General features: G+C 35.9%; 2 long non-coding RNA genes across 16 annotated transcripts; both read left to right on the plus strand.

Moving 5' to 3' along the window:
• Positions 1-3,342: 3,342 nt before the first annotated feature.
• On the plus strand, positions 3,343-5,883 carry LOC145056660 (uncharacterized). 4 transcript variants are annotated; one of them, XR_013685855.1, is made up of 5 exons: positions 3,346-3,897; positions 4,024-4,268; positions 4,369-4,457; positions 4,570-5,201; positions 5,646-5,883. It is a non-coding gene; the product is annotated as an uncharacterized LOC145056660 (long non-coding RNA). The 4 variants fall into 4 exon arrangements; XR_013685854.1 differs by having other exon boundaries at positions 3,347-3,897; positions 4,369-4,626; positions 4,820-5,201; XR_013685853.1 differs by having other exon boundaries at positions 3,343-3,897; positions 4,369-5,462.
• Positions 5,884-13,332: 7,449 nt separating this feature from the next.
• Positions 13,333-56,944, plus strand: LOC145056661 (uncharacterized). Of its 12 annotated transcripts, none has more exons than XR_013685858.1 (8): positions 13,333-14,079; positions 14,229-14,349; positions 14,420-14,482; positions 14,914-14,983; positions 15,150-15,351; positions 16,033-16,113; positions 56,370-56,536; positions 56,769-56,944. It is a non-coding gene; the product is annotated as an uncharacterized LOC145056661 (long non-coding RNA). The 12 variants fall into 12 exon arrangements; XR_013685867.1 differs by lacking the exons at positions 56,370-56,536; positions 56,769-56,944 and adding an exon at positions 22,488-22,727 and having other exon boundaries at positions 13,333-13,778; positions 13,898-14,079; positions 14,437-14,482; XR_013685861.1 differs by lacking the exon at positions 16,033-16,113.
• The last annotated feature ends 15,145 nt before the right edge of the window (positions 56,945-72,089 follow it).

The following is a 72,089-nucleotide window of genomic DNA, read 5'->3' on the forward strand; positions in this document are numbered from 1 at the left end:
GAGAGTAATGGGCAGCACGGAGATCGTGCTCCAGACGACAGAGCAGATTCAGCAAGTGAGACAAAGGTTATTGACTGCCCAGAGCCGACAGAAGAGTTATGCAGACAGGCGCCGATCCGAGCTTGAATTTCAGGTCGGCGACTTCGTTCTCCTGAAGGTCTCTCCTTGGAAAGGGGTGATTCGATTCAGGAAGAGGGGCAAATTGGGGCCCCGGTATATTGGGCCATTTCGTGTGATTGCAAGGATAGGCCGGGTAGCTTATCGGTTGGAGTTGCCAGCGGAGTTGGGTCAGATCCACGACACTTTTCATGTGTCGCAGTTGAGGAAGTGCATAGCCGATGAGTCGGCAGTGGTTCCATTGGAGGATATTCAGGTGGATGCGAGCCTGAATTACGCGGAGAGACCAGTGGCTATCAGAGATCGGAAAATCAAGGTTCTCAGGAACAAGGAGGTACCTCTGGTGTTGGTTCAATGGCAACACCGTAAGGGATCGGAAATGACTTGGGAACCGGAACGCGAGATGCGGGAGCAGCATCCGGAACTATTTGCAGAGTGAGACTTCGAGGGCAAAGTCTAATCCAAGTGGGGGAGAGTTGTAACAGCCCGAAATCTCAGGTATTGTTTAATTATGTTTTGGGGTGAGTTAAGAGGGGACTCGGCGAGTTGGAGCCTAGACTCGCCGAGTAGGATCGCAGACTTGGTCGCGGGTCCGCGACTGGACTCGACGAGTCCAGATATGGACTCGGCGAGTCGACGCTGTTCAGCAGAAACCCTAACCGTTCGGTTTTGGATCGTATATAATGCTCTTATATGCCGTCATTGTCCGTCTTTAGTCGATTGAGAGGAACCCTAAACGGCTGTGGGCATCTAGAGCAAGATTGGAGGATATTAGGGCTTGAAGAGATTGTTGGGCAAGGAGGAGAAGGGTTTTGGCTAAAGGAACAGCAAGGGATTCGAGTTCTGCGGTTTGGAGACTCAAAGAGGGCATATTCCAGGTAATATTTCGGATTCCTTTATGTTATTTTGATGTGTATGCGAAATTAGGGTTTATGAAACCCATTTAGTGATTAGATGGGTTATTATGTTATTACCCAAACGTTTATACCCCAGTAATAAGGTGTTTAGAAGTCCAGAAAGTCCCATGATTGTATATCTCGGGACCATACGTAATTCAGGAAGCAGTTGATCGTCTGCATGGCATGGACTCGCCGAGTTGTTCTTCAGACTCGGCGAGTAGCTTGAAGATTTACTGGGACTCGCCGAGTTGTTCTTCAGACTCGGCGAGTGGATTCGGGGTGGCCCCGCGATTCTTCCAGGGGTAACTCGTCGGGTCGAGGAGGATACTCGACGAGTAGATAAGGAATCTCAGAAAGTTGGAGGACGTTTAGACTCGCCGAGTCGCCATGGTACTCGCCGAGTCCGGTCAAGTTGACCGTTGACCGTTGACCAGAGTTGACCTAAGTCTGACTTCTTAGGGATAGTCACACTTAGAAGATATAAGTATTAATGAGATATGTGATGTTATAGGGAGGTTGTAGCTCGTCGGATTGTGCACGAGTGATTTCAGGATTTGCTAGCTTTCAGCTTTTACGAGGTGAGTCTTCTCACTATACTGTACCCGGAAGGGTTTGACTGTGTGACCGGAAGGTCGGATATGATATGTGATATGTATGCTATATGTGGTAAGTTATTTGTTATATGTGCTATGTATGTTATGGGCCGGAAGGCGATTATATTATGGGCCGGAAGGCGATTATATTATGGGCCGGAAGGCAATATGTTATGGGCCGGAAGGCGATATGTTGTGTGATGGACCGGAAGGTCGGCGTGGGTAGGACCGGAAGGTTTACCCAGCAGGGACGGAAGTCCCCTGAGACACATGGACCGGAAGGTCGGGCCTGGAAAGGCGTATGTGCGTAAGTTGTATATTGGGGAACTCACTAAGCATTTATGCTTACAGTTGTTGTGCATGTATTTCAGGTACTAGCGAGGACCGTGGGAAGGCGCCGGCATGATCGATACACACTGAAGACTACTTTTATGATCTTGGGATTTTGGATTATTTGTATTTGACAGAACACTTAAACTATTTATGCCTTGTTTTGAATGGAAATAAATATATTTTTAAAATGAAAAATTTGTTTGAAAATTTGAGTTGTTACATTAAGGCTTCTAATTCGTTTATGGTTGATTCTAGAATTTATTCCAAGGCTATTAGTGTGTTTAAATTGTATTTTAACACTTCAAAATGAGTTTACTCCCCATGATATGGATTTTACGGCCCAAGCATGTTCTTGGGTAGTAAACTCATGTTTACTCTCCAAAAATTAAGTTCAAGGTGTTCTAAGTCCATTTTGGTAAGCCCCTAAGTCATATCTAAGCTCCAAAGGTCGATTGGAAGGGTTTTTGGGCTCCAAAACCCATTTTATGTGAGTTCACGGCCTAGGACTGTTTTAGGGTCGTAAACTCATGAATAAGGTCCTATTCCATGATTTGAACTCGAATTTGAAGGTCTAAGATGCTATACTAGGAGTTAGGGTAGTTACCTTGGTGATTTGGAGCTTAAATTTGATGTTTTTAGACCTTAATCTTGAGTTTGAGGAGAGAGGTTAGAGAGAGAGTAGTGAGAGAGGGGAAAGGCTTCAAATGAAGTCTTTTGAGCTTTAAATAGGTCCTAAGTTCGGGACACGGTGGGATTCTACCCAATACCGACGTTAAACGGGGCTTTTGGTCGCACCCGATTAAGTTATTTTTATAACTTGACGGAATAAAACAATTATTTTTCAAATTAATAAATTGAAGCGTTTCCATGGATTTTTAACGTATTTGGACAATTATTAAGTCATAATAACAAACTTAAAATAAATGACTTAATTTAGAAACGAACGGAAACAATTTAAGACGACGAATTTTTAATGACGTATCGGGTTACGACGACGGAACGAACTTCGGGTTGTCACATGTATTCCCCCCCTCTACCGAAATAATTAAAATATTAAAAAAGAGTCGTAAGCACTCACCCTTAAAGCGTGAATTCCATTTGTTCGAATTCGTTTTCTTTTGAGAAACTTGTTGTGAGAAATTTAAACTATTGGGGGCTGTTTAGTAATTTAATTAACCGAAGTGGGACTGGTTTGGTAAAAATAATTTCAAAAGATGGGCTAAAATGGTTATTTTTATTCATAGTTTGTAGATTGGGATCTATTATGTTAAAAATAACCAAATGAGGGGCTGTTTGTGGATAAATGGAATCATCTTTTGGGGATTGGGACATATTTTGAATAAAGAACTTAAGAGCAAGGGCATTTTGGTTATTTCGTAAATCAAAACTGACTTGGGGCTTTTTGTGCCCATGTTCGTTTTATGGTCGCGCAAAAATAGAGAGGTACAAACTCGAACACAGGCAGATGAGATGGAAGGCACCTAGTTAATGAGGAATCGGAAGCAAATCAGTTGGAGAAGGTTCGATCCTCGTCTGATCGGTGAAGGGTGTACGAAATCAGGTGAGGGGTCCGATGGGGAGTCCCAGATTGTCGATCGGTGGTTGAGGAATCGCGAGAGGGGAACGGTGGGCAGTGACAATGGGTGTTCGATGGGCGAAAATCGCGAGGAGGAAGGCACCTTCGATTGGGGGCTGTTCGATCCTCATCTGATCGATTGTAAAGGAACGGAAACAGAAGAAGTGGAGGGTTGGATCCTTGTTTGACCAAGAGCAGAAAACGAAAATAGAAAGACGATGTGCTTGACTGGTTCGAGAAAAAGAAACATGAAAGTGATTTGGTTCGACGGTGGTTATCAGTGGGGCGGCTTATTTCCATCGAACCTTCTTAGGTTTCTTCCTCATCTCTGGCAGCAAGAACACGAAGGGACAACAGTGGCAGTTCCGATCCATAAAAGGTAAAATGGTTGATTTTTGGGATTGTCTGTTGTTTGATAGGGATAGATTTAGGTGGATGTTTGGTTGGATCATTTTACAGGGAAGGAAAAGAAATACAAACGTGAGGTTACTCTTTTTGTTTGCAGGTATACCCGAGAACAAGAACAGTTCTTGTGTTGTTGACAGGAATCGGTATAGGGAAAAGGATGTTTGGGTTTGATTGTTTGACAGGAAAGAAGGTAAAATGGTGGTAGGGTGGTGACAGTGCAAGGTGGTGTTGGGGTTTTAGCAACCACCGATTGCTGCTGTGAATTTGATGGGAAGGAAGAATCCATTTGTTGTTGCTGGAAATGAAGATGCAAGCAGATATAAAGGATCGATCAACTTTACTGTAAGGGTTTAATTTTTGTTTAATTGTTTGTGAATCAGTACTTGATGAGTAGAAGCAATGCCATGGGTTTTCCCTTAACTGTGTGTGAGTTGTAATACAGGTGAAAGAAAAACGTGGGAAGGAAGTAAAAATAATGGAGTGCAAGTTTTTTTTGAGTTGTTCTTTGTATAAAATGAAACTTGGAAGAAGGTATTATTTGGCTGTCTTTATCTATTTATTTATTTGTATTTGTGTATGTATTGTTGAGAAATTTTATTGCTTTTATTCTTGATATATATCATGGTTGTAAAAATCGGTCTAGGCAGCTGATTAATCGGCGCTTGGCGGACTCTAACTGCTTACGAATAGCTGTTATTGGGTAAGCTAGTCGGCCTTGGTCAATATCGGTAAAAGACGGTCCAAATTGGACTAATTCGTCCCAAATCGGACCAAAATGACTTCAACCCACTAGCTCAAAGGAGCAAACCCACCCAAAATATAGTTGGGTCGGGTTTTTTTAGCCCACCTAGTTGGGTTTGAATTTTTGAAGGAACTAACTCTCCTTTTATAAGATATGTGTGCCTTCGTCTATTGTCCCACCAACGATGAGGGATACAAACACGAAATTTCCTTCTTCACTGGAAACATGAGCGATGTGGGATGCAAACCCAAAACTTCCTTCTTCACAACTCCATCGAACACTCACTACACCACCATCCTTCTTCACTGGAAACACGAAACTTCCCCATTATTAGGTCGAGATGAAATTCGTCAATTTAGAATCTGGGTTCAGGTCGAGATGAAACTTCCTTAGGATCCGTCGAACAATCACCTTGAAGACGATGATCGTCGGCCCCAACACTGTCGACATGATTCCTAACTATGGCCGTTCAATGACTCTCTGCCCCTTCCATATTGGAGATGTATTGCTTCATAAGCAAATCTGCTTCGTAGGTAAGCCATTTCTTACAAATTGGTTTCATGTTTCTTACTTCTACACATAGCCTGTTAGCAAATCTGATTCACACTTCACTATGGTCGTTCAATCTTAGTTTCATGTTTCTTACTTCTTCAATCTTGACACACGTTGGTTTTATGTGTGAATGGTGGTTTATATGATTAGGAAATTGCTTACTTAGTGTATGAAACCATCCGCCCACCAAGTGTTTGATCAATTGCCTGAGTGAATCTTGTAGTCTTGATTATCAAAGTGAGGTATTGGTATTCATGGGTTCTTAATTAAAACTTTAGCAATATGTATTGGGTTTAATTGTTGTTGCTGGAATATATGCTACATATAATAATGGATTGGTTATGCATACAAACTATGATAGACAAAAAGATAATATGAATTGATTGGTGAAATCATGCCTCACAATAATAGATTGTGCATTGCAGGACATAAGAATGGATTGGATATAAACTCACAATGAAAGTGTTAATGTTGATAAGGTGCAACAACATGTTGATAAGGTAAAATCATGTCTCCCAAGAATGGATACTTCCTGTTTTCATTTGATAACTTAGATCCAAATGCAGTAGTTGGTTATTTAAATGTGATGTATTAAGGATCAAAAGGGTTTTTTGTAATCATGGTTTGTTGTTATAATATGATCTTTATTAGGTTTTTAATAAATTTTTTAATTGATATAATGTTATATTTAATGTTATATTCTTAGGTATAATGTTATATATATTAATATTTTAATAATTAATGGTCCCCGATTAATCCCCGCCTAACCGATTAATTGTTTGACCCAGTCCACCGTCGAGCTACCGCCGAGCGAATTCTACAACCTTGATATATATATATATATATATATATATATATATATATATATAGGGTTAGGTTATTTTGTTTTCACTCTCTATTGTGTGCATGAATGATTGATTCTGAACCAATTATTTTAGTTATTTTAAGAAAGTAATTAATGCATACTATATGTTGAAGATATAATGAATATTAATTACATCTTCAGCGTTTAATATGCATTAATTACTTTCTTAAAATAACTAAAATGATTGGTCTAGCATCAATCATACATGCACACAATAGATAGTAAAAACATTTGAACCTAACTCTCTCTATGTGTGTGTGTGTGTGTATATATATATATATATATATATATATATATATATATATATATATATATACCAGTGGTGTGCCCGTGCAAAGTAGTGGCGACAAATAGTTTTCGAATGCTAATTAATTTATTTCGGTGAATAGTTTCCTTGCGGCTATTAGATCAAACAATAAAAACTTTAAAATATAACCAAGTTACAATATTGATAATTCTTTCATTTTTACAATCCTCCAACGTTGATTAATCTATTTATGCATTACTTTCTTGCAAATTGCAATTAATCACTCATTCATAATGTTAACTTCTAATAACCGTAATATCTTAATTTGTTTAAGAAGTTTGACCGGTTTGGTGGGTTGTAGCGTTGTAATAATTTAATCCGATTTTTTATTTTCAATATAGTTTAAATTGTTTTTGTAGTCTTGAAACAATTTTAATTTATACACTTAACGTAAATATTTATCCATTTATTTATTTATTATAATATTTTACTTTTATTATCAATGTTTTTTTCAATTTTTTTATGATTACCTCTCTGGAAAATCATATGTTGTGATGACAACCACTAAAAACATATCTCACCCGCATTTAAGATTTCTAACCTATTAAATATACAAACACCATGATACAATGATTATATGTTTGATACCTAATTATTGATTTTAAAATGCTTTGTTTTCTTCAAAAAAAAATTGTTTATAATAAAATGGAGATAATTTAATTGATGGAAGAATATGGTGTGATTTAATTTATGTTTTAATGGAGGAAGGTCGAAGATACCAATGCGTGATTGGGGGAATAAACAAGGAAAATCATTTAATTGATGGAAGAGTGTGACAACCCGAAATTATTTTACTCTTAAAGCCTAGTCAATCAGCTCAACTGAGTATCAGACTCATTAGTACTGAGTTCTAGCCTAGTAAAAGGTCATTCTAAGGAGTTTTGAGCCTAATACACTTAAGGAATAAGTGTTAGAAAATACATGCTAGAGCCACAGTGTAGCAAATCGAATATTAACCTCATCTAATTGAGTTCACGGCCACAAGACCATGAGTTTACGGCCGTAAACTCATGTGGCCGTAAACTCAAGTGCATATATAAGGCATTTGGCCATTTCTTCTCATTTCTTCATTCCTTGGCCGATTTTTCTTTAAATCCTCTCAAGTATCATCCAACTTTCTTCCTATATCTTCAAAAGATGCAAGTATTCTTCCTAGATTTGATGATACACCTCTTAATCTAGTATCCTTACATGATTTCATCCATGGAAATCACTATTTTCTTAGATCTTCAAGTTTCACCAAGATCACCAAGAACACACACTAGTGTTCTTGGCCAATATCAACCACTTCAAGCTTCTAGATAGTAAGTACTCTTCCCTATACTTCATATTCAGTTAGGACTCATGCTTAGAGACTTGGAAACACACATTTTCCCAAGAACATCATGAGTTTACGGCCCAAGATCATCCTTGGCCGTAAACTCAATGTTAGGGCATGTTTGAGCCCTAAACCCTATAAGATGCAAAGCTAGTGACCTATAACCCTTCCTTGATGATTGTAGGACCTTAAACTACTCTTATAAACACAAATGGTCATGAGTTTACGGCTGTAAACTCCTTTGGGCCGTAAACTCATCAAAAGCCTCAATGAAGGTGTCTTTCTCATCCTAGTGTAGAGCAAAAGTCCCTAAAGTTTCCCTAGCATTCAAACTTGCAATTATACATGAGTGACAGTTTACAGCCGTAAACTCCCTTGGGCCGTAAACCCATGGTAGTAAACTCATGTGAGTGCCATTCTACCTTCCTTTGTTGAATCACATGTGATTCCAACACTTGGTCAAGGTGTTTCCTAGTCCCGGAAGGTGTTTCCTTTCATATAGTTGTTTATAAACACTATATTCATGTCAATATGTGTCCTTATATGTCATTTAGGACTTATTGTGTCTCAGGACTTCATTCGTGGAACTTCTCATCCTTACACGCATACCCGTTTGAATCACCCATATCAGGTGAGTTCATACCCCGTAATGAATCTTTTAACTGTTTTAAATGCTTTTAAAGGGGGGGGGGGGAATACAAGTTGAACACAATGATAATTGTGTAATTGTTTGTTATAAACATCTTTCAAAATGTTACTTATGTCTTCTATATGTGGTTAAAACATTTCAAAAACTATTTTACATTTATGTTGTTTTATAATTTAACAAAACTCCGTTTTTAAAGTACAAGCATAACTTAGTAGTAAAATGAGTCTTTTCAATAACAGTTCAAGTAAAATACTAGTAAACTATAATAAGTATAGTTTAGAGGTTCAGTTCATACTAGATACAATACACGATAATAGAAAGAACATACTAAGATACTATAACAAGAGAATATACTAAGATACTACAACAGAACGAACATACTAAGATGCTATAGCATGACACTAATACAGGATCTAACTATACCAATGAATCACTAACACATTGTTCTAAACAAAAGGTGATGGTTATATTGGGTATACATGATCATATAATTTTAATGTAGATGTTCACGACTTGCAATTGATTGCAGAGGTCGCGTGTGGTTCCCAGAATCTTTTGACAAGGAGAGCGTTTAGTATGGGATCTAGCCATCACATTATATCTTAATAATCAATTTAAGGCATTTAGTACAATAGTAGTTACTATATACAATACTACAGTACTTACATTTTACAAACAACAACAGAACAGTCGGGTCTAGTACATTCAGTAAAAAGGGACCATAATGCTAACCTTATGATTCCTTAATGTATACATCAAGATATATATATATATATATATATATATATATATATATATATATATATATATATATATATATATATAAAGGATCCAACAGGTAATAAGATGTGTGCTTTCCGCTTCATTTCTTGTTCCTTGTTTGGTTGTGGGCTTAGAGCAGATTCACCCAACCTATTATCTATTCGATTTTAGTTATATATATGTTTCGTATACATTAAGTCATCATAAGGGGTACCTGGTATGGGTCAAGTCATAGGACACTAATTCAATGCACAGTTTTCTAGTACAAAGCATATTTTCCAAACAGAACTCTTAGTACTCAAAGCTAGAAACTCATCAGTAAAGGGTTTAATCCATTTTATTAAACTAGTGTAGACTTAAAGGACTTTATGTGATTGACTCTATGATACCTTAGTTTATACATCATGGTTATATATCATTAATACCCAATAGATAGTTGGATGTGTGCTTTCCGCCTTATTTCCTGTTCCTTGTTTGGTTGTAGGCTTAGGGCAGATTCATCCAATCAACTATCTATTCGATATTAGATTATATATAGCAAGTATAAACTAAGCGATTATAGAAGTATTCACTGTGGTCACGATTTTATTATAAGAAATAAGGGTTTTCTTAAAGGATCTTTTCATTAAATATAAAGGAACTATTACAATTAACTTCATGAGTAACAAGTGAATGCACCAGGGTTATATACAACAAGGACCTAACAAACAATGGGATGTGTGCTATCCGCCTTACCTCATGTTCCTTGTTTGGTTATGGACTTAGGGCAGATGCGCACAATCAATTGTTTGTTTACTCTGAGTTTTATATAACTTGTATCCATTTAGTACTCAAAGAAAGGATTGTAGAATCATTTTCATGTATCTTTCATCAAATTAGGAAATATAGGATTTTCTAGAGGAACATGCGAACTTTTCTAAAAACATAACTTATAACTTACTACATTTCAACTACATTTTCAACAACTTACTTACATCACTAAAATCTTATGAACTCGCCAGCTTAATTGCTGATAAACTCTTTCAAATAACTTGTATTATCAGGAAACTAGTAGACAGGTACTCGCTCTGGGAATTCAGAAGATGGAGCAGTTTAGCTTCAAGTCTTGTTTTGTTATTTGCTTATGTACTCTATGTTTTGTGAACACATACTTTGTAAACACTTTTTTCTAATGAAATGGTTGTTCATTACTTGCTTACTATGATACATGTCTTGTGATACTAAACATGACGTCCTCCACCCCCGAACGTTTCCGCCGTTCCTGTTTTGGGGTGTGATAAAGAGTATGGTTTGATTTAATTTATGAAGTATTAATGTTTAATGTGATTAATTTATGAAACGCGAATGTAATATGTGTATTAAAGGGTAAACATAAATTGATTATACATGATGTAGTAGGTATGATACCCCTTAAATTTCAAGAAATGTCTAAAATGCTTTATATATATATATATATATATATATATATATATATATATATATATATATATATATATCATTCTTAATAAATGAAGGTTATTTTGGCACATGTCAATTTCTCATGACTTTTGACACTTGTCATTTTGTGATATTTTTTAAATAAATATTATCCGCTTGTCAATTTTTTGTTTGTTTCAATTTTTAAAATTAAAATCATATACTTATATACGTAAACTATTAAATATCATATATATATATATATATATATATATATATATATATATATATATATATATATAATATTAAATTGCAATAAATACGTTTATTTCTTTTTTATTTTAAAGTTTTATACTAAAAAATATTTTTTGTTTACACTTTAATGTTTAATATTTTTTTTAAATAAACACATGTAATACATGGGGCTCACACACACACACACACACACACACACATATATATATATATATATATATATATATATATATATATATTCCCGAAAACTCAAGAACCAAACAAGAATCGTTAGATCAAAATAATAGAAGGTCAAGATAATTGTGGCATTATTGTAAATAATTAGAAATAAGGGATAATGACTTGAAAGGGTAACGAACTTTCGATTTTTTTCACATTTAGTCACTAAACTTTTTTTCGTTATCTATTTGCCATTAAACTATTGAAACAGTTCACATTTTACCCTTATGACCGGCTGTTACCGGTCATAAGGGTAAAATGTGAACAGTTTTAATAGTTTAGTGGCAAATAGATAACAAAAAAAAAGTTTAGTGACTAAATGTGAACAAAATCAAAAGTTCGTTTCCCTCTAAAAAGTTCAATGGCTAAATGTGAACAAACTTCCTATTGTATTATGTTTTAGCAAATTATTTATTTTTGTTTAATTGTAGCAACATTTGTTGATGAAGAAATCTATGAAATAAAAAAACAAAATGTAACATCCGGATTTCCAGGTATCATAATTTAAGTATTTTTCTTTTTTATGTTAAGAAGAGAGACTTGACGAGTTGACGCCTCAACTCGTCGAGAAAGTTCGCGACTGATGACTTGGATTAATGAATGGACTCGACGAGTCGGTGAGGCGACTCGTCAAGTCCGCGCTATTGGCAGAAACCCTAAATCTTTGGGCCCGAGCCATATTTAAAGGCACTTATGGCCTTCAATTGCGACTACCTTTCCCATAAGTGAGAACTCTAGCGAGCTTGAGTGTGTAGAGTGAGAGGAAGAGCTATCTTGAGCTTTTTGGTGTGATTTTGCAAGAAAGGAGAAGAGTTCCAACAAGAGGGACCAAGGAAGGTTATTGTTATGAGTTATTCAAGCAAGGAGCTTCATTCTGAGGTACAAAAATGAACCCCTTTCCTTCCCTATTGTGTAGATTCCATTTTGGGGTTAGGGCTTGAATCACTTCATCTTTTGGGTTTTGAATGCCTCAAACCACTCTTGCAAGTTTGTGTTATAGATCTGGACCCTTCTAGGTCCAAAGAGCCGAGAATATGAAGTTTTAGTAGAGTAAACCTTGGGGTTTGAAGTTAGGAATCTGGACCCTTCTAGGTCCAGAGAGCCGAGAATATGAAGCTTTAGTAGAGTAAACCTTGGGGTTTGAAGTTAGGAAGCATTTATGGGATTTTTATGGTATATATAGTTACTTTCATCTTACACATAGATATGAAGTATTTTATATAAATTACGTGCTATGTGTGCATATTATTTGAATACTTGTTGCCTATGATGGATGAACGATTTTATACATGTTTTAAAAGATTTAAACGGTATATTTATTTTATATCTACAAGTATGTTACTGATGAAACATGGGTAGATGAAATAGTTGGTGTGTGATGAAATAAAATGATGAGAGATAGGTAATGATAGAAAGGTGATGATAATTAGGTAAATAGATGATGATGAATAGGTGATGTAGGATGAAAGGAGATACCATAACCTTAACCGACAATGTGGCGATGTAGTCATCTACCAGAGTATAGATGGCGACCACGGACTATTCTAGACAACCCAGTGGAAACACCAGCAGGCCCATCACCTGTAGGTGATGAATTACGAGTCCAGGCGATATTGTAACTACGTATTCATGCGATGATACTCTAACCCCTTACTATGAATTACGAGTTCAAACGATGTTGTAACTACGTATTCATGGGATGTCACAAATTCCACATGCCAAACCAATGGTCACAATTCACATCAGTGAGAATGGTTTATTTTTTTTGTAAAACAAAAATCAGATTGGAAATTTTGATTTTTCATTTTGAAAAATGTCAAACCATTGGTTTTTTATTTCGGTTTCGGTTTTTTGTTTTTTTTTAAATATATTTTCAGGGTTTTGTTTTTTTTATTTCATAGATTTCTTCATCAACAAATGTTGCTACAATTTAACAAAAATAAATTATTTTGCTAAAACATAATACAAGAGGAAGTTTGTTCACATTTAGTTATTGAACTTTTTAGAGGGAAACGAACTTTTGATTTTGTTCATATTTAGTCACTAAAGTTTTTTTCGTTATCTATTTGCCACTAAACTATTGAAACTGTTCACATTTTACCCTTATGACTGGTAACAGTCGGTCATAAGGGTAAAATGTGAATAGTTTCAATAGTTCAATGACAAATAGATAACGAAAAAAAATTTAGTGACTAAATATGAAAAAAATCGATCGTTAACCTTTCAAGTCATTATCCCTTCGAAATAAATAAGGCAGGGTAACTTAATAAAATGGACTAGAGAACATTTTTGGATAAAACAATTTACTTCATTAAATCAGATTGAATGATGGTTAAACAATATGCTTATACTCTTTCCCTGTATCTCTCTCTCACATACACACACTCTTTCATTCCGCCTCCGGCCGTCTCACCTCCGGCCATCCATATTCGATTATCTCCATGTCGTTGACTACATCTGGTTTAACAAAATATGTGTTTCCAGTGAGTTAGATGCCCAAAATCGACAGAGATTACCCGAACATTACTTTTACAGTGAAGTCGAATCCTTAATCTCTCATTGATTGTCCCCCTTCTCCCTCAATCGTCGTCGTTCGTGTTTACTTTTGATTGCGATACGCGAAGCCCTAAATCAATCCTTCCCTAATTCCAGACCTTGCGATTTGTATCTTGTTATCTCCAAGCTTTTCAAACCCAAGCTTAGTGATTCATCGGAGAAACAAGATCGTCATCTGCTAGGGTTTTGTAATTTTACAGACAAATCTCAAGTAAGCGCATGTTTTATCCGAAATTAGCTTTAACTTTTTCGGTTTTTCTTCGATTCGTACACTAGAGATTTTATGTATACTTTTGGGATGAACTCTCAAATTAAATATGAAAATGGAAGCGACGATGGGGGTGGTGGAAGGCGGTGGACCCGCTCGTAAATTGGTAACGCATCACCAGAGGCCGGTGTAATAGCAGCAATCTCATGTAGGGACGCTGTCTCAGCTCATAGCCGGTGGTGTTGTTGGAGCCGTTAGCAAGACCTGCACTGCACCTCTAGCTCGCCTCACTATACTTTTTCAGGTTTTCTTTTATATCCTTCTTAATTTGTATATTTCATACACTTCAATCAGTGACCTAAGACTTGCTGTTGATTGATTTGGGAAATATATTGGAAATCAAAAATTAATCAGAGCTCATGTATCTCAAGCTGTAATTTCTTGATTCTACAGGTGCAAGGTATGCATTCTGATGCTTCTACATTAAGAAAAGCCAATATATGGCTGAAGCAACATGTATAGTCAATGAAGCAAAGGCATGGTCAAATTTAAAGAGCTTTTTACATAGAAAAAGGTTTTATTGTGGAATCTTTCAATAGAGCGAGTCCAAACTTTTTAACAGATTATTATCTGCTTTTTAACAGATTATTATCTGCTGCAGCCTGCAGAGTTGGAGAGTATGGCATCCTGAATCTTTTGGATAAATGGTAAGTTGGTGCAATTAGTTTGTTTTTAGATGATTATATTCAAAGCCTTTCAATTGAAATTTGATAGCAAGAGATGTTCAAAATATAAGGCTTCATTAGCTATTTGGGGGACCCTATCAAACTTTGCAATTTATTTAAAAAGAAAACAAAGAAATAGAGCATCTGTTATCAAGGAAACTTTTATTAACAATTTGAATGAATTCAGATTTTGAAAATGTCTATGGGATCATTCTCATGCATTGATTGCTCAATTTTTGGTGACTTTTGTTTTGTGTAATGAGTTTCTCTTTTTCATTTTTAAATAGCCAAATACACACATTACTAATTACCATTTCAGAAGTTTATATGTTTGTGGCGATTGTATACCATGTTTGTCTATGTAAAGAGCAATGGGACAAATATAAGTGCAGACTTGTGTATATGCCTTGCAGGTGGTGGTTTAGCTTAGCTGCTTCTGTCACATACCCTTTGGATCTTGTAAGAACACGCCTTTCAGCACAGGTGGGATTTTGATAAATTATAACACTATTTTTAGCTTGGAACTATCTTTTTTATGCCCTAATTCCTAAATTGTTATCTTTTTGAAATCTAGTTTTATCAAGAAACATTTCTATAATGAAATCAAAATCAAAATCATAACTTGATAAATGGGTATTTGCAAGTGCAGGGTGTTGATGGTGGAAATATAATTTCAAATTTACGAAGTGGTGTGGCAGCTGAAAAAGCGTTGGCCATAAGAGAAGGGTTTCTCTAATAGAAGGTCTAGGCATAGGTTGACACTTGGCACTGTTAAATACGCAGTTTTTCATGTTCTTTCACTCGAGGGTAGCCATTGTCTTTCAATTTTAGATGTGGCTGAAAAGATCCAGGTATAAATTATGATTTGGATTGATTCCATTCTCTTTCTTTTTGACTTAATGGAGTTATCATAGCGAATAAAATAAATCACATATGAATTACATGTGATTCACATGTAAATCACATGTAATTCACATATGAATCATATGTGATTCATACATAAATCACATGTAATTCACATATAAATCACATATGATTCACACCTAAATCATAAGTACACGTGATTCACATGTAAAGCACATATGAATCACATGTAAATTACAATTACACGTGATTCACATGTAATTCACATATGAATAACCTATGATTCATATGTAAATCACAAGTTGGTCACATATGATTCACATGTAAATCACGTTTACACGTGAATCACATGTAAATCACAGGTAATTCACATGTGATTCACACGTAAATCACATATGAATCACATGTAAATCACATGCGATCCATATGTAAATCATATGTGATTCACATGTGAATCGCATGTTGTCACACCCCAAAACCGGAACGGCGGAAACGTTCTGGGGTGGATGACGTCATGTCAAGTATCACAACACATGCATTATAGTAAGCAAAGTACAATAACCATTGCCTTAATAGTAATAGTTTTATATGGTTTACATTTCAATACATCATAGTAATACAAGCAATAATATAAGTACATCATGGTACTAAGCTATCTTCATCAACAGCTCCGGGGATGTACCTGTCTAATGCTGACTTAAGAATACAAGTTATTTGAAAAGCGAGTATCATCATTTTTACAAATGCTGGTGAGTTCATAAGCATTTAGTGACATTTTATCCAAATAACTTTAATAAAAATGGTAGTTTCAGTGTATCTATTACATTAGTGTCTTTTCCATAAAATCCTATATTTTTTTTTAATAAAAACAGTCTTCTATCAAGACTGGACGGTGTTATGTGGTAAAAAGTAGTTTTTCCCTTAATCGCTATCATTATCAAAATACAGAATTTGATTATTAAAAAAAGCAAGAGGAATCAAGGAAAATAACATATGTCTCAGCAGTGAGGACTGCTGACTAAGGCAAAAGGAATCATAGACTCCAGGAAAGTATTGAACAAACGACACGCCTGACTCAGTCTAACTAAGAGAGACATAGACCCCAGATAGTACCAAATGAAAGATACAGCTAGTAAGGTCTACAAACAGTGAATACAGACCCCAAACAATATCAAATGAAAGATACAGCTAGCAAGGTCTAAAAACAGTGTGACTCCGAGAGTGGGTTCCAGCATACGGTGTAAATTGCTGGTGACAAACCATTACCTTAAGGCCATGAATTATAAGGTAACCTGGGATACTCGTAACCATACTAACCAACACTAGAGTACCTAACGCCCTACAAGCGTCTAGAGAATATGACATTTGTCACCTCTTGGCTTGGTAGGCCGTGGACTGTAGCTAGCAGTCAGGGTGCGGGGGTGTCAATCCCGTATAGATCTATACACACAATGTCCGCTCTCCCTACAGGAGACTCTGGTTACCAACTAAACGACGGAGAAGGCCGTGTCCTGAAGATGCATCCCAAATAGTGGGTAGTGTGTTTCTAATACAGTGTTGAACTAGAGGTAGAGACTCATAACTGAACTGACTAAAGTAACCCTATATGTCTATGCTTGTGTACATAATATATAACTAATGAATCAAACGACCTTCGGATGGACATTCGATCCCACCAGACCACATCTCAACGAAGAAAAGGAAATAGGGCGAACAAGCCTTCCTAAGTCCTTCAATCATTACTTATATGCATCTAAACAAGCACATACATACATCTAACTACGCTTGAGTGTGTAACAAGTGGAATCATATCATGAAGTATAACCAAATCGTGATGTATAACCGAATCGTGTGGAATAACCGAATCGTGAAGTATAAGCGTACAGTGCGTAATAACCGAATCGTGATGTATAAACGTACAGTGTGGAATAACGAAGTAAAAGTGACAACACGTGAAGTAAGAGCGTTTAACAGGCATAAGCGACTACAAGTATAAGCGAAATAGAGGCGATAACATGTATAAACGCATCACGAAGTGAAAGCGTTAACAAGTAGGAGTTTAAACTAAGAGGGAGTATCAAAACATGGAAGAAAAACCTTTATTCTTGAGAAAATCACAACAGGGTATACTTTTGTAAAATAAGTTTGAAAACCTTTAGAAATCCTTTGGAAATTTTTCATAAACCAGTTTAAAATGAACTTTGATAAAACAATATAAGTAAGAGTTTTGAACAAGTGAAAACCTTTTGGAAAAACCTTTTATAGTATCCTACTTGGTAAAACAGTTTATAGTGTGGTAAATCCTTGTGCATGCGGGTTATCAATAACATGTGATTGATATGATAACTGACATGTATAACTTGTATTCCCCCCCCCCCCCCCCCCCCCCCCATAAAACATGTAAAAACATTTAAAAGGTTCATTCAGGGGTATGAACTCACCTGATGTAAGTGGATCTGACGAAGGTGCCGGTTGGGTGCTCGGTGTCAAGTGAAGATTTGGACACACTTAGTGACCTATTTAACATATGATAGCATATGTTCACATACAATTAGTACATTTAATACCAATTAAACAAGTATACGTTTCCTAAGTGCGAAAACACTTTTAATTAAGCGTTAGGGGTGTCCCGGGTAACAATTAAGGGCTTGAATGACTTAGGAATGGAGTTTACTCTTCAAGAGTAAACTCTATACATAGAGTTCACGACCGTGGGACACTCCCCATGAGTTTACGGCTGTAAACTCATGGTGAGGGTGTTCTAGGGTGCTAAAAGGTCTCATATCAATCGTGAAATTTTGCTAGGCCCAATTATAAAAGGTGTGAATGGGTTTATGACATCAAATGGACCCTTTGAGGAGTTTACAGCCCTAAGCAAGGGAGCTTATAGCCGTAAGCTCCTATACTCTCATTCCTTTGGTGTTTTAAGGGCTTAAGTGGTAGAGAATAAATCCTATGTATTTTTCCAAGTTGAATGAAGGAGTTTGGGCACCATTTGGGCATTAAATGGGAGTTTACGGCCCATGAACCATCACTATGGGAGTTCACGGCCGTGAACTCCTATCCCTTTGGTTTTATTGAAGTTTAAGGCCCTTGGTTCAATTCTAGTGATTTATAATGAAGTATGAGGCCACTTGGGGGGATTAAGACCATCATTTGGTGAGGTTTGGGGGTGTTTACGGCCTAATCATGTGCTTGGGCCGTAAACTCCAATTTACCCCTCAATTCTTTGTGTTCAAATGTTCTAAACCCGAAATAGCAAGCCTCTAATTTATGTATTAAGCCTAAGGGTGGTTTGGGAATGTTTTTGGGGCATTTTTGCAAGGGTTTGAGGTGTTTACGGCCTAAGCATGTGCTTGGGCCGTAAACTCTCTTTTATGCCATAAAACTGATTGTTTTATGCTTCAAACACTCATAGGCTAAATCCTTAATTGGTTCCTAGGCTCAAAGGGACAAATTTGGGTCATTTTGGCCTCATTTAAGGGGTTTACGGCCTAAGGAGGCTCTTAGGCCGTAAACTCAACAGCTTCTAAGGTCGATTTTTGGGGTTAAACCACAATCCATAATGTTTAGAACAAACTAGGGTAAGGGGACTTACGATTGGGAGGCGTTTGGTTGCGGATTTGAGGCGAAATCGGGCTTGTATGAGAGAGTTTAGAGAGAGAGAGAGAGAGAGAGAGAGAGAGAGAGAGAGTAAAGGGGTGGAATGAAGTCCATTCCCCCTTATATATGGGTTGGAGTTGGAGCTCGGTGGGAATCTACCCAATGCTGTCGTTATACGGGGTTTTTGGTCGCACCCGGTTTAGTGGTCGTAATAATAAAAACTAACTTTTTCCAATTAAATGGAAATGCAACTTAAGTGTTTTTATTTACTTTATTACGACTATAACGACACAAAAATATAAATAAATAAAACATTTATTTATTTTGCGACCTCTAATTAACGGAACTTTTATAAAATGGAATATTCCGTTAACGGTAACGGGGTAATGTAATGGAATAACTTTGGGTTGTCACACATGTGATTCATATGTGAATCGCATGTGATTAATATGTTAATCACATGAAAATCACATATGTATTTTTGTGAGTGTTTTTGCAACAATCATTTTTTTGTTTAATTTTTTGTAGATTTGGAAGAAATTGTGGTGAATATTGAAGAGGTGAAAAATGATAAATTGAATAAAATAAGGAAATATTGACATGAAGACATGAAAACGTTTTTAAATTTGTAGCATTTTTTATTTTTTATATTTTATTTTGTATCGAATAAAATACTTGTACTATTATGTTTATAGATTAATTAATAAAAATGAGTTTTTTTTTTTGATTTACTTACTAATATTTTAGTATAAGAAATATACATATATGCATTTGAAAAAAAAATATGCATATATACACCTAAAAATTTACTTTTTTTTTTTAAATGCAATATTTTTTTTTGGAAAAAATGAAGTTTTCTTTAGAAAAACAAAAAAAATGTAGTTTTTTCAAAAATTATAGTTTTTTTATAAAAATATTTTTTTTCAAAAATTCATGTTTTCTATAAAAAAAATTAAAAATATCTCCATTTAAAAAAAACCAAAATTACTATATTTAAAAAAATCTGAAAATTTGATTTATGATTTAAATTTTTAGACATTTATATTAATATATTAAATAACACAAAAAAAATTAAATATTAAATGAGATTTGGTAAGATGACGATCATATCCTTAATGAATTCTTTTTGATCCAACGTTCCACTTTTAGTTCTCGGGTCTCGAGAAAATATGAGTTCTCAACCAATTCACTCATATATATATATATATATATATATATATATATATATATATATATATATATATATATATATATATATATATATATATATATAAAGAATTGGGGATTTATACATAATAAGTGTCCAAATTTGTCATATATACTATTAATTGATATTTGGAAATTTACATGACATATATACAAAAGTCAGAATTTATCAATCGTTTGTTTAGAATTTATCTCATTTGAAGTCAGATCTTTTTGTAACATCTTTGCCCAAAATTTTGTAAGATATGACTTTTGTAAAGATGGGAACGTATTAGGACTATAATCGACTTCTGGGATCCATTTCCAAATCCAAGGAATTGAGAATTCTATGAAAAAATTTAGAGTATGTATTACTTCTCTTCCCCCATTGGAATGTTCAAGAGCCTCCTTGTATTTCGTAGCTACATGTAGCCATTCAACATATAAAGATTTGAATGGTTCAGGTAGAATTTGAATACTTGGACCATATGATGTCCACCATTGTGTAAACCAATTTGACAACTTTTGTTTATAAACTTGGTCACAAATTTTGAAAAACCAGGAATGTTTCCTTTTTGGATTTTCATAAAGAAAAGCTTTATAAAAGTTGTCGATATAATCCCAGAAATTGTATTTTATTGAGATCTTTTGTTCAGGGTGGAGAAATTCTCTTTCCCTGAGGGTGCTTAAACCCCATTCCTCTGCAGATATAATCCGTTTGAATATTACTTTGCTGAAGTTATAAACTTTCTTGTCTGCTGAAGAGGAGAAATGTGAGATTTCACATGTACCTGTAGAAATTAGAATATTTTCATAATAATTTCTTGATTTGTAAGAATATCCTGCATATGACGCAGTCTCCAAATATCTGGAAAATAAATTCCATGGATCATCATTATCCTCAAAATATAACATAATATCCTTTTCTTCCAAAAGAATTATTAAATCTTTATGGGGAGTCAAAATGTATTCTGAGAAATTATCATTATCTTCCTCCGAAACTATTTTTGAAAAAGAAGGATTATTATCCTTTTGTTGTTTCAAAAATTGTTGGAAAGCCGAGTATAATGGATCCCCAGGTTTGGGTATATTAGATGATGATGGTTGGGAGGCAATATTTTCTGCTATTAGCAATTATTTCGCATGTTGTATAAGAGGATATGATCCTCTTCCTCTGCCACCTCTTCCCCTATTGGAGATCATCCTGCAAAAATTTAATTCAAAAGTAATATAAGTTTATTCTCTAGAAACCTAAGATGAGCTCTTAGGCCTATTAGTCTGAATCGTAATAAATGAATTCGTCTAGTATGGCGAATTCGGTCAAGGATATTTGTGTCTGTTGTTGGCATATTATGCAATAAGTTGGTTATTTCAACTTTAGTTTCTTTAATCGAGTTTCTTGTATTAAAAATATCATTAGATAATTGTTTCAAATGCTCATTACTCATTTAAGAATTCTCTAGTTAGAAAATCAGGAAGACTATTATCTTCACATTTTCTATATATTATCGTAAAATCAAATGGTGCTAAATGAGCTTGCCATCTCGCAAACATTTGTTTAGATACATCATGTTTAAAATCTTTATTAAACATAAATTTTGCTGATTGACAATCAGTAATTATAGTAAATTGTTGATTGTAAAGATCATCTTGAAATTTTAAAACACATTTTACTATTGCCAGAATTTCTTTGGCAGTAGTAGCATAATTCTTTTGAGAATCAGACCATTTTCCTGAATGAAATCTAACTAAATATACTTGTTTATTATTTGGATCAATTTGTTTTAAGACCCCTCCATTACCTATATCTGAGGCATCAGTTTCAATAATTTTCCCCCAATTTACATTTGCCAAAGATAATCAAGGTAACGATTTTACCTTCTCTTTTATTCTTTGAACCGCTTGAGTATGAAGATCGGTCCATGGAACAGGTTTCTTTTTTAGTCTATCATATAAGATAGCTGTATCTTTAACTAAATCTTTGTTTAAACTTTCTAAAAATCTTTGTAATTGAGTTTTGTCTATAATTTTGTCAGGGAATTTAGAAGCAAACTTTATACTTTTATTTATTGGAATTATCTTTCCTTTCTCTATATTATGGCCAAGAAATCTAATTTTGGATTGAAATAAAACCATTTTGGGTTGGGATATAACTAAACCATTTTTTTCTATAATTTGTTGAAAAAGATTTAAATGTATGAAATGATCTTCGATGTTTTTAGAAAAAACTAATATATCATCGATGTAAATTACTATGAGGATAAAAAATATCATTTATAATATTCTGAAATTCAGAAGGTGCATTTTTTAAACCAAATGACATAACATTCTGTAGGGTTTCAAAGCACTCCATGGATGATGACAATGAGCCCCTTGATGAAGTGTAGGTTAAAAGCTCAAGACTTGTCTTTTCCCTATAAATAGTCATGTATTATTTATTATTAGGGTTAAGAGTGAGGCAAAATGTAGCCGCCACGGTGTGAGGTTTCTTATGTAGTGTTAGATTCTTTAGTCTATGCTTAAAGTGTAATTCATTCCTCATGTTTTCAATAAATCGAATGATCATTCGACATAATCTTCATATTTGTGTTTGTTCTTATTTTCCGCATCTTGTTCATCAAATCTCAATTAGGGTTTTAATCCCAACAAGTGGTATCAGAGCGGGTCTTTGAAGATCTATTGATTTTTGAAGTATCGGTTCTTGGTTTGATGATTTTCTGCACAGGTGATTGAAGATTATTGGTGTTTTGACGTTTTGGAATCAAGATTCTTGTTCAAGCAACTGTTCATGCAGTGTTCATGGAGACTCATGTATTCTATTACTGTTCATCTGGTATAGTTTCTATCCAATTTGTTTTTCTGTGTTTTCTGATTGGATCTAATCACTAGTTTTATCCAAATTCAAAGTATTGTCGATGGATCTGTTTCATTGCCATTAATTCGTTCCTTCACTGTATTGTCATTCAAATTCAATTGTTAGCTTCGTGGATAAATTTCGTTCCTTTTGGCCCATAAATCCAGTTCATTGCTGTACATCTAGTTCAAATTGGGTCGTGATCTTAAATGTTTTTTTTTCTTGTCGTGATACGTCTCGAGCACATTTTTTTCATTGACCTAAATGGCAAAAGTTTTGGGGATTGTTTCTGTTTTCCGCTCTCACGTTCTTATCGCATCTTCTGTTTATTGAATCCATTCCTTAAATCACAAAATTGTTATTTTCAATAATCGAAATCAAGTCTTGTTCAAGTTTGATAATCGAATCCAAATTGTTTGATTTGTTCAACATCGATTTTGGTCGATCGTTTGACATGGTTGTGATAAGTTTTGTTTCGGGAATCAATATTGACTTTTCTTGATCTGGAATCGATTGGAAGAAGTTGTTCTTGGTGGTCAATGCTTAAATGTCAAAAAAAAAAATTGTTGTTTGGAATTCACAAGTCTTGCAATCGGGACTTATGACATTGGAACGAATGAAATTGAATTCACAATCGGAATCGGAACAAATGAATTCAGAATTCAGAATATGGTTGTGTACCCGTTCGCAATTGGCTGTCAAAGATTATAGTCAAAATAGGAGCGAATGGACTCGGAATCGGAAGAATTGGATTGTGTTCGGAATCACGCACCGTTCGGAATTGCGATGCTCGGAACCGATTGATTCGGAGTCTGGAACCTTTGGATTTGGGGATTGGCTTTGATTCACATTTTTGTGCTCGGAACTAAAGTGTAATTCGTGGATGTCGATTTCTTGGATTCGGAATTTAATCGCGTGAATGTTGTCGCTGTATTCTTTCAATACACTGATTTAACGGGGAAGATGACTCAAGTTACAATTCTGGTCCCTGAAACTTCAGTGATTTAACAGTTATGGTCCCTGTATATTTCATGACTTGGCAGTTTTGGATCATATTCAGAAACTGTTATAAATGAAGGGAAATGTGATGCAGTTTTATTCGTTCAGCAATGTGACAGTTTCAGCCCATCTTACGAAAAGTTTGCAAATTTGAGGGCTGGTGAACACTTTTGGATTTTTTAACACACATATTTTTTTTCGTGAATAGAAAATTAAGGATTCCATCAAGTCTTGGCGGTTTGGAAAGTCGTTTTTCGTGATAATGACAAATTTTCATGACTTTTTCGGATTTTATACTTCATTGTATATATCATTTTGTCGCGGGGGAGCACAATAATTTTTATCCATTCAAGATCATTCTCATGACCATAAGAAGGCTTTATAATCATGTTTTCGATTATAAATCGGGAGAGAATTTGGTATGACCATTCAAAATTGGATTTGTAATTTTTCAAATTTGAAGATTTTTTTATAAAGCTTGTGGTAGAATTATGAAGGTAGCTTTTACAGTGGAAGTTCTTCATCGAGCTCTGCTAAAACTTTTACAGAGAAGTATCCTTTACAGCGGAAGTTCTTTATCGAGCTTTGCTAAGGACTTGTTATATCTCCGACTTCTAGTATTTTCTCGATCAAGCGGCATTACGAATCTTAAAGTTTGGGTTGTTACATGATATTTTTTTTGATGGCTTATATCATTAGCTTATTTGAAGATCATTGTGACTTGGAGGGGGAGCTCTTCAAAGATAAGAAGTGATTCGGTTTCTTTGTTTTGAAATGGGTTTTTTTGGTGGGTTTGGTTTTCATGAAGATTTTTTTGGGATTACATTCGAAAATGAAGTTTAAAGACATTACTTCAGTGCTTGATTTATATATCGTAGAGCCCGTGTTTGAAGACTATTGAAGAATCAAGATTGGTGGATTGCTTCATCTATTCCTCGTTGCAAGATCTTTTTATTTGCTAGATGATTGTTTTGCAAGTTAAAGCATTGTCATCCATTCCATACTTTGAGAGGGAGATTGTAGGGTTTCAAAGCACTCCATAGATGATAACAATGGGCCCCTTGATGAAGTGTAGGTTAAAAGCCCAAGACTTGTATTTTCCCCATAAATAGTCATGTATTATTTATTATTAGGGTTAAGAGTGAGGCAAAATGTAGCCGCCACGGTGTGAGGTTTCTTATGTAGTGTTAGATTCTTTAGTCTATGCTTAAAGTGTAATTCATTCCTCATGTTTTCAATAAATCGAGTGATCATTCGACATAATCTTCATATTTGTGTTTGTTCTTATTTTCCGCATCTTGTTCATCAAATCTCAATTAGGGTTTTAATCCCAATACATTCCATTCATATTGACCAAAAGGAACATTAAAAGCAGTCTTATATTGATCCTTTTCATCAATTTGAATTTGCCAATATCCTGATTTTAAATCGAATTTAGAAAATATGATTGCAGTATTTAATCTATCTATTAAATCTTTTTTATTTGGGATCGGATACCTAATCCACTTTAAAACTTTATTTAAAGGCTTATAATTTATTATTAGTCTGGAATTCCTCTTTCTTGTTCTGAATGTTTATTGACATAAAAAGCAGTGCATGACCAAGCTGATTTAGAAGGTCTAATTAAATTTTTACTTAGTAAAGAGGATATTTCTCTTTTACAAAGGTCGAAATAGCGATGATTCATTTGACAAGGACGGGCCTTGGTTGGAATATTTCTTTCATCAAAATTATCTTCATTGGAAAAGGAATTATATGTTTCTTTCTTTCCCAAAAAGCATTAGGATGATCGGAACATATTTTTAAGATAAACTTATTTCTGAGATTATTAATTTTTTCTTGTAACTTTGGATTTTGTAATTTTTCGACTATGTTTATTATTAAAATTTCTTCTTTTAAAAAGTTTATTTGTTTCGTTTTCAAGTCTATAAGATCTATCCAACGAGTAAAAGGTTTTGTAATAAATTCAAAAAATACTTCATAATTTTGAAAATTGCCTAAGATTCCCTTTTCATTAACTCCAAATGACAATATTTTTTTGTAAGAATGGAGTGCCTAAAATAATTTCATTGTGGGACATATTCTTAATTATTGTAAAGTTTAGTGGAATACAAACTCTATTATTACAAATCTTTGCATTAGATAATTTATAATTGATATTCAATTTTTCTCCACTAACGGTGCGAATCACATGGGTGGATTTTTAAAATATTTGATAGGTATTAAACCTTTTTGTATACAGTTTATATCTGCTCCACTGTCAATAAGAGCAATAAATTCTTTTTTATAATATTCTCCAATTATTAATTTTATTTTGACGTACCATTTTTGGGATGTGACTAATTCCATGGCACTTAAAAATTCATTAGACTCATTATTTGAAGTTGATGTTTTATCATTATTGGATTCTTTTTCAAGAGTAATAATTCTATTTTCTAACTTATTATGATTGTTTTTTAGAAAAATAATTTCATTTTTGAAATTATTGATTTCTTGTGTGTAATCCATGATTGTAGTGCTTAATGAAATATTATTTTTCATTTTTAATCTTTGATCTATTTCTTTCATAGAATAAATTGGTTTGTTAACCTGAATATTTCTTTGATTATTCATTATTTGATCAATGATTTGAATTACAATCTTTGTACTATCTAAATAATTTGAATTACAATCATCTAATTCTAATACTCTACTCATGAAAGTATCTTTGTACTATCTAAATGAGGTTAAAGTTTTACATTTCATACCGTTAAGCAAGGTTCTAGTAATAAATTATAAGCCTTTAAATAAAGTTTTAAAGTGGATTTGGTATCCGATCCCAAATAAAAAAGATTTAGTAGATAGATTAAATACTACAATCATATTTTCTAAATTCGATTTAAAATCAGGATATTGGCAAATTCAAATTGATGAAAAAAGGATCGATATAAGACTGCTTTTAATGTTCCTTTTGGTCAATATGAATGGAACGTTATGCCATTTGGTTTAAAAAAATGCACCTTCTGAATTTCAGAATATTATGAATGATATTTTTTATCCTCATAGTAATTGCATGATAGTTTACATCGATGATATATTAGTTTTTTCTAAAAACATCGAAGATCATTTCATACATTTAAATCTTTTTCAACAAATTATAGAAAAAAATGGTTTAGTTATATCCCAACCCAAAATGGTTTTATTTCAATCCAATATTAGATTTCTTGGCCATAATATAGAGAAAGGAAAGATAATTCCAATAAATAGAAGTATAAAGTTTGCTTCTAAATTCCGTGACAAAATTATTGACAAAACTCAATTACAAAGATTTTTAGGAAGTTTAAATTATATATCTTCTTTTTACAAAGATTTAGTTAAAGATACAACTATCTTATATGATAGACTAAAAAAGAAACCTGTTCCATGGACCGATCTTCATACTCAAGCGGTCCAAAGAATAAAAGAGAAGGTAAAATCGTTACCTTGTTTGTCTTTGGCAAATCCAAATTGGGGGAAAATTATTGAAACTGATGCCTCAGATATAGGTTATGGAGGGGTCTTAAAACAAATTGATCCAAATAATAAACAAGTATATTTAGTTAGATTTCATTCAGGAAAATGGTCTAATTCTCAAAAGAATTATGCTACTACTGCCAAAGAAATTCTGGCAATAGTAAAATGTGTTTTAAAATTTCAAGATGATCTTTACAATCAACAATTTACTATAATTACTGATTGTCAATCAGCAAAATTTATGTTTAATAAAGATTTTAAACATGATTTATCTAAACAAATGTTTGCGAGATGGCAAGCTCATTTAGCACCATTTGATTTTACGATAATATATAGAAAATGTGAAGATAATAGTCTTCCTGATTTTCTAACTAGAGAATTCTTAAATGAGTAATGAGCATTTGAAACAATTATCTAATGATATTTTTAATACAAGAAACTCAATTAAAGAAACTAAAGTTGAAATAACCAACTTATTGCATAATATGCCAACAACAGACACACATATCCTTGACCGAATTCGCCATACTAGACGAATTCATTTATTACGATTCAGACTAATAGGCCTAAGAGCTCATCTTAGGTTTCTAGAGAATAAACTTATATTACTTTTGAATTAAATTTTTGCAGGATGATCTCCAATAGGGGAAGAGGTGGCTACCCTAATAGAGGTGGCAGAGGAAAAGGATCATATCCTCTTATACAACATGCGAAATAATTGCTAATAGCAGAAAATATTGCCTCCCAACCATCATCATCTAATATACCCAAACCTGGGGATCCATTATACTCGGCTTTCCAACAATTTTTGAAACAACAAAAGGATAATAATCCTTCTTTTTCAAAAATAGTTTCGAAGGAAGATAATGATAATTCCTCAGAATACATTTTGACTCCCCATAAAGATTTAATAATTCTTTTGGAAGAAAAGGATATCATGTTATATTTTGAGGATAATGATGATCCATTTAATTTATTTTCCAGATATTTGGATACCGCGTCATACGCAGCATGTTCTTACAAATCAAGAAATTATTATGAAAATATTCTAATTTCTACAGGTACATGTGAAATCTCACATTTCTCCTCTTCAGCAGACAAGAAAGTTTATAACTTCAGCAAAGTAATATTCAAACGGATTATATCTGCAGAGGAATGGGGTTTAAGCACCCTCAGGGAAAGAGAATTTCTCCACCCTGAACAAAAGATCTCAATAAAATACAATTTCTGGGATTATATCGACAACTTTTATAAAGCTTTTCTTTATGAAAATCCAAAAAGGAAACATTCCTGGTTTTTCAAAATTTGTGACCATGTTTATAAACAAAAGTTGTCAAATTGGTTTACACAATGGTGGACATCATATGGTCCAAGTATTCAAATTCTACCTGAACCATTCAAATCTTTATATGTTGAATGGCTACATGTAGCTCCGAAATACAAGGAGGCTCTTGAACATTCCAATGGGGGAAGAGAAGTAATACATACTCTAAATTTTTTCATAGAATTCTCAATTCCTTGGATTTGGAAATGGATCCCAGAAGTCGATTATAGTCCTAATACGTTCCCATCTTTACAAAAGTCATATCTTACAAAATTTTGGGCAAAGATGTTACAAAAAGATCTGACTTCAAATGAAATAAATTCTAAACAAACGATTGATAATATCAATCAAACAATTTTGAATTATAAATCACAAAAAGAATTTTTATCCCATAAGGAACAATCCAACAGTTTTAATCCTTATGAGAAGGTATTGAACTCCATCAAAGCACAAGGAAATTCCTCTCCATCAAAAGATGAAATTATCAAGACCTATTTCCGTCAAATGAAAGAAGACCTGCTTCAGAACATCAATAAACAATCGTCAGATAGCTCCATATTATCTACAGGCAATGATGACAACTGTCTTGCAGGAGAATCTCAGCCACTTAATGATAATAATGACATTATGGACGAATGTACTGTCGAAGATGCTTTTGCCACTATTGAAGATATGATATTGGAAAAGCTACAAAAGAAAAAGACAAAAACTTAATAAGTTCATGATGGAAATTTCTACACCTGTTCGCCATTTGCTTTTATAAAGCAACAATAATAGAGGCATCTCGGCATCAAATCAACCAGTTGTCACAATGCACTCGATAGTGCACCCAATTATTATTCTGTAACATTTTATAGTTTTTAATCTTTGGTTGAAGTCCGGGCCTATATATAGTTTTCATTACTTATACTTTATTATTGTTTGAATTAGCCTAATGATAGGCTAAACCCTTTTAAGTGTTAAGTAATCTCATGAAATTATGGCTTTATTAATTTTGTAGAAACCTTAGGTATCATATAGTTATTTGAAATACAAAAGTCTAGGTTATTAACAGGTAATTTAAGTTGAAATGTCTTACCATTAGTCGTGATGTTGCCCGTCTTTAGCCAGGGTTTGGCGTTTTTAGGGTTGTTTTATCATTGACTTGGTATATATTAACATTTCAAATTAAATTATTTGTTATTGTAAATAATCCTATGACCGTATTTTGACATAAGTATATGGTACCCCTGGGCCTTCTATGGAATTATGGTATCAGAGCCATGTGTTTCATAAGATTATTTAACACTTAATCTCCAAATGAATTTTCAAATGTTCAAAAAGAATAATAGAAATAATGTTAAAAATCAAATAAATGAAGAATATGAAATCCCAAAACAATTAGATTTACTAAACAAATAGACAATTCCTAGAATACAACCAAAAGTTTTATATGAGCTAGGTACTTTTGAAGAATTAGGTTTTATACAATCAGTTAAAACAACTGAAGAAAATTTAACAATGAATCAAGATGATATGATTGTTAAATTATTAACCTATGAAGATATTCATAAATATCAATATACTCATAATTATTTACATATAGGATTAGTGCAAATTGCTTTTAAACCTTTAACTTTACAAGGTTTACCAAAAAGTTTTTTAGCTGTGTTACGTGATGGTCGTAATATGAATTAGAAACAGTCTTTTATGGGCATAATACAGTCTAGTTTGACCAATGGTCCAATATATTTTAATGTTTATCCTAATTTACAATTATCATTATCTGATGTTAATATATTTGATGCTTTAACTCTAAATGTTAAAACAAATGGATACAATTATATGCCAGGATCTGAATTAATATGTATATGCTATAGAATATACTACAGACCTTTAAAAACAATGAATCCTAGGTGTAAAAAAACTAATAAACCTAATAATGAAACTATTTTAATAGAAAGTAATTTAGACATGTCTAAGATAACCACTAGAAAAGATATTAAGTGGGATGAAATAGATTTTCCAAAAAATTGGGTTTTAGAAGGAGCAGTTCCTCCTCAACCAAAACTAAATAATAAAATCACAGGAATTATACAAACGTCGGAAGGAAGAATTCTAATAGAATTCGATAATGATGATGGAGAAATACCTCTATTAAGAAGAAGTAGATCAACTAGGTCACTATATTCTCATATATCGTCTTTAGAATATAAGATAGAAACCCCTTCTAGGTGTTCCACATCTCAATTAGACAAGAAAATAAATCAATTAAATATAAAAGAAAATATAGTCCAAGGTGTCTATAAAGAGGATCCTACTGCCTCATAAATGAACTTTCCAATTTAATGGATAAAGAAGAAATAATAAACTTTAGTCCGGGATCACCGGCAAGAACAATAATTTATAATGAATTTCAGGTGGAATTTGAATACTTGGACCATATGATGTCCACCATTGTGTAAACCAATTTGGCAACTTTTGTTTATAAACTTGGTCACAAATTTTGAAAAACCAGGAATGTTTCCTTTTTGCATTTTCATAAAGAAAAGCTTTATAAAAGCTATCGATATAATCCCAGAAATTGTATTTTATTGAGATCTTTTGTTCAGGGTGGAGAAATTCTCTTTCCCTGAGGGTGCTTAAACCCCATTCCTTTGCAGATATAATCCTTTTGAATATTACTTTGCTGAAGTTATAAACTTTCTTGTCTGCTGAAGAGGAGAAATGTGAGATTTCACATGTACCTGTAGAAATTAGAATATTTTCATAATAATTTCTTGATTTGTAAGAACATCCTGCGTATGACGCAGTATCCAAATATCTGGAAAATAAATTCCATGGATCATCATTATGTATAAATTTCTTCATCTGAATTTATATTATTTATTTCATCATCTGATGAGGATTCTTACAAATTGTTTAAAAGAATTTCTTTTAATTTCTCTTTCATATTATTGTCTAGATTTAGATTATTAATCTTTTTCTTTATTTTACACTTATTAGCAAAATGACCAATTCGACCGCATTTATAACAAGTTGGTGGATTATCTCTTTTTTGTTTATTATGTTTTTCTTTTCTAAGAGATTTGCTTTTTAATCTATATTGTTTTTGATTTTCACTATATTTTTTTATATTTTTTAGGGATATATTCCCTTTTAGATTTCTTTCTATTTTTTGAAGTATCAATACCAAATTGTTCACAAAAATGACCTAATTGTTGTCTTTCAATGAGTCGTTATTTTTTAATTTGTTGATTCAATTTTATTTCGTTGCATAAAGCTAAACCTACTTGAGTACATATTCCTATGAGTTTTCCATATGAATAATTTTCATAAGGAATTTGAGAGTGATTTCCTTGTAATTGTTTCCTAACTCTTTCTGCAAAGGGTGTGTTATAAATGCGGTCGAATTGGTCATTTTGCTAATAAGTGTAAAATAAACAAAAAGAATAATAATCTAAATCTAGACGATAATATGAAAGAGAAATTAAAAGAAATTCTTTTAAACAATTTGGAAGAATCCTCATCAGATGATGAAATAAATAATATAAATTCAGATGAAGAAATTTATACATCTTCAAATAGCTCTAGTGAAGAAGAAAATAATTGTTTTTGTATAAATAAAAATAACTGTTCATGTGATGATGAAATATATAATATTCAATCACAATTTCAGGATAATTTACAAATAAACGTTTTAGATAAAGATATATTATCTATTTTAAAAAATATAGATGATTCTGAATTAAGATCACAAATCATTGATCAAATAATGAATAATCAAAGAAATACTCAGGTTAACGAACCAATTTATTCTATGAAAGAAATAGATCAAAGATTAAAAATGAAAAATAATATTTCATTAAACACTACAATCATGGATTACACACAAGAAATCAATAATTTCAAAAATGAAATTATTTTTCTAAAAAAAAATCATAATAAGTTAGAAAATAGAATTATTACTCTTGAAAAAAAAATCCAATAATGATAAGACATCAACTTCAAATAATGAGTCTAATGAATTTTTAAGTGGCATGGAATTAGTCACATCCCAAAAATGGTACGTCAAAATAAAATTAATAATTGGAGAATATTATAAAAAAGAATTTATTGCTCTTATTGACAGTGGAGCAGATATAAACTGTATACAAGAAGGTTTAATACCTGTCAAATATTTTGAAAAATCCACCCATGTGATTCGCACCGTTAGTGGAGAAAAATTGAATATCAATTATAAATTATCTAATGCAAAGATTTGTAATAATAGAGTTTGTATTCCACTAAACTTTACAATAATTAAGAATATGTCCCACAATGAAATTATTTTAGGCACTCCATTCTTACACAAAATATTGCCATTTGGAGTTAATGAAAAGGGAATCTTAGGCAATTTTCAAAATTATGAAGTATTTTTTGAATTTATTACAAAACCTTTTACTCGTTGGATAGATCTTATAGACTTGAAAACGAAACAAATAAACTTTTTAAAAGAAGAAATTTTAATAATAAACATAGACGAAAAATTACAAAATCCAAAGTTACAAGAAAAAATTAATAATCTCAGAAATAAGTTTATCTTAAAAATATGTTCCGATCATCCTAATGCTTTTTGGGAAAGAAAGAAACATATAATTCCTCTTCCATATGAAGATAATTTTGATGAAAGAAATATTCCAACCAAGGCCCGTCCTTGTCAAATGAATCATCGCTATTTAGACCTTTGTAAAAGAGAAATATCCTCTTTACTAAGTAAAAATTTAATTAGACCTTCTAAATCAGCTTGGTCATGCACTGCTTTTTATGTCAATAAACATTCAGAACAAGAAAGAGGAATTCCCAGACTAGTAATAAATTATAAGCCTTTAAATAAAGTTTTAAAGTGGATTAGGTATCCGATCCCAATTAAAAAAGATTTAATAGATAGATTAAATACTGCAATCATATTTTCTAAATTCGATTTAAAATCAGGATATTGGCAAATTCAAATTGATGAAAAGGATCGATATAAGACTGCTTTTAATGTTCCTTTTGGTCAATATGAATGGAATGTTATGCCATTTGTTTTAAAAAATGCACCTTCTGAATTTCAGAATATTATGAATGATATTTTTTATCCTCATAGTAATTGCATGATAGTTTACATCGATGATATATTAGTTTTTTCTAAAAACATCGAAGATCATTTCATACATTTAAATCTTTTTCAACAAATTATAGAAAAAAATGGTTTAGTTATATCCCAACCCAAAATGGTTTTATTTCAATCCAAAATTAGATTTCTTGGCCATAATATAGAGAAAGGAAAGATAATTCCAATAAATAGAAGTATAGAGTTTGCATCTAAATTCCCTGACAAAATTATTGACAAAACTCAATTACAAAGATTTTTAGGAAGTTTAAATTATATATCTTCTTTTTACAAAGATTTAGTTAAAGATACAACTATCTTATATGATAGACTAAAAAAGAAACCTGTTCCATGGACTGATCTTCATACTCAAGCGGTCCAAAGAATAAAAGAGAAGGCAAAATCGTTACCTTGTTTGTCTTTGGCAAATCCAAATTGGGGGGAAATTATTGAAACTGATGCCTCAAATATAGGTTATGGAGGGGTCTTAAAACAAATTGATCCAAATAATAAACAAGTATATTTAGTTAGATTTCATTCAGGAAAATGGTCTGATTCTCAAAAGAATTATGCTACTACTGCCAAAGAAATTCTGGCAATAGTAAAATGTGTTTTAAAATTTCAAGATGATCTTTACAATCAACAATTTACTATAATTACTGAATGTCAATCAACAAAATTTATGTTTAATAAAGATTTTAAACATGATGTATCTAAACAAATGTTTGTGAGATGGCAAGCTCATTTAGCACCATTTGATTTTACGATAATATATAGAAAAGGTGAAGATAATAGTCTTCCTGATTTTCTAACTAGAGAATTCTTAAATGAGTAATGAGCATTTGAAACAATTATCTAATGATATTTTTAATACAAGAAACTCGATTAAAGAAACTAAAGTTGAAATAACCAACTTATTGGATAATATGCCAACAACAGACACAGATATCCTAGACCGAATTCGCCATACTTGACGAATTCATTTACTACGATTCAGACTAATAGGCCTAAGAGCTCATCTTAGGTTTCTAGAGAATAAACTTATATTACTTTTGAATTAAATTTTTGCAGGATGATCTCCATTAGGGGAAGAGATGGCTACCCTAATAGAGGTGGCAGAGGAAGAGGATCATATCCTCTTATACAACATGCGAAATAATTGCTAATAGCAGAAAATATTGCCTCCCAACCATCATCATCTAATATACCCAAACCTGGCTCCATTATACTCGGCTTTCCAACAATTCTCGAAACAACAAAAGGATAATAAGCCTTCTTTTTCAAAAATAGTTTCGGAGGAAGATAATGATGATTCCTTAGCATTTTGACTCCCCATAAAGATTTAATAATTCTTTTGGAAGAAAAGGATATCATGTTATATTTTGAGGATAATGATGATCCATGGAATTTATTTTCCAGATATTTGGATACTACGTCACACGCAGGATGTTCTTACAAATCAAGAAATTATTATGAAAATATTCTAATTTCTATAGGTACATGTGAAATCTCACATTTCTCCTCTTCAGCAGACAAGAAAGTTTATAACTTCAGCAAAGTAATATTCAAAAGGATTATATCTGTAGAGGAATGGGGTTTAAGCACCCTCAGGGAAAGAGAATTTCTCCACCCTGAACAAAAGATCTCAATAAAATACAATTTCTGGGATTATATCGACAACTTTTATAAAGCTTTTCTTTATGAAAATCCAAAAAGGAAACATTCCTGGTTTTTCAAAATTTGTGACCAAGTTTATAAACAAAAGTTGCCAAATTGGTTTACACAATGGTGGACATCATATGGTCCAAGTATTCAAATTCTACCTGAACCATTCAAATCTTTATATGTTGAATGGCTACATGTAGCTCTGAAATACAAGGAGGCTCTTGAACATTCCAATGGGGGAAGAGAAGTAATACATACTCTAAATTTTTTCATAGAATTCTCAATTCCTTGGATTTGGAAATGGATCCCAGAAGTCGATTATAGTCCTAATACGTTCCCATCTTTACAAAAGTCATATCTTACAAAATTTTGGGCAAAGATGTTACAAAAAGATCTGACTTCAAATGAGATAAATTCTAAACAAACGATTGATAAATTCTGAAGCAATAAAATAAGTTTTAAAGTATTACTGGTGCATCCTTGTTTCGTTGATTGTGTTTCCCTTCACTCTTGTAAGTTTTCATTACTTATACTTTATTATTGTTTGAATTAGCCTAATGATAGGCTAAACCCTTTTAATTGTTAAGTAATCTCATGAAATTATGGCTTTATTAATTTTGTAGAAACCTTAGGTATCATATAGTTATTTGAAATACAAAAGTCTAGGTTATTAACAAGTAATTTAAGTTGAAATGTCTTACCATTAGTCGTGATGTTGCCCGTCTTTAGCCAAGGTTTGGAGTTTTTAGGGTTGTTTTATCATTGACTTGGTATATATTAACATTTCAAATTAAATTATTTGTTATTGTAAATAATCCTATGACCGATTTTGGTATAACTATATGGTACCCCTGGGCCTTCTATGGAATTATGGTATCATATATACTATTAATTGGTATTTGGAAATTTACATGACATATATATATATATATATATATATATATATATATATATATATATATATATATATATATATATATAATATACATATTAAAATCCTAACATGCTTTGGAACGGTAGTTGTTCCATTTACTTTCTGCCCTCTGTTGCTTCTCCGGTCCATTCGAGTGTCACCCACCACCATCCACTTTCAATAAAATATCACCTTTCTTCCGCCATCATAGTCTCTCTCCCAGATTATGTTGATAACTCCCCACCCCTGAAGGTTTACCAGAGAAACAGGCGCAAGGCCCAAATGAAGAATAGTCCGATTGAGTGATGTTTTCAGAATTATGGGAAGAAGGGTAATTCGGTGTTGTACTTTATATTAGTCAGTTATTGTTATCGTGCCACTGCAGAAAATAATTGTAAAGTTCTTCTAGAACATGGAGAATTCCCCTCTCTCGAATATGGGGCTATCTATTTGAATATTCAGTGTTATTCATTCATCTGTCACTATTCCATTGATTTGTTTTTGGAGTTCTTATTTAATTGGTTCAGGAGAAGTCAAGGAGCTATCAGTTGGTATCAGAGTAGTTCTATCCAATGGGAGGTGCATCGAAGGAAGGAGTAGCTGTGAAAAAGCTGGAAGATCAAGTGGGGGTAATACAGATCCAGCTTCAGTCTCATAATGGGGACATCCAAGAAATGAAGGCAAGGATGGACACTATCCTGCAGGGTCATGAGGAGATTATGCAGAAACAAGAGGAGTCGAATGCAACCATGAAGAAGGTGCTGGAACGTTTGGATCTTATGGATGGAAGAGGAAGAGGAACGTCGACCGTTCATCAAGCTGGTAACTCAACTCCGGCAGGGAACCCAATAAACAAGAACAAGGGTATTGCAAGCTCTGTGGTGATAGGATCTGGCCATGGCGGGTCAAGTTCTGGGGGTTCAGGGCATGGCGGCCAAAACTCCGGTGGGGCAGAGGGGATCATTTTTGGGTCCCTCCAGCAGAACGACGGGGGAAAAAATGAGGGGTCGATATGAGTACAGGCATTGGAAGATTGACATGCCGACATTTGATGGTAATGACCCCGATGGATGGATATTACAGACAGACCGGTACTTTGCAATTTACCAGCTATTGGATGAAGAGAAGATTGAAGCAGCGATCCTAGCTCTCAGCGGGGATGCGCTAGCTTGGTTCCGTTGGGCCAACAGACAGAAGGCGATCAACACCTGGGAGGAGATGAAGTAGGTGTTTCTTCACCGCTTTCGATCCATTCAGGGCGGCGATCTGTATGAACAATGGTCGGCTGTGGAACAGACGGGCACCGCCGAGGAGTACGTGAAGCGATTCATTGAGCTATCAACGCCGTTAGATGAGGTAACGGAGCGAGTTACCTTGGGAAATTTTTTGGATGGGTTGAAACCCCACATCAAGACTGAGTTGCGTATGTGGGCTCCTCGTGATATGGGCCGTGCCATATATTTAGCCCTACAAATTGATGAGAAGAATAGGGCCCTTATTCAAAGTGGGTTCGGGTCTCTGGGAAACCGAATCCCTAATAACCCACCACAAACGACGATACGGCAAATTGGGGGAAATTCGAAGGGCTATACTAGTGGAACCTGGCTTCGTTCAGACGCGTCGCCCCAACCAAATCTAGCCTTCGACAACCGTCGCCTAACGGAAACTCGGATCAACGATAAGCGAGCACGGGGATTATGCTACAGATGTGACGCTAAATGCATAAAGGGAATGTGTGCAAAACCCAAGTGAATGTGATTCTTGTGGAGGATGGCGAGGAGTCAGGAGAAGACCTGGACAATGGCGACGCAACAGGTATGAATCCGACCACCTTAGACTTGGTAGAGGTGGCACCTGTTATCGAAGTCTCGTTAAGCTCGGTAGCAGGAATTTCTTCTCCTAAAACTATGAAGTTGAAGGGGGTGGTCTAGGACCAACCTGTGGTTACTCTAATAGACCTAGGGGCTACTCATAATTTCATATCATCAACTTTGGTGTCTCAATTGAAGCTTCCGATAAATGATACGGAACCGTATGGAGTACAGATGGGTACAGAAGACAAAGAAACAGGCAGGGGCATTTGCAAAGGGGTTTTACTGCAACTGGAAGGTATTGATGTTGTGGAGGAATTCCTTCTTCTTCGGCTGGGCAGTTCAGATATTATTCTCGGGGTAAAGTGCCTGGAGACACTGGGAACTACTCAAACGAATTGGAAGACCCAAACAATGGCATTTGAAGTTGGTGGAGAGTCGGTATGTCTTAAGGGGGACCTGTCCTTGGGAAAATCATTGATCACTCTCAAAGCTATGTCACGGGAACTAAAAAAAGGAAAAGGGCGGTGTCTTAATTGAACTTAGCAATTCGGAATTGGAGAAGCACGAGGAGGTGGAACCCCCTGAATTCCTAAGAAAGCTTATAGGTAGCTTTGAAGATGTTTTCCAAGACCCAAAGGGACTACCACCCAAGAGGTTGCAGGAGCATCAGATTGTTTTAAAGGAAGTAACTCCACCGGTGAGTGTACGACCATACCGGTACCCACATTTTCAAAAAAATGAAATCGAGAGGATGATCCAAGAGATGTTGGCAGCAAAGATCAGTCAACCTAGCAATAGTCCCTATTCTAGCCCTGTCGTCTTTGTTAAAAAGAAGAACGGTTCTTGGAGATTCTGCGTGGATTACCGGGCTTTAAACCGAGCAACAGTCCCAGACAAATACCCCATTCCTGTCATCGACGAGTTATTGGACGAATTGCACGGATCAAGGGTGTTCAGCAAATTGGATCTTCGATCCAGATATCACCAAATTCGGGCACGCACGAAGGATATCCCAAAGACCGCCTTTCGCACACATGATGGCCATTTTGAATTCAGGGTGATGCCCTTCGGCCTCACTAACGCACCAACTACATTCCAAGCTCTTATGAACGAAGTGTTCCGCCCCTTCCTAAGAAAATTCATCTTGGTGTTTTTTGATGATATACTGATTTACAGTAGAGACGAGCTCAACCATTATGACCATGTGAAGACAACTCTAGAGAAACTCTGGGAACATCAATTATATGTGAACTACAAGAAGTGCGGATTTGGGAGGGCACGACTATCCTACTTGGGACATGAATTATCGGAGGAAGGTGTATCGACGGAGGCAACAAAGATTCAAGCAATGGTGGAGTGGCCCTTTCCCTGCAACATAAAAGAGTTAAGGGGTTTTTTGGGGCTTACTGGATACTACAGGAAATTTGTGAAAGGCTATGCCTGCATCGCCACCCTACTAACGGATCAGCTGAAAAAAGACAGCTTTCGGTGGAATGAAGAGGCTGAAAATGCTTTTCAGGAGTTGAAGCTAGCTATGACCACTGTTCCAGTTTTAGCAATGCCTGACTTCACCAAGACTTTCATTGTCGAGACTGACGCTTCGGGGTACGAACTTGGGGCGATGCTAATTCAAGAAGGAAGACCGATTGCATACTATAGCTGTGCCCTGGGAGCTCAAGCCTGACTAAAATCAATTTATGAAAAAGAACTAATGACGATAGTCAAGGCAGTCATCAAATGGAGGCCGTATCTTATTGGACGGAGATTCATAGTCCAAACTGACCAATTAAGCTTAAAGTATATTCTGGAACAAAGAGTGGTGGGAAGTGACTATCAAAAGTGGGTATCGAAGCTCATGGGGTTCGAATTTGAAGTGCAATATCGTACGAGAGCAAGCAATAAGGTGGCAGATGCCTTGTCTAGAAGGCATTCCTCTATTGAGTGCAATGAAATAGCCGTTGGGTGTTGGGAGTTCTGGGACAAACTGAAAGCAGAATTGTCAGAAGATGCATTCATCAATAGGATTAACAAGGAACTCTTGGAGGATGAGAATTCTCACAAGAATTTTGGGCTCTACCATGAGAATCTTTTTTTCAAGGGCAGGTTGTTTATATCCTCCAAGTCACCCCTCATTCCAGAAGTCATCAAAGCCTTCCATGATTCACCGGTAGGAGGTCACTCAGGCACAAAGAAAACTTATCAAAGGGCTGCAGCAGAGCTTTTCTGGCAAGGAATGAAGGAGGACATCATTGAATATGTCAAGCGATGCGCAGTTTGTCAGCAACAGAAGTATAGCACTGCCTCACCGTCAGGGCTGCTACAACCCATTACTCTACCTACACAAACATGGGATGAAGTCACGATGGATTTCATCGAGGGGCTACCTCGGTCGGAAGGTTGGGACACCATATGGGTCGTAGTGGACCGGCTGAGCAAATATGCCCATTTCATTCCCCTCCGACACCCGTTTACTACAGCCACAGTGGCTGATAAATTTATGAAGGAAGTGGCGAGACTTCATGGATTAACCTTATCAATTATTAGCGATCGTGACAGGATTTTCCTCAGCCAATTCTAGATGGAGTTATTTCGTCTACATGGGGTGGAGCTAAAAAGGAGCACCTCCTACCATCCCCAAACGAATGGGCAATCAGAGGTGGTGAACCACTGTCTTGAAACATACTTAAGATGTTTCTCTTCCGGTAATCCGAAGACATGGGCTAAATGGCTAGCTTGGGCAGAATTTTGGTATAATACCACTTATCACACGTCCTTGAAGGGTACCCCCTTCAAGTCTCTCTATGGTCGGGATCCTCCACCCCTCATCCGCTTTGAAGGCCAAAATACCCCTATGGATGCCTTGGAGCAGCTTCTAGAAGACAGAGATGCAATGTTGAACGACTTGAGGATGAATTTAATCCGAGCCCAACAAAAGATGAGGGATCAGGCCAACAAAAACAGGGCAAACGTGGAATTTAAGGAAGGGGACCTGGTCTACCTCAAACTCAAGCCTTATAGGCAGCAAAGCTTAGCTAGACGAAGGTATGAAAAGTTAGCTGCTCGATTTTATGGACCCTATAAGATCCTTCAACGATTGGGGAAAGTAGCATATAAACTAGTCCTGCCACCAACAACTACTATACACCCAGTGTTTCATGTCTCCCTGCTCTGCTCAGCCTACGGTATCCCAAGCAATCCCACCCAACTTCCCCCACAGTTGAATGCTGAAATGGAATTGGTGGTACGGCCTGCATTAATCAAAGGAGTTCGGGAGAAAAGGGGGAATAGCCATGACAAGTTAGAGGGCACAAAAGTCTTGGTATAGTGGCAAGATTTATCTGAGCAAGAAGCAACCTGGGAAGATTTTGAGAAGCTGGACAAGCAATTCCCAGAATTTCACCTTGGGGACAAGGTGAAACTTTGGGCCGCCGGTAATGATAACTCCCCACCCCTGAAGGTTTACCAGAGAAACAAGCGCAAGGCCCAATTGAAGAATAGTCCAATTGAGTGATGTTTTCAGAATGATGGGAAGAAGGGTAATTCGGTCTTTTACTTTATATTAGTCAGTTATTGTTATCGTGCCACTACCTTTAGGCGTTTATCTTTTGCAGTGGGGGACCATTTTGTTTTGTCCTCTGCTAAGGGTATTTATATGCTGTCTTTAGTCATTTAGGGTATGCAGAAAATCATTGTAATGTTCTTCTAGAACATGGAGAATTCCCCTTTCTCGAATATTGGGCTATCTATTTGAATATTCAGTGTTTTTCATTCATCCGTCACTGTTCCATTGATTTGTTTTTGGAGTTCTTCTTATTTAATTGGTCCAGGAGAAGTCAAGGAGCTATCATATGTAGATTAACATCACCGTTTTTGTTCTTCACAGTTGAGACCTAAAACCCTCTCACTACCACCGCCCGATACGCCACTACTCACCACCAGCGTATACAAACATGAGTGCAATCGATCATCTCAAACGATTCACCCCACTGGTTCTGCTCAGTTTTTGTACTAGAAAACATTATACTGAATTTGTATGCTATGACCTCACCTATACCTGGTACTACTTATGATTACTTGGTGTATACATAATATATATAGAAAAGATCAATTAAATAGTAGACTGGGTGAATCTGCTCTAAACCCACAACCAAACAAGGAACAGGAAATGAAGCGGAAAGTACACATCCTACTTTCTGACGGACCCGATTAATATATATCCCTGATGTATCTACCGAGGAATCATAAATTAGCATTATAGGCCCCTTTTTACTGAATGTACTAAGACTCGACGGTACTGTTTGTCTTTTGTAAGTTTTCCCCAGTTTAAGACTATCTTTACTAGAAAATAGTTTGCATTACCTTTTATGTGAGAAGATCACAATATGAACGTAATGAGAAAAATGAAAGTATTCAGTAATGTTGTATAAAGTAACTACTTAACACTTACTACCTTAAAACCAGTTTGTTAATTAAGGTTAAAATGTGATGTGGTTATAACCATACTGATATGACATGTGTTTAACACGACGACCTACTGGCGCCAAAACTGATGTGACATTTGTCACCCGTAGATTTGCAAGTCCCATTGTAGCTAGCAGCAACGTGTGGGGTGTCAATCCTTTATAGATCTATAAACAAACTCATGCTCTCCCTTCTGGAGACTCTGGTTACAAAACACAACTTAGCAAGTATATTGCTAAGCCGTGAAGTAGTGGTTTCACATTATTGTTATCTTGTTCTTGTTATTGTATGTTCCTTCTGTTCTTGTTATTTTATGTTCCTCTCTGTTTCTCTTTATTGTATGTTCTTTTTGTTTCTCGTTATAGTATGTTCTGAACCCCTAAACAATACCTATTATAGTTTACTAGTATGTTTGTTTTGAACTGTCTTTGATTTGTAGAAAAGACTCGATTATCTATTGAGTTATGCTCGTACTTTAAAAACAGAGTTTTATAAACAATAAAGTAACACAACTTAAAAAGAGTTTTTGAAATGATTTTGATGACTTATAAAAGAATAAGAAATCCCTTAACGTGACGGTTATCATAAATAACATTTACACAATTATCATTGTGTTCAACTTGTATCCCCCCACCACCTTTAAAAGCATTTAAAACATTTAAAAGATTGATTATAGGGGTATGAACTCACCTTATGTGGGTGATTAGATTGAAGATTCACGTAAGGATGAGAAGTTCCACGAATGAATTCCTGAGACACAATCGAGTCCTAAATGACATATAATGGCATATATATAGGCATCTAAGTAGTGTTTTAAACAACTAGCATGCACGGAAACAACCTTAGGGACTAGGAAACACTTGGAATGAAGTGTTATAATCACATGTAATTGTATGAAAGGAGTTCACGGCCACACAAGAAGTGTTCACGGCCCAAGTATGTCACACCCCAAATCGGAACGACGGAAACGTTCGGGGGCGGATGACTTCATGTGGTAGCATAAAAAATGAATACATAGTAAAGAAAGCAATACAACCATCATATATATAATTGAAAGTTTACATTGTTAAAAGTACATGTTCAAAACCAATTACAATATGATGCCAAAATATGAATTTAAACTGACGATGCAGCGTCCCTTCTTCAAAAGCTGTTTTGATACCTGTAATTACTGAATCCTTGGGACATACAAGTAGTTTTGAAAGAGTAGATCAGCATTTAAGCTGGTGAGTTTCATAAGTATTAAATGACAATGTTTGTATGAAAATGAAATGTTTTGTTTTTGTTTGTTTGTTTCTAGAAAATCCCATATTTTCTACTAACATAAATGTAGCCTTCTAACAAGACAAATGTTTGTTTCTAGAAAATGTATGTACGTGTAAAATAACCAATATGTTTGAAAACCTTGTAAATCAATGCATTTTTAATACCCCATGTGAGTTTTATAACCATACTATTGACTCGGAATGCCTATACACAACGTTCTTCAGGCGTTGGAATGTTATGACGTTTGTCACCCCAAATGGTGGACTGTAGCTAACAGTCAAGGCGTGGGTTGTCAAGCCCGTATATATCTATACACAAACACCATGCTCCCCCTCCAAGGGATTCTGGTATATAATACAAGACTTGAAATGTGTACTCGAACGTACGTGAAGTTAATGTCTCACAAATCTTAGTATAAAAACAGATTTACGTGTTAAAATGTTCGTTTGTTCTTGTATATGAAAGTGACTTCTTGAAAATTATGTTTCTAGTATGTAAAAGTTAGCAATATTCTCGTAAAACTATACCTATTATAGCTTTCTAAAAGTGTGTCTCATTTGTTTAGAAATCCCTAGAAAATGAATCACAAGATATGAAAGTATAAATTTTTATAGTGTCTAAGATAGACACGTATACATGTAATCTAAGCAAAATGTTTAGTTTATACATATATGACAACATTTTACATTTCAAAAGATAGAATGCTATTGTAATATATTTTATATACGAGAGTTCCCTATAAAGTTTATAAATCACATATGATTCTATTTAATAAAAGTGTATAATAAAACTTTATATATAACACACGATAATAATCGTGTGTTTTACTTGTATTCCCCCCTTGAAAGCATATAAAAGAATTTAGAATATTTAAAAGGGTTAATTGAGGGGTATGAACTCACTTGAAAGATCGAAGAAAGGCGAGATGAAAACCGGGCATAATTTCTTCTTGGGAAAACGGATTTTCTCGGGATTCTCGGGAATCTCGGGAGCACAACGACCTTCGGGACTTGAGCAAAGTGACCGGGGCTTCGGGTTAGCACGGGCACAGAAAACGAGGCACGAACGCAAGAGAAATGGAGCCCTTTCTATGGAACCCTCGCATCCCTATTATAGGGGCTGGGAACCGCCTCGGTACGCTGGGTGTAGGCGTTGCGTCACACATGACCAGATCCTCGACTGCCTTGGACTCGAATAGTATGGGGTATAGCCTCGCATAGGGTGAGACGTGGACGATCCGAAGCCTAGCCCTTGAGTATGCTGGGCGTAACTCGGATAGGCTTGCTGACTCTTCCTTCGGATAATACCAAGGATTAATAATAAAATTTATATTTTATTTATTTAATAAACTTCTAAAATTCATATCTTCATCATACGAACTCCATTTTCGACGTTCTTTATATCCACGCGTAGGTGAGACTACGTTCTACAACTTTCGTTTAGATTCTGTCGGCAAATTTTGAAATTATTTTTATTATTTATTTTTAAAAGGTCGTGTTTAAGAAATTTTCTTTAGAAATTCATAACTTCTTTATCTGACGTCTGTTTTTGCCAGACTTTTTACCGCTGAAATACCATTGTTGAGACCTTCGATTCTCTCTTAGGTCATTCTGGTCAAAAGTCGTTCGATCTCCGATTCGAGTTTTTAGCTGTCTGTCGCTAAACCGAACTTGGAAAAATCATAACTTCAATATACGAAGTCGGATTTGGGCGTTCTTTTTACATACGAATACAGTTTAATGACATCTATCATAGTAGGTAATTAAATAGAAACTTTTTGGACATTTTATTTTCGAAGTTAATTTCATTATCACAAAAGTGGTTACAATACTTGAGTTTTTAGGTCATTACATAGAGTTGGAATATCGGGTTGTAACATCATCCCCCCGTTAGAGGGAATTTCGTCCCGAAATTAATAGTAGTAAGGATACTAGTGAATATGAAAAAGATGAGGGTACTTTTGTTTCATCTGATCTTCGTGTTCCCATGTCAATTCAGGTGCCCGCTTGGCGTTCCAGCGAACCTTCACGATGGGTATGCGACTTTGTTTTGTTTGTTTGACCTCTCAGTCCATGATTTCTACTGGTTCTTCCACAAAGTTGAGGCTCTCATTGATCTCGATCTCGTCGAGTGGAATAACAAGAGTATCATTGGACAGACACTTTTTCAAGTTCGAGACATGGAAGGTTGGATGTATGTTACTAAGTTCACGCGGTAGATTAAGCTTGTAAGCCACAGGGCCGATTCTAGCAAGAATCTCGAAAGGCCCTATGTATCTTGGATTTAGTTTCCCACGCTTTCCAAAGCATATTAAACCCTTCCACGGTGAGACCTTCAATAAAACGTGGTCTCCTACCTGGAATTCCAAAGGTTTCCTCCTTTGGTCAGCATAGCTTTTCTGTCGGTCTCTGGAGGCTTTCAACCGTTCACGAATTTGAACGATCTTTTCTGTCGTTTCTCGTATGATTTTCGGACCGGTGAGAGTGCTTTCAGGAACTCGTCCTCTAGCTAACTGGGTGTCGCCAACTTCAGTCCAGCACAGAGGGGATCTGCACTTTTGACCATAGAGGGCTTCAAACGGAGCAGCCTTTATGCTTGTATGATAACTATTGTTGTATGAAAATTCGACAAGGGGTAAATGGATATCCCATGCCTTTCCAAAGTCAATCACACAGGCTCTCAGCATATCTTCCAAAGTTTGTATTGTTCTCCCACTTTGCCCGTCTGTTTGTGGGTGGTAGGCTGTACTCATGTCTAGCCTAGTCCCCAGGGAACTTGTAGTGACTGCCAGAATCTTGAAGTGAATCTACTATCTCTATCGGAGATAATGGATTTCAGAACACCATGCAGTCGCACTATTTCCCTTATGTAAGTTCTAGTAAGCTTTTCCATCTTGTCAGTCTCCTTGATTGGTAGGAAATGCGTGGATTTGGTCAATCTGTCGACGATGACCCATATGGTATCGAGTCCACCCGTTGTCTAGGGCAACTTGGTTATGAAGTCCATAGTAATCCGCTCCCATTTCCATTCTGGTATCTCCAGTTGTTGTAGTAATCCTGACGGTTTCTGATACTCGACCTTAACTTTAGCGCAAGTAAGGCATTTACTTACGAAGGTAGCAATTTCTGCTTTCATGTTAGGCCACCAGTACAGTTTCTTAAGATCCAGATACATTTTATCTGAACCTGGGTGAACGGAATATCTTGTGTTGTGTGCTTCGGTCATGACTACGTCTCTGAAACCACCATGTTTTGGCGTCCAGATTCGGTCCATGAGATAATATGCCCCGCCACCCTTGATTTCTAGATTCTTTTCCATTGCTCTTAGGGATTCACTCGCCACATTTTCAGGTTGCAAAGCTTCCAGTTGAGCCTCCTTAATTTGCGTGGATAAGTGGGAATGGATAGTCATAGTCAGAGATTTGACTCTCCGACCAGTGTATTCTTTTTGGCTGAGGGCGTCAGCTACCACGTTGTCCTTGCCAGGATGATAACAAATTTCACATTCGTAATCATTGAGTAACTCGACCCATCGTCGTTGTCGCATGTTGAGTTCCTTCTGATCAAAAATGTGTTGAAGGCTCTTGTGATCGGTTAAAATAGTACTCTTTGTTCCGTATAAGTAGTGTCTCCAGATCTTCAGAGCAAATACCACTGCTCCTAACTCAAGATCGTGGGTCGTATAGTTCACTTCGTGTGTCTTAAGCTGTCGGGAGGCATAAGCAATAACCTTCCCTCTCTGCATAAGAACACAACCAAGTCCTTGGTTTGATGCATCGCAATACACTACGAAATCTTCTATCCCCTCGGGGAGGGATAGTATCGGTGCAGTGCACAAGGCCTGTTTCAGTGTTTGGAACGCCTTCTCTTGTGTCACTTCCCAGTCTAAGGCCATGCCTTTCTGGGTTAATGTAGTAAGAGGTTTCGCAATGCTAGAGAAGTTCTTTATGAATCTGCGATAGTAGCCGGCGAGACCTAGAAATTGACGAATCTCTGTAGGTGTCTTTGGTGCCGACCAATTCTCAATGGCCTTAATTTTGGTGGGGTCCACGTGTATCCCTTTCTCGCTAACAACGTGGCCCAAAAATTCAACTCTTCGAATCCAAAATTCGCATTTAGAGAACTTCGCATAGAGTTTCTCCGATCGCAGTGTTTCTAAGACTTTTCGTAGGTGCTGACTATGCTCTTCCTTACTTCGGGAGTAGATAAGTATATCATCGATAAAGACGATGACGAACTGATCCAAGTAAGGACGGCACACCCTATTCATTAGGTCCATAAATACTACTGGTGCGTTGGTTAATCCGAACGGCATCACTACAAATTCGTAGTGTCCATAACGAGTTCGGAAGGCTGTCTTGGGAATATCCCCCTCTAGTACTCGTAATTGGTGATATCCGGATCGTAGATCTATCTTTGAGAAGTAGTTTGCTCCTTGAAGTTGATCAAATAGGTCGTCAATACGGGGTAGAGGATAACGGTTTTTGACAGTAAGTTTGTTCAGTTCTCTGTAGTCAATGCACATACGGAACGATCCGTCTTTCTTCTTTACGAACAAGACCGGTGCTCCCCAAGGTGAGAAACTTGGTCTTATGAATCCTTTTTGAAGGAGTTCGTTAATTTGACTGGAAAGTTCTTGCATCTCTGCTGGTGCTAGGCGATAAGGCAATTTCGCTACTGGGGTAGCCCCTGGAACTAAGTCGATTCTAAACTCGACTTGGCGTTGTGGTGGTAATGCTGGTAGTTCTTCTGGAAAGATATCGGGAAAGTAGCGTACTTCTGGAATGTTCTTGATGTCCTTCAGTTCTTGAATCGTATCGGCGATGTGTGCTAGGAATGCTCGACAATCCTTCCGTAAACACTTTCGAGCTTGGATGCACGAAATGATGCGAAGGTGTGTATTTGATTTGTCGCCGTAAATCACTGATGTTTCGTTGTTAGGGAGATTAAGACGAACTGCTTTCTTAAAGCACATGATGTTAGCGCGAAGAAGACTTAACCAATCCATGCCGACTATGACGTCGAAACTTTTAATTTGGACTGGCATGAGGTTGATTGGGAAAGAATGACTGTCTAAAGTTAACGTACAGTCCATGTATATGTAGTTAGTGTTTTCCGTTTTTCCATTGGCCATCTCTATAGTGAATGATTTTTCAAACTTGCTAGGTTTTGGTTTAAGTAAGTGAATAAAGTTTTGACTCACGAAGCTTCTCTCTGCTCCACTATCGAATAATATGCATGCATATGAATTATCTAGAAGGAACGTACCACTAACTACAGTCAGATCAGCTACGGCTTCATCATGGCCTATAGCCAAAACTCGTCCCACCCCGCTGGTATTTGCTGCCTTTGGGCAGTTTCTCCTATAGTGGCCCACCTCGCCACAACCGTAGCAAGTTTGGCCTACACCCGCGCTGGGACCTAGAGTGATCGGCTTTGCGGGATCCTTGCAGAAACGGACAGTGTGTCCCTTTCTGTTGCAGTTGGAGCACTGCATTTCCCGACAAGGTCTATGATGGTGGTAAGTGCATTTGGTGCACTTTGGAAGGTTACCCCCATAAGTCTTTGTTGGGTAGGGATTTGTAGGAACGATAGTAGGTACAGTGTCAACATTCACTAAAACCAGTTGTTTCTTTGTGGATTCTTGGGAAGACCCACCCTTCCCTTTATTCCATACTCTCTTCCTGTTATTGTTGTTATTGTTGTTTCCCTTTTGTGGTTCTGGTGTAGAAACCGTTGAGTTCTGATGACCACCGTAGTTAACAAGAGATTGTGCCAGTTCCTTGGCACTTTCAAAAGTGTCAGGTTTCGAAGCTAACACGCTTGACCGAATTTGGGGCGACAGTCCCCAAATGTATCTCTCTATTTTCTTGCTCTCAGGAGCAATCATATCTGGACAGAGGATTGCCAGATCACAGAATCTGTTGGTATAAGTTGCGATATCGGTACCAACCATTCCAAGAGTCCAGAGCTCGTGTTCGAGTTTTTGAATCTCCCCTCATGGATAGTATTCTCTCATCAGCATGATTTTTAAGCTCTCCCAGCTTATGGAGTTTGCCACTATTAGGGTAAGTACCTTAACGTGGCCATTCCACCAAGCTAAAGCTCTATCAATAAGGGTGAAGGTTGCAAAATTGACTTTGCTGTGCTCGGGACGGAGCAAATTTCAAAGACTGTTTCTGTCCTTTCGATCCACTGCCTCAGAGCCATCACACCACCAGTTCCATAAAACATCCGGGGTTTGGCATTAGTAAAGTCCTTATAGGTGCATTCTCGGGGTTGCCCATGACTCTCCCCATGGTTGGATAGGTGTGTGCCAGTTCCCGAGCCAGTAGTACTCGAGTTATTGATCTGTGACATGGCAGCTGCTACCGCTGCGGTGACTGCTGCTTGGAACATGACAGCATCAAATTGAGGAGGTGGAGGTGGTGGTGGTATAGGTGCTTCCCCACCGTTGTTTCGCCTTGGGTTCCTACGCCGAGGCATCCTTCAACTAAAGGTTGAAAAGATAACGATAAGAATTACTTAGTATAGAAACTGAATGTGTTTTATGAACTAGATTTCTATGGTACAACGACAGATGATAGTACAAGTTCCAAAATAGAAGAATGGAAGTTATTTTGCAAGATTGAAAATATGAAACAAGCATTTTGTTTTTCCATAACTTTTTAAGGATGGAATGAAATGCTCCATGTAGTAATAATAGTGCCGCTTATATTAATATAATAATTGATACAATGATCACGAAAATTTGACCCCTATAAGGGTCTCCGGTTACAAAGCTTAAGAAATTAAAAAAAAAACTTTTAGCTGAGGTCCTAACTTATAACAAAATTTGAGATTTTGGCAAGCACTACTTGCGACGTAGGTTGCCCTTGGAGCTTGACTCCGCATCCGATTGCTTCGATTCCATTAGACGCCTATCAAAAGCAGCTTGTTGTTCCCTCAATTCGGCGAGGGCTGCAATCATTTGTGCTTGAAATGCCTCGGTTTGGAGTTGGGCATTGTCCTGAATTCTGTCCAGCCTACAGATGTCAGAAGTGTGAACCTGTACTTCCACGTTGACATCCCGAATCCGGCTAGCTTGAACTCCGGATTGGTAGGACTGATTGACTAGCTTGCCCACCATTACTGGGAGTGCCCGATCAGCCGAACCTCCGCCACGGACATCGTAGAAGTCTCGGCACATGCCGTAGGGAGGGCGTAGATTTTGTTGTTGGCTGCAATGGTGGAGGTGACTTCCCCAGACGGGAGTCGGTCCTTGAAAGTTCCTGACGAAGACGGGAGGTTGTGCGGGTGGTGGATTGATCACTTCCGGCTCTGAGTCGGTACCGGAGTCATCATCCAATTCTATGGGCTCTTCGTCCTCCTCGGGATCATCTTCGATCCATCCCCCGTTGCCTTGGTTGGGATAGTAGGGGTCGCCGGGGTGGTGAAATCCAACCATTTGACTGTACGAGAATAGGGTTATAAGAATAAAGTTGGAATATGTAAGATTTAAAAATGCAAGTTAAGTTAGTTTATGTAGCAAATACTCCTATAGTATTTAAATTCTAGTGTTTGATTCTTGTGATGTTTTTGGTAAGTTTTGACTTGTTGCTTACTACGAGCAATCCTCGACATATGTTGGTCCGATCTCGGACAAATATAGTTGATCAAGCTATATTTGTCCCAAATCCGATTACATATATCGAGTCTTAATCGTAGTGTCCAAGTTGTCTAAATACTTCTTTGTATAGTTATAACTATGAAAATAAGTTTGTTGTATGCATGTATTTGTACTTGAATGAACTAATAATTTAAGTTAAACGAAACGCGGCTTAGGCGTAAAACAAAACAAAAGAAAATGTTTTATCAGAGAATATTAGTCCCTTAAGCATTTATAGTTTGTATATCTTATGTGGTTCGATATACTTAGTTCACTATAAACATTGCTCTGATACCAATCTGTCACACCCCCAAACCGGAACGGCGGAAACGTTCGGGGGCGGATGACTTCATGTGGTAGCATAACAAATGAATACATAGTAAAGAAAGCAATACAACCATCATATATATAATTGAAAGTTTACATTGTTAAAAGTACATGTTCAAAACCAATTACAATATGATGCCAAAATATGAATTTAAACTGACGATGCAGCGTCCCTTCTTCAAAAGCTGTTTTGATACGTGTAATTACTGAATCCTTGGGACATACAAGTAGTTTTGAAAGAGTAGATCATCATTTAAGCTGGTGAGTTTCATAAGTATTAAATGACAATGTTTGTATGAAAATGAAATGTTTTGTTTTTGTTTGTTTGTTTCTAGAAAATCCCATATTTTCTACTAACATAAATGTAGCCTTCTAACAAGACAAATGTTTGTTTCTAGAAAATGTATGTACGTGTAAAATAACCAATATGTTTGAAAACCTTGTAAATCAATGCATTTTTAATACCCCATGTGAGTTTTATAACCATACTATTGACTCGGAATGCCTATACACAACGTTCTTCAGGCGTTGGAATGTTATGACGTTTGTCACCCCAAATGGTGGACTGTAGCTAACAGTCAAGGCGTGGGTTGTCAAGCCCGTATATATCTATACACAAACACCATGCTCCCCCTCCAAGGGATTCTGGTATATAATACAAGACTTGAAATGTGTACTCGAACGTACGTGAAGTTAATGTCTCACAAATCTTAGTATAAAAACAGATTTACGTGTTAAAATGTTCGTTTGTTCTTGTATATGAAAGTGACTTCTTGAAAATTATGTTTCTAGTATGTAAAAGTTAGCAATATTCTCGTAAAACTATACCTATTATAGCTTTCTAAAAGTGTGTCTCATTTGTTTAGAAATCCCTAGAAAATGAATCACAAGATATGAAAGTATAAATTTTTATAGTGTCTAAGATAGACACGTATACATGTAATCTAAGCAAAATGTTTAGTTTATACATATATGACAACATTTAAATTTCAAAAGATAGAATGCTATTGTAATATATTTTATATACGAGAGTTCCCTATAAAGTTTATAAATCACATATGATTCTATTTAATAAAAGTGTATAATAAAACTTTATATATAACACACGATAATAATCATGTGTTTTACTTGTATTCCCCCCCTTGAAAGCATATAAAAGAATTTAGAATATTTAAAAGGGTTAATTAAGGGGTATGAACTCACTTGAAAGATCGAAGAAAGGCGAGATGAAAACCGGGCATAATTTCTTCTCTAGAAAACGGATTTTCTCGGGATTCTCGGGAATCTCGGGTGCACAACGACCTTCGGGACTTGAGCAAAGTGACCGGGGCTTCGGGTTAGCACGAGCACGGAAAACGAGGCAAGAACGCAAGAGAAATGAGAGAAATGAAGCCCTTTCTTCGGAACCCTCGCATCCCTTTTATAGGGGCTGGGAACCACCTCGGTACGCTGGGCGTACGCAGGTACACTGGGCGTGCGCGTGCGTCACGCATGACCGGATCCTCGACTGTCTCGGACTCGGATGGGACGGGGCATAGCCTCGCATAGGGCGAGACGTGGACGATCCGAAGCCTAGCCCTTGAGTACGCTGGGCGTACGCCTGTACACTAGGCATAACTCGGATAGACTTGCTGACTCTTCCTTCGGATAATACCAAGGATTAATAATAAAATTTATATTTTATTTATTTAATAAACTTCTAAAATTCATATCTTCATCATACGAACTCCGTTTTCGACATTCTTTATATCCATGCGTAGGTGAGACTACGCTCTACAACTTTCGTTTAGATTCCGTCGGAAAAATTTGAAATTATTTTTATTATTTATTTTTAAAAGGTCGTGTTTAAGAAATTTTATTTAGAAATTCATAACTTCTTTATCTGACGTCTGTTTTTGCCAGACTTTTTACCGCTGAAATACCATTGTCGAGACCTTCGATTCTCGCTTAGGTCATTCCGGTCAAAAGTCGTTCGATCTCCGATTCGAGTTTTTAGCTGTCTGTCGCTAAGCCGAACTTGGAAAAATCATAACTTCAATATACGAAGTCGGATTTGGGCGTTCTTTTTACGTACGAATACAGTTTAATGACATCTATCATAGTAGGTAATTAAATAGAAACTTTTTGGACATTTTATTTTCGAAGTTAATTTCATTATCACAAAAGTGGTTACAATACGTGACTTTTTAGGGCATTACATAGAGTTGGAATATCGGGTTGTCACAAAGTATGATCATATGAATGGTTTACGGCCAAGGAAGGATGGTTCACAGTCCTATCAAGCATCTTTGAAGGTTTCATGACCGTGAACTCTTGAAGATCTTGCATTTGGTGCTTGTTTCGTGGTTAGGAATCAAGTGTCTCTTATGGATTACTAGATGATAAAAGAAATACTTACACTTTGGATGAATTTAGGGTGTTCACAGCCACTAAGAACAAGTGTGTGTTCTTGGTGAAAGATGATGATCTTGAAGATCTAGACCAAAAGTGATGCATTCATGGATGAAATCAAAGGGTTTCACAAGGTCAAGAAGGATATCAAGAAATAATGGAAGAATAACTTACAGTTTTGAAGATCAAGAAGGATATCCTTGATGATACTTGAGAGAGAATGGAAGTTCTTGACTTGAAATTGTGAGAAATGATGAAAAATGAAGGGATATCATCCTTATGGAAGGAGTTCACGGCTAGGAGGGTGTTTACGACAGTGAATAGAGTTTACGGCCATAAAGCCCATGTGGTTGGCTTTCTGGTTCAGGTGAAGTCTTCTGATCTCGAGCTAATACTTCCTAACACTCAATCTCTAAGTGTAATCGGCTTAAAACTCATTAAAATGGCCCTTAACAAGGCTAGAAGGTAATAGAATTAAGTCTGACTTTTGGTTGATTGAATGGACTTACAAGATAAAACTTTTCTGGTTGTCACATTTGCTTCACATTTGCTTCCACACAGGTATACCCTCCAAATTTCGTTATCGATTGTAGAAGTAGTTCTCTGATGCCAGAGGAACATCAAGTTGAAATATCATTGAATCATGAGTTTCCCACCAAGTGTTTGATCATTTGCTTGAGTGAGCTGTGAGTCCTCTAATCCTAATTAATCTTGGATGCTCTTGCAAGATACGACATTGGAGGGGTGGATTTCATGTTTCCCTCTATTAGTATAGATTCAGAGGACCTCCCTAAGCATTTACCCGGGTAACCATGGATAGTTAAGGTTCCTGGGAATCCACCTCCAATTGCAGTCAGCTTCTAACACTATTTCCTTCCGGTAGTTTCTACAAATATTCAAATATGTGAAAAAAATTCTCTTTTTCGAGAACAATATAGTTATGAGCTTTCAAATACATTCACTACACATGTAGTTTGAAGGGGTTTTTATCTATCATTGGTGCTGTTAGTAAAATCATTTTGTTGAGATATGTTGGGGCATTTAGGGGAATTTAATGACAAGGTTGTGGTGGCAAATACAATGTTTGCTGAAATGTTTACTAAAACTAGGTATCCGAAGAAATAAGTTTCGATTATTATTGATTTAATTCTATTTTATCTTGCTTTTTAGTTTTCATACTCACTATAATATGTATTATTTAAGGTTGTAGAGATTATTGGGAGGTGCTTCCTATTGATCTTAATAATTGTTTATACAATGGAAGTTATTGCCTTCATATCTCCATGATCCATGTTTAATTCCCTAAAAAATCCTATTATTAATATGAGAAGCTGTGATTTTCTGAATTTCTTGCTTCATCGATGACCATTTTTGTTTTGACTACTTGCATGAAACAATCTGTATCTTTTTTAAAACCTCAACAGGTCAAAATATAGGAAGCCTATCATGAATATATAAAATCTTTTTAATGCTAGCACTTCCAATATTTGTATGCTGATGTGTATTCTACATTTTTAAACTAATTGAATGGAATAATGTTTGCCGAAGATGTTTTTTTTTTCAAAATGGACCAAAAGTGTCAACTTCTTAAGCCTTTTGTGGCTAAACTATGAAGCACTAAAGGTTCCTGTTGCTAACCATTTTCAAAATGGACCAAAAGTGTCATTAAAATCATACTTATATGATTATAATTCATAAATCATTTTTTTTTCTGCCAAATTCACGGTCGTTAAAATCTTACTTTATGTAAACAAATAAAATGTATTTACAACTATTTGTTTCTGTGTTAATTACATAAAATAAAAATGGGTCAACATGTTTGCCTTAAGAATAAAAAATAACAAAATAACTCATTTTTAGTTTGTGCAATGTAACTCATTTTTACTGGATAAAATATTCTTGATTTTCTAACCACATCTAATACAAAATTCTCTCTTTTTTTTAACTGCAGATCTGAGGAAGCAGCAATAATATCATCTTACCCATATGAGGAAACATGTAGATGTCTGTTGGATATTTTACTAAGGAATAATGCAACATTTGTATTTTAATTGCAGGTTTGGGTTCTTATAGTTGATGTTAAAAATGAAACTTGGAAGAAAATATTGTGAATATCAGGTATGTTTATATATTTAGGCGTTCAAATTTCCATTTTCTCTAGTGAAGAAAATGCATTTCAAGCAACACCAATTTTTTCTTAAATCTTTTCCTTGGATTAGTTTTAGACATAGAGATCAACCTTTTTATCTGTAAAAGAATTTTTTTCCTATAATTTGTCATTTCAGTCAATGAGAATTACATTCCTTGAATGTGACTGCTGTAAATATCAAATGCATTGTTTTTATTGCAGGATCAAAGAGTAAACCTCGAGAGTGAAGTTAAGAGATTAGAATCAAAATATATAGAAACACAAGGAGTGATAAATGTGATTATTATATACACTTGGCTGGATTTAAGACAGGTGCTGATAGGAAAGAAGTTTCTAAAAGCAATTTTTGATTTTATGTTTGGCCTATTTTTCTGTTGCAGACAGCCTTCTGGAGTACACAATATTGTTCAATATTCATAGAACTGAAACTAATTTGTTACGATTTCATGGTAAGCATTTTTATTAATATACTCTAGTTTTTAAATAAATAAAATTAAAATGAAACCAAGATATTATAAATACCAAAATGTCAAAGCTAGAAGTTAACTTTTTCTATACAGTGTACTGATTTTTTGTTATTTGAGGCAGTCTCCCCCCCCCCCCCCCACACACACACACACACACACACACACACACACACACACACACACACACAGTTGTCCACTAATTTGGTTAGGGGAGAGAGAGGGAGAGTGAGGGAGGAGAAGGAAGAATGTAGGTAACCCCTGATTCCACCATTTATTTCTCAATTTCATAAGTTTTTCCTATTTTGAATCCTATCAATTTTAATTTAACCTTTACATGAAGTCGTAACTCACTATTTATTTGGAATTCATCTTTTTTTTTTTTTTTTTTGTATTAGAATAGAAATTCAGTTATGGAGTACAATTGTATGTTCTTTGTGCTTTTTTGTTTTGAACACCAACTGCTCGACAAAAAATGTTGTTAAAAATGTGTTTCTACTTGGTAAACATAACTATATTCCTCTTGTTGCTAAAAAATTATATTTTACAAGTAACAAGTTACAAGTTACATATATCTGCTATCAATAGAGAAACGTGCAAGTATATGGATATTGTGATTAGAAAATAAAGCATGTGTGAGTAAAATATGTTTGTCATTTTAAAACATCTTTAGCTGGCATTATGTGTATGTTTATTCATTTCAATTTCCGTAAAGGCAACTTATGTTTGTTTTTTTTCTGAAGCTTATTCCTTACAAATATGTAGCTTTTACTTGATCTCAATGGTATTGCTATACATAGAAGCTTTAAAGTAGACATGAAGGCCAAGTGGTTGCATGACAGGTCAATTGTTACATATATTGTTTAAAAGTTCCCAGAATGCCCTCTTCCAGGTGAGGAAGATAAGCTAAGAGGTTATAGTTCATTGGTTGTGATGAGCTTTTGTATTTTTAGTTATTGTGTGGTAAATGTGAAAACATGTATCCTTTTTTTTTGTTCTGCTTTTTACTTCATGTAGACAGTACAAGATGGTGTTCATAATGTTAATTAAAACATAAAATTGAAATTATTTCTAGTTTTTAAAACATGATGTCTTACAGTTTGATGCTTTTTGTAGATAAACAATCCTACAAATGAACTTGGTTCGACTGAGATGGGGAAACAAAAAAAAAACAATTACTTTTTATATAAAACATTACATAGTAGAATGTTATAATTGACTTTTCAAAGTACAATATCCTAATAAGAAAGTAACCATCTTTGGGCAAAGCCCATGCTCACCTGCTAGTTTTAATTATATAACATATAAGCATTGTGATTAAACGACTTATTTGAATCTTTTGAAGTCACATACGACACCAAAAATATATACATATGTAGTGGCCTTGTCATTATACAACTTATAAACATTTTTCACAATAATAACTACAATACATTTCATATATATTTATTTATCGTGATGTATATCTCGATTCTCATGTCCTCTTATCGACTCATATAAATTTTTTAAAAGTGTTTGCCTAATGTTCAGGTCGTGGTGATTCCAAAAATGCAAACGGAATTTAATTATGTTATACTGATCACTGTTAAATGACATTTAAAGTTTCGCGTTTAACTAAAGCTGAAAAACGTCTGATTTTTGACTTTTATAAATATTTTTTATAAATAATGTGTCAAATATAAAATTAAATATTTGGCTATATCCTGAGTCCAAAAATGCTTTCAGAATTTCTATTTGAGGTGTGCAAGTCCCTCAACGGGTGAAAGCGGTTTTAGCGATTTTTAAAATATCAGTATTATACTGGTGTTTGGATTCTTAAAACGATCATGTTTTTTTGCATACAAAATCCGTTTTGGACGTTTTTTGTATTTTTGGAATCAGGGAAACACATACTACCTGACTAGAGTGACTGTATTGCTCACAACTGCTTAACACGAACTTTCATTTTTTCAGACACATTCCTATAGTTGTAGTTTGAGCTGTTTGATTTGTTTGCCAATTTACAAATTTGGAAGTAAGATATAATCTGGTATCTTATAATAGTTGAAATAGCTCATTTATTTTACATTAGATGTACTAAAACTCAATGACTCAATTTACCAAGAGAGTTACTGTGAACTTGACCGTTCATAGTCTTTGACCTAAATTTTGGGACGTCACAATTGTGAAATGGAACAAACAAAGAGCTTTGGTTTTCTCAACCTAATTGATGTTGATACAAAAAGGGAGTCATTGTAGGAAGCTTACCTAACAAGCTATGCTAAATTATATATATATATATATATATATATATATATATATATATATATATATATATATATATATATATATATATATATATATATATATAGGTTAAATACATTATTAAATGCCAAATAAACTAAGAAACCACTTAAGTCTTCAATCGTAACCTTCATCAAAAATGCCAACTCAGTTTCAATATTTTCAATACTTAACAATCTCCCATAAATGTTGAAACTGATGAAAATCACGATTCACATCTTCTTGGCATTACTCCCCTTTAAATTGTGAGACTCATCAGAACTTGGGGTCTTCAAAGAGAGAGGAACAGATCTGAAAAATATCATCTTCAAAGAACAAAGATATGAAAATGCGAACTCCTCCTTGAACAATCATCACTTCCCCTTGAATCTTCAACAAATAATATGGAGAGGATCTATAAAGTTAAGAAGTATCAAAATCACCAACAACATACTTGAATCACAAGTAATTTAGCTAGCAAACATGAAAGCTTTCCTAAGGCTAACATGGAACTTCAAAACCCATCAGATCTGAAATCATCTTCAAAAATTCATGTGAATAAGATTTGAATATGAAATGTTGCACTTTTGTTCCCAAACATTCGCATAAACACCATAATCTTCAAAGAACCCGCGAAAAATCGGCAAAATACAGAAGTAATCAGTTGATAAATGCTTTAATCGATGGGTAAAAAAATTGACTACGGTCCACTACAAATGGTCGCACCCAATCACATCTCTAAACCATTCATTTTCGTATCTAAACCACTCACGTTCGTATCTGAACCGTCTTGTTTTCATCTGAATGACGTTCACATCTGAACAGTTTCGTTCACAATGATAAGTAGCCCTCGCAACAAGGAAGTCATTTTCGTAGAAGAAAATTGACCGGTTGCGACTCATTGCAATCGATCGCAACTGATCGCATCTTGAACATTAACCTTAAAGAACAAGAACTGAAATACATTCTTTTTCTATTTTTCGAGTTTTTCTAAGGCCAAAAACGAAAAAAAAGAACAAAAATCTTTTTGTATTTTTGAGTTTTTGAGGCTTTAAAAGAAAAGAAAGAATAATAAATGAGAGGTTGTGATAGGGCCATGTGAGTTAGTGGTTGTGATAGGTTAAGTGAGAGTTGTGCAGAATAATAAGTCGTGACTTTCCGTGCCTATCCAAAGTACAAAAGTACTGTCGTGCCTACCTAAAGTACTATCGTATTGTCGTACAATGTCCAAAGTATTATTATAATACCACGCTTACCCAAAAGTACTATTTGTACTTTCATGCCATGTCCAAAGTATTATCATATTGTCGTTTCTGATCATTTAGGAAAATATAGATGACTAATGTCAAGGATTGTTTAGAGATCATTATTCTAGGATTAGGAAAATAGAATAGAGGGAATGGGGTAACTAGGATATTTAATTGCTAAAGATTATATAATTATAGGAATATAATATTATGGGTTGAAAACCCTTTGTGCTCACCTGGTTTCCAACCTTACCCACACATTTTCTTTGTATCACAGGTAGCGATATGAAGGTGGTAATCGATAACGTAATATTCTGTTGAGAGATTTTTAGGAGCTCGTAGGCTGCTAGAATATTGATGTAAGGCCCATTTATGCTAATGTTTCTATATCAGTTATGCCATCCCAATGTTTAATAATCAATGAAAAACATTCTCTTCAGAAATACTATTAATGGGAAAAATTTTGCATTTTTAAAGATCACTCTGATTTAAAATAAGCATAAATAAAAAGGTTTTAAATGGTCGTAAATTTGGGGATGTCACATACTTTGTGGGAATTAAAGATAATGTTTATGTTCTTATGGGAGCCACTCGAACCTTGATTGAAGATATTCGAGCCTTCAATAAGAAACATGTTGGAGACATGATGGTCAAGAAGGAATTGATGGCAAGGTATTTAAAAATATTGAGAACTCTCTTACAAGTTTTCATGATTCTTTATCAAGGTTTATTTTTTGACCACAACTTTGATATCTCAAGAACAAATCTCATTTATGGTTTCATCTATAGAATTAGGTTTTAAATCTCAACTGCACATATTCTAGATCTTGTTCTTCGGTTACTCATTAATACTCCACGCCCATCAATGATCGTGTCACAAGGGGGATACAAGGGGGTGGTTCATCGAAAGATGTTGGAGAAGATAAAGGAAAAGTAGTTGGAAATTTGCTTTCTACTCAAATCCTAACTTCACTACCAACGAAAGCCATTATGACAACTTCGACAACGACTGCTATACCAAATGTTAAAGTTGATATGTCAAAGCTATAGTAGAAGAAAGGTTTGAACATAAGCAACCGAGTCTCAGGTTCTTTAATAGTCAAACCTGTTGCAACTTCTGAACCAAAAGGGATGGGAAAAGATGTTCATGTGGAACCTATAACACAAGAGAAGAAGAAGCTTCAAGAGCTTGAGTTTGAAAGAATGACGCAGCTCGACAGTATCATGCGAATGATAGTGAATGACCTACCTAGACTTGATATCGAAGATCCAAACAAGGTGTGGTGTTATGAAATGATTGATAATGTGGCTTATGGTGAAGTGGATGCGTTCAATTAAAGGCCAAAAAGAAGCTTTGCCATTGATGACTCAGATTTCAACCAACTAGATTTTCCAGTTAATCATGTCATGCTTACTTTTGCTCAGTTCAAGCTTACTGAGAATTTTAAAGATACATAAGAGTTAAAGAAGATGAACATTTGTTTTCATGTTGTTCTTGGTAAGAAGGAATAAAATGTCTTGTCTTTAGTGAAAACTGTCAAACTGATATTGATAACTCTTGATGTTGTGTTCGAAGGAGTCTTACAAAACTATCAATATATTGTTGTCAAAGAAAACAATGTTATGTTTGACTTCATCATTACTAACATCCCTTTCATGAATTTGAATGATCTCATCACAATTACGAAGATAATGGGGGATATGAATAATCACCAGGTTCAAGACAAAGATTCGTATATCATTGGGTATAGTCAAAGGTTCCCAAGTATTTGTTGAAGGGAAATTCAATATTAATTATTATGAAGACAATGAAATCATCAATCAACCTTTGGGAGTTTTTTTTCAAGGGAATAATTTGAAGGGTGGGAAATAGAAGTTCTTCTTGTGTACTGACAATGTGGATAGATATTCAAATAAGAATCTTTCCAGTGTCCTTCTTCTTATCAACATTTGGAAGAAGAATTTGAATGAAGATAGAGCGGAGATTACGAAGATCATATTCTGGTACATGGAAATTAGAAGAGTTTTTATGCAAGTGACAAAGATGTTGGAATAGTGTCTAAGGTTGCAACTATATTAGACAAGTATTTAACCCGGTTGTGCATGGTCATTTTGGGTTGCCTTCACCATAGCAACTTGACAAGATGATTTATTATAAGAGAAGGAATATTATTAATATATTATGAGAATAATATAAGGGATAATAGTATTATTATTTGATTAATATAAGTCATAAATTAATTAGGAATTAATTTGGTGACTTAAAGAGATTAACTGAATAAAAGGGGCATAAACTGTCAATTGTGTGATAGTTGTACTTTGGGCTATAAATCCCTTATGGATAAAGGGTGGCCGGTTTTAAGGACTTTGGATAGGCTTTAAAATCATCCAAGGCTTATCATGGAAGGGATTAGGATTGCTTAGGGCCTAAGTTATCCAATTAGGGTTTAAGGGTGAAACCCTAGGAGCCTTACAAGTATAAAAGGACCCCAAGGGTTAAGGAAATCGACACGTGTGCTTTAGAAAGAAACCTTGGCCGATATCTCTTCCCTCTCCTCTCTCTCAAATCATCCTCTTGCTAGTTGGTGTTTGTAAGCCATTATAGGAGTGATAATTGTGACTCTAAAGCTCCAAGGACAAGAAGATTAAGCAAGTGGATCAAGCTATACTTCTAACTCTGATTTCATAATGTTATTATAGTTAATTAGCCATTAGAAGTCTTGGATTGAATGCATGTTTAATTAGAAACCTAGATCCAAGCATTAGGGTTTGCATGTGCACATAGGAATGTTTATATGGCCGAAAACCCATCAGTGGTATCAGAGCCTAGATTGGTTTCTATTGAATTGATGCATTGTTTGCTTGTTAAATTCGATTTTTATGTTTCTGTCTGATGGACTGGGCGAGTCCCATAGTGGACTCGGCGAGTCCATTGGGGTACTCGGCGAGTCCAAGCGTCAGAAAGAGCAATATTCGAGATTTCTTGTTGTTTATCTTTGAGATACTTACCTTAATCATATTAGATCAATATAAATCCGATTTTATGATATATATGAGTATATTCTTGACCTAATTGAAGATATTTATCAATTAATAAAATATTTATTTCCTTATGTGATAATTGATTAATTATTTTAATTTAATTGGTAAATTGTTTTGCAAGAAATCATTAAATAAATCAAATATCGATAATTATGTGATTAATTGTTAATTTAGATTATTTGTTATTTAATCCCCTATGTTTTGAAAAGTTTAAAACTTGCCCTCAAGTTTTGAAATTTATGTTTTGTGATTAAAAGTTTTAATTTAGACAATTTAAATTTCAAACCCTAGAATTTTACAAGTTTAAAATTCAACCCTATACTAATATAATATTACAAGATTAATATATATATATATATATATATATATATATATATATATATATATATATATAGAGAGAGAGAGAGAGAGAGAGAGTTAGGTTCAAATGTTTTCACTATCTATTGTGTGCATGTATGATTGATTCTGGACCAATCATTTTAGTTATTTTAAGAAAGTAATTAATGCATATTAAATGCTGAAGATGTAATCAATATCCATTATATTTTCAACATGTAATATGCATTAATTACTTTCTTAAAATAACTAAAATGATTGGTCCAGAATCAATCATACATGCACACAATATATAGTGAAAACAAAATAACCTAACCCTATATATATATATATATATATATATATATATATGTATAAATATATATATATATATATATATATATATATATATATATATATATATATATATATATATGATTAAAAATGCTAGTCTTACCGTTAGTAGGTCTCATTCACGAAGCCGGTCTATAAGGTGGGTATAAGGTTGCTGCCTATAAAATGGCGCTTAATGGGTGTACACTCACACCCACCGCTTGCTTGATCGGTGGAGGGTCGTTAGCCGAACGGGTAGGATAGGGCAACCTCATCTCTTCATTAAAAGTATAATATGAAATACAAAGTAACTACATCTTTTTTAAAATTTCCCAATCTTAGTTACTTTAGGAAAAGTGAATTGAGCAATCGCATGAAATTACACTTTGCACCCTTGCTAAGAAGTTAGTGGAGCGTGTGTGGTTTACCGGCACACTAATTGGTTCTAAGCAAAGGTGGCAAATGGTGATTCATTGTTTATCATAGTTCGATGGAGCGTGTGAGGTTTACCGGCACATCGAATATGTGATCGTTACAATGAAGGCACCATGTGAATTTGCATGGTAATTCACACCCACTTTGTGATCCTCGGTATCCCAGTCACAAACGAGAGGGGCATATCGAGATTTAAACATGCCATTGAAAAGTTTCAATGATAGCCACCATGAATGCCGAATTCCAAAAGTCCTATGAGGACATGTATCCGTACAAAATGCACCAAGACTTATTGCAGAGATACCACCAAAACGCAAGGCAAGAGCGTTATGAGATTTTCACTAACATGATTTCCACCAAAATGGGTCATGGAGAATCTCTTACCGTGCACCTGCAAAAGATGCAAAGGTATGTCGATCGTCTTCGCAAGTTGAATGTTGACTTTGGGGAAGACTTGGCGATCGACATGGTGCTTCACTCTTTGCCTCCATGTTACAATCAATTTAGGACGACCTACCACATGAACAAAGAAGAGGTCACCCTAAGTAAGCTCCAAGGTCTCCTTAGAGTTGCTGAAAGCAACCTCAAGGACAAGTCTGTTGCACCCACTCCCAATCCACCCGCTGCTCCTGTTTTGGCCATTGGGCAAGGAAGAGGCGAGAAGAGGAAGGCTCCGTCTAAGAGCCACTGCAAGGGAAAGTCCCGAGATGGTTCATCTTCTAGTGGGACCAAAGTTGATCCCGCTAAACCTAACCCTAACCCAAAGGAGGCAGAGTGCCATCATTACCATAAAATAGGGCAATGGAAGAGAAGCTGCTGTCACACCCCAAAACCGAGAACAGCAGAAACATTCTGGGGCGGAGGATGTCATGTAATGTATCACAACACAGTAATAGTAAACAAGCAAACAACATCATCCATTGCATTAAATATATAATTTTTAATACAAGTGTGTTCTGTACAGTTATAGGCACCAAAAATAATGTAAATCAAAATAAAGAGACGAGTCCTGAAAGCGCTCTATCTTCTCAAAAGCTGGTCCCGGTACCTGCCTACTAATGACCTGAGAATACAAGTTATTTTGAAAGCGAGCATCAGCATTAAGCTAGTGAGTTCATAAGTATTTTAGTGTCGGTGTTTGTTATCAAAACGTTTGAACATGTCTCAAGTGTAAGTTTGTAAAATGTATGTAAATGTATGTAAATGTTTGTAAGTGTTTGTAAAAGTTTGAATCTATTAGAAAAACCTATATTTTCTATTAAAGTAGCCTTCCACCAAGGCTTAACTGTTTTGTATGTTCGTTTGTTGTAAAAGTGTGTAATTTCCCAAGTGTAACTATCATTAATAAAATATAGTTTGTACATTAATGTTTAAGTGAAATAATCACTAAATGTATGTAATGGGTAAATTAATGTAGTACTGTAGTGTTGTATTATAGGAACTACTGCTGTACTAACTACCTTAAACCGGATTTATATTAAGGTATTATGTGATTAATTGTACCATACTATCGACTGAGTAACAACGACAAATGTAGGTCGTAAAAAGGTATGACGTTTGGCACCCGCAGACCTGCAGGTCCGGCTGTAGCTAGCAGCAAGGTGTAGGATAGTCAATCCAGTATAGATCTATACGCAAACTCACGCTCTCCCTCCAAGAGACTCTGGTTACGACTCGGGCCATGACATTTAAGGCATGCTCTGATACAGTGGATCACATTTATGTAAGTGTATGTATGTATATGTAATGTATTGTTCCTGTTCTAGTATCGTGTATATGTTCTCTTTCTAGTATAGTTGTATATGTTTTCCTTCTAGTACAATTGTATATGTTCTCATAGTAATATCATGTATATGTTCTCGTAGTAATGTAATGTATATGTTTCTCATAGTACTAAGTACTGACTCATGAATGAACTGACTCATTGATCTAGAAAAAGTATAAGTGTAATCCTGTGTTACCCCGATGGTAACTTACTAATGATGTAACTGATACACATGAATATGGAAGTACTTTTATGTCTATATATGCACATATGATATATAATTAATATTGAAACGACCCTCGGACAGCTACCCGACATCCCACCAGACCACATCCAAATCGAGGAAAAGGAAATACGGCGGATGGCCTTCCTAAGCCTTTTAAACATTTCTTATATATCTATACATATATGGACATGCAATTTATAAGAAGTATAATAAAGTTTAAATAAAAGTATTTGATAAGTAAAAGAGTTTGTAAAACATTTTGAAGTAAAATAGTTTGATAAACATTTTGAAACAGTGATGAAATCATTTGTTTTGTAGTTATTAATCACATGTGATTGATGTAATAACTATAAGTATTCAACTTGTATTCCCCCCATAAAAGCATTTAAAACATTTAAAAGTATTTCAAAGGTTAATTAAAGGGGTATGAACTCACCTGTAGTGAGTGGTTTTGATGACAATGTTGGATTAGATGCTAGGTGTCAAGTGGTGACTTGAGTACACACGCGAATCCTATTTAGCATATAATGGCACATATATGGATATAATTAGTGTTATGAACAACTAATTGATGATTTTGGGACCACCTTAGGGACTAGTAAACACTTATAACGAAGTGTTACAATCATATATGATTGTATGAGGGTTTATAAGGCTATACAAGAGGGTGTATGGCCAAAATACACACTATATGTGTGTGTGCGGCCTAGTGTGCTGCCAACACATGTGTGCGGCCCTGTGTGCAGCCATGTGTGATTCTAGATGGTATGTGCTGCCATGTGTGCGGCCAGATGGTGATGTTGGTGTTCTTGGTGTTCTTGGTACCTTTTATGAAGATCTTCAAGGAGAATGGATGATACTTGAGAGGATTTTCGTGTTCTATGCTTGAAGAAGTGAAGGAAGTGTTCAAAAATGATCTAAGTGTGGCATATATAGGTGGAGTGTGCGGTTGGGAAGGTGTGAGACCGCAAACAAGAGTGTGTGGCCGTACACTCCATGTGTTGGAGTGTTTGGCCCGGTTTTGATTCCTACACTTCGAGTTAACCCTTTTTAACACTCCTACCTTGATTATATCACATTTAGAATGCTTCATTAGACTCTAAAGGGTACTACTATATAGTAAAATACGTCTAATATTGGAAAGAATTGAAGAGTGCATGCGAGAAGTTTTTCGGGTTGTCACATCATCCCCCTGTTAAGGGAATTTCATCCTGAAATTTGAGTTTAAGTTACTAGATTATTACAAATAACTAAGTAAAAAGATGACGATATTTCAGTTTCATCTGATCCTTGCATTCCCAAGTGAATTCCGGCCAACGCTTAGCGTTCCAGCGAACCTTCACAATCGGGATACGGCTTTGCTTCGTCTGCTTGACCTCACGGTCCATGACTTCTACGGGTTCTTCCACGAAGTTGAGGCTCTCGTTGATCTCGATCTCATCGAGTGGGATTACAAGAGTCTCGTCGGATAGACACTTTTTCAAATTGGAAACGTGGAATGTAGAATGTATGTTACGAAGTTCGTTCGGTAGATTGAGTTTGTAAGCCACTGGGCCGATTCTTGCGAGAATCTCGAAAGGCCCAATGTACCTTGGATTTAGCTTTCCACACTTTCCGAAGCGTATCAAGCCCTTCCAGGGTGAGACTTTGAGAAGGACTCGGTCTCCCACCTGAAATTCCAAAGGTTTTCTTCATTTATCAGCGTAGCTCTTCTGTCGGTCTCTAGAGGCTTTCAATCGTTCACGGATCTGTACGATTTTCTTTGTCGTTTCCCGAATGATCTCCGGACCGGTGAGAGTACTGTCAGAAGCTTGCCCCCTAGCTAATTGGGTATCACCCACCTCAGCCCAGCATAGAGGGGATCTGCACTTTCGGCTGTAGAGGGCTTCAAATGGGGCAGCCTTGATGCTCGTGTGATAACTGTTGTTGTAGGAAAACTCGACAAGGGGTAAATGAGTATCCCATGCCTTTCCAAAGTCTGTCACACAAGCTCTCAACATATCTTCCAGTGTTTGGATGGTCCTCTCACTTTGTCCGTCGGTCTGAGGATGGTAGGCTGTGCTCATGTCTAGCCTTGTTCCTAGGGAATGTTGCAACGATTGCCAGAATCTTGAGGTGAACCTACTATCTCTATCGGAGATAATGGATATAGGAACACCATGTAGTCGCACGATTTCCCTAATGTATGTTCTCGTAAGTTTCTCCATCTTATCAGTTTCCTTGGTAGGTAGGAAGTGTGCAGACTTGGTCAATCTATCGATGATGACCCATATGGTATCAAGTCCATCCGTTGTCTTGGGCAACTTGGTTATGAAATCCATAGTGATCCGCTCCCACTTCCATTCTGGGATCTCTGGTTGTTGTAGTAAACTAGAGGGTTTCTGGTACTCGACCTTGACCTTTGCGCAAGTAAGGCATTTACTTACGAAGGTAGCAATCTCTGCTTTCATATTAGGTCACCAGTATACCTTTTTAAGATCCAGATACATCTTATCTGAACCTGGGTGGACGGAATACCGAGCGTTGTGCGCCTCGGTCATGACCAAGTCTCGGAAACCACCGTGCTTCGGGGTCCAGATCCGGTCCATGAAATATAGGGCTCCGCCACCCTTGGCTTCTAAGTTCTTATCCATTCCTATGAGGGATTCACTTGCCACATGTTCAGGTTTCATAGCTTCAAGTTGAGCCGCCTGAATTTGTTTAGATAAGTGTGAATGGATAGTCATTGTCAACGACTTGACTCTTCGACCTGAATATTCCTTCCGACTTAGGGCGTCCGCTACTACGTTGGCTTTACCCGGATGATAACGAATGTCACATTCATAGTCATTAAGTAGCTCAACCCACCATCGTTGTCTCATGTTGAGCTCCTTCTGATCGAATATGTGTTGTAAACTCTTGTGGTCGGTAAAAATAGTGCTTTTTGTGCCATACAAGTAATGTCTCCAGATCTTCAGGGCAAACACAATTGCCCCCAGCTCAAGATCATGTGTGGTGTAGTTGACTTCGTGTGTCTTTAGCTGTCTCGAGGCGTAGGTGATGACCTTACCCCATTGAATCAGGACACAACCGAGCCCTTGGTTTGATGCATCGCAATAGACCACGAAGTCTTCTATTCCTTCGGGTAGGGATAGTATTGGTGCGCTGCACAAGGCTCGCTTGAGCGTTTGAAATGTTCTCTCTTATTTCTCTTCCCAGTCAAAGGCCACGCCCTTCTGGGTCAGTGTTGTAAGAGGTTTCGCAATACTGGAGAAGTTCTGTATGAATCTGCGGTAGTAGCCAGCAAGACCTGGAAATTGACGAATTTATGTAGGCGTCTTTGGTGCTGACCAGTTCTCAATAGCCTTAATTTTGGATGGATCCACATGGATTCCTTCTTCGCTTACCACGTGTCCTAAGAATTCGACTCTTCGGATCCAAAATTCACATTTCGAGAACTTCGCATAGAGCTTCTCCATTCGTAAAGTTCTTAAAACCTGTCGTAGGTGATTGCCATGCTCTTCCTTACTCCAGGAGTAGATCAGAATGTCGTCGATGAAAACAATTACGAAATGATCCAAGTAAGGTCGGCATACTCGATTCATCAGATTCATGAAAACTGCGGGCGCATTGGTCAGTCCGAATGGCATCACCACGAACTCGTAGTGTCCATAACGCGTCCAGAAGGCTGTCTTTGGAACATCTTCCTCTAGCACTCGTAACTGGTGATATCCGGATCTCAGATCAATTTTGGAAAAATAATTCGCCCCTTGGAGTTGGTCGAATAAATCGTCGATGCGAGGCAGAGGGTAATGGTTTTTGACCGTTAGTTTGTTGAGTTCCCTGTAGTCGATACACATACGGAATGATCCGTCTTTCTTATTATCAAACAAGGCTGGTGCTCCCCAAGGCGAGAAGCTTGGTCTTATGAAGCCCTTGCTGATCAGTTCGTTAAGTTGACCAGATAATTCCTGCATCTTAGCTGGTGCTAATCGGTAGGGCGACTTAGCTACTGGGGTAGCTCCTGGAATTAAGTCGATTCTGAACTCGACCCGTCGTTGCGGAGGTAATCCTGGTAGCTCTTCTGGAAAAATGTCGGGGAAGTCGCTCACTACTGGGATGTTCTTGAGTTCTTTCGTTTCTAGGCTTGTATCGACAATGTGAGCAAAGAATGCGCGATATTCCTTACGTAGGTATTTCTGTGCTTGGATACAGGAGATAATACAAAGACTTGTACTGGGTTTGTCTCCATAGACGATAATAGTTTCGTTAGACGGGAGGTTTAGACGGATTGCTTTCTCGAAGCACATGATGTCGGCGTGATGAAGACTCAACCAATCCATGCCGATGATAACGTCGAAGCTTTTAATTGAAACCGGCATGAGGTCGATTGGAAATGAATGGTTATCTAGAGTTAGGTTGCATCCTAAGTATATGCTCCTGGTGCTTTCAGTTTTCCCATTAGCCATTTCTACCGTGAATTGTTCTTTAAGTGCGTATGGTTGATGTTAAGTATGTGAGCAAATTTATGGTTCACGAAGCTTCGCTCCGCTCCACTATCGAACATAATGCATGCATAGGAGTTATCGAGAAGGAACGTACCAGTCACCACCGTCGGGTCAACAACTACTTCCCCATGGCTTATTTCTAGTACTCTCCCTGATCCACCTGCATTCTTTGCTTTGGGGCAGTCCCTCTTGTAGTGGCCTGTTTCACCACATCCATAGCAGGTTGGGATCGCGCCTGAGCCAGGGACTTGAGTGATAGGTCTTGCCGGAGACCTACAGAAACGAACAATGTGTCCTTTCTTGTCGCAGTTAGAACACTGTATTTCACGGCAGGGGCCGTTGTGGTGGAAGTTGCATTTGTTGCACTTAGGCAAATTTCCAGCATACTGCTTCACTGGGGTAGTAGCAGCAGTAGAGGTTATCGCAGCATGTACAGCCACAATCTGCTGCTTTTTGGCAGCTCGCTGCTTCTTCTTGTCATCCCATAACTTCCGCTTAGAGTCAACGAGTTTGGAGGGTTCCGGGATGGCTAGGGTTATTGTCGCTGTTGGGGATTGAATTCCATAGTCGACGAGTCGCTGTGCCAGTCGCTTGGCACTGTCGAAAGTAGCGGGGTTTGATCATAGAACATTTCCTTGATACGGAGGCACCAGCCCCCCAGATGTACCTCTCGATCTTCTTCCCTTCGGTGGGAACCATATTGGGGCAGAGAGCCACCAGTTCGCTAAATCTGGCGGTATAAGCGACCACGTCGGTGCCCTTCATGGTCAGGCTCCAAAGTTCCTGTTCTAATTTCTGGATTTCACCCCTCAGGCAATACTCCTCAATCATGAGGTCTTTCATTGTTTCCTAGCCCATGTCGTTGGCTCCGACGAGAGTTAGAGCTTTAACGTGGCCGTTCCACCACGTCAGGGCCTTTCCTTCAAAGGTGCATGCGGCATATTTG

This window comes from Lactuca serriola, chromosome 6 (assembly GCF_051521515.1).
Source record: "Lactuca serriola cultivar US96UC23 chromosome 6, Lser_US96UC23_V15, whole genome shotgun sequence".
NCBI classification, from domain to species: domain Eukaryota; kingdom Viridiplantae; phylum Streptophyta; class Magnoliopsida; order Asterales; family Asteraceae; genus Lactuca; species Lactuca serriola.